This window comes from Chenopodium quinoa, unplaced genomic scaffold (genome assembly GCF_001683475.1).
Source record: "Chenopodium quinoa cultivar QQ74 unplaced genomic scaffold, ASM168347v1, whole genome shotgun sequence".
Lineage (NCBI taxonomy): Eukaryota > Viridiplantae > Streptophyta > Magnoliopsida > Caryophyllales > Amaranthaceae > Chenopodium > Chenopodium quinoa.
In genome coordinates, this window is record NW_018743448.1 from 1,109,689 (window position 1) to 1,181,777 (window position 72,089).

The 72,089-nt window shown below is 36.7% G+C and overlaps 4 protein-coding genes and 1 long non-coding RNA gene across 7 annotated transcripts; 4 read left to right on the plus strand and 1 right to left on the minus strand.

Moving 5' to 3' along the window:
- Positions 1 to 5,982: 5,982 nt before the first annotated feature.
- On the plus strand, positions 5,983 to 12,593 carry LOC110739250 (peter Pan-like protein). 2 transcript variants are annotated; one of them, XM_021919714.1, is made up of 8 exons: positions 5,983 to 6,328; positions 6,411 to 6,465; positions 6,570 to 6,755; positions 7,508 to 7,738; positions 9,679 to 9,771; positions 9,851 to 10,038; positions 10,685 to 10,878; positions 12,102 to 12,593. In XM_021919714.1, the coding sequence occupies exons 2-8, from the start codon at positions 6,448 to 6,450 to the stop codon at positions 12,251 to 12,253; spliced, it is 1,062 nt and encodes a 353-aa protein (XP_021775406.1). In that variant the 5' UTR covers positions 5,983 to 6,328; positions 6,411 to 6,447; the 3' UTR covers positions 12,254 to 12,593. The 2 variants fall into 2 exon arrangements, with proteins under 2 accessions (XP_021775406.1, XP_021775407.1); XM_021919715.1 differs by lacking the exon at positions 9,679 to 9,771.
- A 9,551-nt stretch (positions 12,594 to 22,144) lies between these two features.
- Positions 22,145 to 25,845, minus strand: LOC110739251 (complex III assembly factor LYRM7-like). The gene is made up of 2 exons (XM_021919716.1): positions 25,160 to 25,845; positions 22,145 to 22,673 (listed from the first exon to the last, which is right to left on the minus strand). Exons 1-2 carry the CDS (start codon positions 25,398 to 25,400, stop codon positions 22,597 to 22,599), a joined length of 318 nt encoding a protein of 105 aa, XP_021775408.1. The 5' UTR covers positions 25,401 to 25,845; the 3' UTR covers positions 22,145 to 22,596.
- A 1,776-nt stretch (positions 25,846 to 27,621) lies between these two features.
- Positions 27,622 to 31,625, plus strand: LOC110739325. Its single transcript, XM_021919792.1, has 6 exons — positions 27,622 to 27,865; positions 29,045 to 29,073; positions 29,303 to 29,845; positions 29,911 to 30,009; positions 30,356 to 30,823; positions 31,224 to 31,625. Exons 1-6 carry the CDS (start codon positions 27,622 to 27,624, stop codon positions 31,623 to 31,625), a joined length of 1,785 nt encoding a protein of 594 aa, XP_021775484.1.
- A 2,823-nt stretch (positions 31,626 to 34,448) lies between these two features.
- LOC110739191 (pectinesterase inhibitor 6-like) lies at positions 34,449 to 35,408 on the plus strand. Its single transcript, XM_021919650.1, has one exon. It carries the CDS (start codon positions 34,645 to 34,647, stop codon positions 35,251 to 35,253), a length of 609 nt encoding a protein of 202 aa, XP_021775342.1. The 5' UTR covers positions 34,449 to 34,644; the 3' UTR covers positions 35,254 to 35,408.
- Positions 35,409 to 56,810: 21,402 nt separating this feature from the next.
- Positions 56,811 to 60,978, plus strand: LOC110739252. 2 transcript variants are annotated; one of them, XR_002514762.1, is made up of 5 exons: positions 56,811 to 57,148; positions 57,244 to 57,381; positions 58,630 to 58,748; positions 59,088 to 59,217; positions 60,697 to 60,978. It is a non-coding gene; the product is annotated as an uncharacterized LOC110739252 (long non-coding RNA). The 2 variants fall into 2 exon arrangements; XR_002514761.1 differs by having other exon boundaries at positions 56,812 to 57,148; positions 57,219 to 57,381.
- Positions 60,979 to 72,089: the final 11,111 nt, after the last annotated feature.

The window sequence follows — 72,089 nt, forward strand, 5'->3', positions numbered from 1 at the left end:
AGCGCCTCGTGAGGTCCATACTGCAAAAGTAAGCATCTAGTTTGTTTCACTTCTTGTTATTCATTTTGGTATCTTAACTCATATGTATTGATTATACTAGTCAAATTTGAACTTATTACTTTGTTTTTTTGTAGTACCATGAAGAAGATAAATCCTCGATCTCCTCGAGGTCATACATGGAAAGCACCCAAGGTAATTCACCCATGATGTTGTGATTTTCTTACTTTACAATGCTTAAGATGTTGCTTACTTGCCCTGCATTTTGATTCATGTGCTTTGTTCCTCATGCTAGTGCGCACAACAGGAAAATGGAGTTGACTGTGGCCTATACGTGATGAGATTCATGTATGACATAGTGATGAGTCATTGTACAGACACACGTCAGCTTGAAGAGGTATGCCATTTTGGTTGAAATTGCGTCACATAACCTCTTACTTGCTCTTTTCTTGTAATCTCAAGCATTAGTCAGCTATAACTAAGTGATAATTACATGTTTTAACTAGTTATGAGTTCAATAGACAAGAAATATAGAAAATAGGCATCCTAGTAGCCAAAATGGCCTTACTTGAGCCATTTTGGTTGAAATTGCGTCCCATAACCTCTTACTTGCTCTTTTCTTGTAATCTCAATCATTAGTCAGCTATAACTAAGTGATAATGACATGTTTTAACTAGTTATGAGTTCAATAGACAAGAAATATAGAAAATAGGCATCCTAGTAGCCAAAATGGCCTTACTTGAGCCATTTTGGTTGAAATTGCGTCCCATAACCTCTTACTTGCTCTTTTCTTGTAATCTCAAGCATTAGTCAGCTATAACTAAGTGATAATGACATGTTTTAACTAGTTAAGAGTTCAATAGACAAGAAATATAGAAAATAGGCATCCTAGTAGCCAAAATGGCCTTACTTGAGCCATTTTGGTTGAAATTGCGTCCCATAACCTCTTACTTGCTCTTTTCTTGTAATCTCAATCATTAGTCAGATATAACTAAGTGATAATGACATGTTTTAACTAGTTATGAGTTCAATAGACAAGAAATATAGAAAATAGGCATCCTAGTAGCCAAAATGGCCTTACTTGAGCCATTTTGGTTGAAATTGCGTCCCATAACTTGCTCTTTTCTTGTAATCTCAAGCATTAGTCAGCTATAACTAAGTGATAATGACATGTTTTAACTAGTTATGAGTTCAATAGACAAGAAATATAGAAAATAGGCATCCTAGTAGCCAAAATGGCCTACTTGAGCCATTTTGGTTGAAATTGCGTCCCATAACCTCTTACTTGCTCTTTTCTTGTAATCTCAATCATTAGTCAGCTATAACTAAGTGATAATGACATGTTTTAACTAGTTATGAGTTCAATAGACAAGAAATATAGAAAATAGGCATCCTAGTAGCCAAAATGGCCTTACTTGAGCCATTTTGGTTGAAATTGCGTCCTATAACCTCTTACTTGCTCTTTTCTTGTAATCTCAAGCATTAGTCAGCTATAACTAAGTGATAATGACATGTTTTCACTAGTTATGAGTTCAATAGACATGAATTCAAGAAAATAGGCATCCTAGTAGCCAAAATGACCTTACTTGAGCCATTTTGGTTGAAATTGCGTCCCAAAACCTCTTACTTGCTCTTTTCTTGTAATCTCAAGCATTAGTCATTTATAAGTAACCCCAATTATTATTATTTCACTTCTACTAACTCACGTTTTGTGTATTCTAAGTTTTGCAAGGGGCAAACGGGACTTCCATACACGAGCGAGGAACTCCATGTAATTCGGGAGATGTTGGCGACCTACATCACATTTAATTTGTAAATATTGTCATACATTTTTGTACTATATCATCTCTTCATCAATCCTAGTCTTAGCTTATTAATTATGTACTATACATGAAACATTTTTCTAATTTATTATATCATCTTTTGCGATTGTTATTATTAATTATTTATGTTTTGTTATTAATGTTACTAATTATTGTTACTATTATCATATATAATAATAATAATAATTATTATTAATATAATAATAATAATTATTATTATTAATATAATAATAATAATTATTATTAATATAATAATAATAATAATTATTATTATTATTATTAATATTGCGGCCAAAAAAAAAAAAAAAGAAAACAGGTCAATATATTAGTGCAGGGGAAAAAAAACAAACAAAAACCAGGTCAATGGCAACGGTTAATATTTAAAAAAAAAAAAAAAAATCGCGGCAAATCAATGGCAACGGTTAACCGTTGCCAACTCAAGGAATTGGCAACGGTTAACCGTTGCCAATTACTTAAAAAAAATTAAAAAAAAAGGGTCCATGGTTATTGGCAACGGTTAACCGTTGCCAATTGCTTTATTTGGCAACGGTTTTGAACCGTTGCCAATTATTTTGGGATTTGGCAACCCTCAAATAGGCAACGGTTCAAAACCGTTTCCTTTGGGGGGGGGGTTTGAACCGTTGCCAATTTGCTCTTTTCGTGTAGTGCTAATTTCTGATTGGGCTTAGTGTTAATGAGCTTTGGTTCATTCCGTTTGGGTTAAGCTAGTTAGTTTTATGTATTTAGGCCTTAATCAGTAGTCCATAAGCATTCGTTACTCCAATCCAGCACAAAGGTGAAATTATTTATCGTCATAACACTTTTGGTCGGGACAGGGGACCAAAAGTAGATGTCTACACCATGTCAGATAACAAATATCATAGACTACTAATATACAAAACATTTAGCTTTACTATATAACTTACCACCTCGATGTGCCTACACTGTTAACACTTGACAGAGCACACATAATATGAGAGAACTTAGGTACTTCAGCACATGGTACTTCACTAGGGACATTTGGTATGTTGCTGTTAAGAGGATTTAATGAATCATAACCTGCTTTACACCTCCTACCACTACTTCGCTTAGGTCATTTCACTTGCTGTGGAAATGAGTTTTTTGGTGCACCACGCCTCCGCCTCGTGTTATGGCCATGGCTGGGAGGGTAAACAAATTGATGAACTACACCCTAGCATCCATACAAAACATGTATAAGTCCACTAATAAACAAACAATATAGGTAATCAGCTAATTAACAACTATATGTCACAAGTAAACAAACATTAACCTCTGTCAGACCGGAAGGATCATTACTATCCCTAGCTTCCTTTGGATGACTCTCACCATATGCTACATCTAAACTCTACAAAAACTAACACACACAAAAAGAAAATATTAAACAATAACCCCATTATTAACAAACACAACCAAATTAATCAATAAACTCAAAGTTTTCACTAACCCTCAAATGTCCATAATCACCTCCGCTTGCAATTCGATCCTCTTTAATGGCAATACCAAGCTTATTCATGTCCCACACCTTAATTCTGGGAAATTCACCCCATTGCACAGGAAACAGGTTTAACTTGTTAAGATAAAAAAACCTTTATTGAAGCACCACAAGCACCAAATATCAAATAAAATAAAACCATGAACCAACATAAACAGAAATTGACTGGGTTTGGAAATTGAAATACATACCACTGCAAATATTGTACACCCACCACATCCGCCAGCAACACCAGTGGAGTTAAAACGTCGAGCAAAACTGGCAACACTCTCCATCAACTTATTCAACACCAATTCACACCAGTTGTACGAAGCAGCATTCATAGGACAAGTCAAGGCAGGGAACAAATCACAAGCCAACCTAGGAGACTGTGTAGGACATAACACCATTTCAAGTGATAACAACAAGAACAATGCCTTAAATTCCTCCTCCTCATGTGCCTCCTATTCCCCCTCCACCCTTTCCATCAACTTATAATTCACAGGTATGCCTATAGAGGTATAAACTCTACCGGCAAACTTCTTTGACCTTGTCTTAGAGGGTTGACCATATTTTTCCTGGATTCTGATCACCTTTTCTTGCAACACAAATGACATTGATTTACCAGTGGGGACAGTTAAGCCCCCATTAGGAATGCCTAAGACTTAATGCACTTGGTTAACGAATAACCTAAATTGTTTGCCATCCGAAGCAATAAGCACCTTATTTAAGGATCAATACGAGTCATTAACCAATACCCCAACTGCCGAGGTAAGTGTATGTCAGTTGGAACAGTCAACAACCCACCTAACCCCGGCCATTTCATTAACCTAACGAGTTCTTTTGTCATCAAGTGTGTGGCATATTCTAGAAAAGGTCTCAATACGACAATTCATATTTGGAGGCTGCAAAAATTGGGACACAAAATAGGTACAAAACACCTATTTAATCTTCCAACTTTTTAAAACAAACACATCACTACAATGACACATACCCTACCAAACACTTCACCTTGCTTCTTGATTACCTCACCCTTTCCCTTCACTTGACCACCAACGCTAATAAAATCATCCTTCACAGCAACATCATAATTTCATTAACAATTTCAATACAATTGTTTTGATTGTTCAATACAATGACAAATTAACATATTATCTAAACCCATACCATAAAGAGTTCACTTTGTAGAACTTTCCCCTAAGGATCTGCTAATTGATTATTAACCTGTTAACATAATAATTGCCCAATTACATCCATAGTTCCTACATTATTCACATGGTCATTGTGAATTCAAACCAAAATTTATTTCAAAATTACCATTGTTGGCATCCCACATCCATGTTCGATTGAGCACATTATCTCCAATAATTGACAAATACAAACTGCATATGGGACGGTTCACAAAATATAACAACATCATCAACCATTAACAAGTTTTGCCAATAAACCATTAACAAGTTTCCCAATAAAGCATTAACAATTTTTCCCAATAAACCATTATCAAGTTTTCCCAACAAGTTTTCCGAATAAACCATTAACAAGTTTACCGGATAAACCATTATCAATCGACATGCAGCTATGGCGTCAATGTCAAAATTGAATGAAATTAAGTTTAACATGGCTTATAAACACAATGCACATACAAATTCCGTAGTAGAACAAATCAAAACCAGAGAAAACCAAATATATATACCTGAATTTCTCAATTGCTATCTACTACTTCCTCTGTTCTTTACTTGACCTGTTTCTTTTATCACACTTGTCAATGCAAAACTTTAAGGATTAATAACATTAATTCTCCATAAGTAAAAATTATAAAAGTTATATATTATGATAGTACTTATTGAGACGAATTCAAAAAGATCCAACATGAATATGTTTTTCTTTACATATTATTCACAAAAGACGGTCAAAGGAGGGGTGGTGAATAGTGTAAAAGTCAAAGCAGGTCAAGTAAAAAAGAACGGAGGAAGTATAATGCAAGGACGAATTGAACAATCAAAGGAAGCTAGAAATGAACACAATATATCGATCAAATTCGACACAGCTTGATCAATCTGCAATTCATCATATACAATTCGAGCTGAATAACAACTAAGGCGAACTCGGCCCCTAAACCATTCGTTTCAATTTTCGCCTATTCTCGTTCCTAGGGTTTTGTCTACTAAAGTTAGTGAGACCGTTAGTCAAACTTTGGCCTACCGTTCACTCCTTCGGAAATGTCAAATTTAGTAATTACAACAACACCCCTGAATTTAATTTTTCTAGGACAATTCTACCCCCGTAAGAAACAAATGTTGTTTCTCACCGAGATCAACTTGTAATTACCGTAAAAGCCAATTCAGAAATGGTCATGAAAACATCATTTCTTTCCCATAGTAAACCAAAATTCCCATTATCAGATTCATTACATGCATGGTTTATAGAAGATTAATTGCCCCAAAGATTTATTAAAATCCGAAAAGAGTTTTTTTTTTTTTTTTAACCACCACTACACCAAACAATGTTGGCAAAAGGTGTTTTCATCATGTAGTCAAATATTACAAGAACCCATTTCATCAAGAAACATATACAGTAATCAATCCGCATTAAATTCCAAGTAATCTGATTGTATCATCAACCCAAAAAAAAAAAAAAAAAAAAAAAAACAGAAAATCAATTGAGTACAAAAGCCCTTAAAATTCCTACAAGATTGCAGCTTGAACCCAGAAAAACGAAGAATCACTTAACTTTTGTAAATTAATTAAAATTACTGAAATGGAAAGAGAATATGAAACCTGAAGTGAAAAATACAAGAAAGCAGCAAAAGGAAAAAAAAAAAAAAAAAAAAACCGAGGGCAAAAATGTCAAAGCTTATTGCAAGGGCAAAACCCTTATAGCTTAAACCCTAAATTGCTCATTATCCTTCCAATATCTCGCTTTCCAACTAAATACGACCTCCTTCCCCTAAATTGACTGAAGAACTATAATTTAATTGCCCAATATTCAAACTTTTTTCCGGAATTTGAAGTCATTGGTAAAAAACTTCTGTTCTTTTGTTTGATTACCCATGATTAATTGATTAAGTTGTTGCTGAAATTTGCTTATTTTTGTTACAGGGAAACAATTAATTGTTAAGTAAACTCAAGAATTACAATGGGTCGATTTCGTCATGTAAGAATTCTCATTTATTAATACTACCCTGAATTAATTATTTTAGAATTATGAATTTTCTGTTGTTTATGTATATTTATGAATTGGGATTGTTGGAATAATAGAGGAAGAGGAAGGTAGTTGTAAAGCCAAATGTGAAGAACCAACAACTACCCACTGTTGATCATGTTACTGGGAAGAAGATACCCCAAAGTTTTGTATTTTCCAGAACTAAGCTTCCTTCGGTTTTACGACAACTTGAAATGGATTTGAGGAAGTTGATGCTTCCTTACACTGCCCTTAAGCTCAAGGTTTGATTTTTTTGGCCTGTTTTTCTTTATTTTTATCGCTGGGAGTCGTACATGTTATGGAATGTTCTTTGGTTTTGACTCCCTTTTCGTTATTCTAGAATTGTTGGATAAAAATGAATGATATTGGCGATTGATTGCCAATTAAGATGTAGTATGCAGCGAGATTATATTGATAAGTCTTGTTTAAATTTGCTTTGATGGTCTTTTATCAAAGCAAGTGTTGCATATAGTTCAATAGAGTTGAGTTTAGAGCTTTCCCTTGATTCTATATGAATGTACTTGTTAGAATTTGATGGTTATTAGTGTTTGAGATTAGCAAATTCCTGCTAATGCTGTTTAAGACTTTGTAGGGTCTTTATTACTGAGTATGAGTATATTGTTTCGTTCATTTGAAAGTTGCCGCCCCTTCCTTAGTAGAACAGAAAGTTTCTTTTTAATTCTTCATTTGCTTACAGTTGCTCTTGCATGATCTTCTTAAGGACTAAAACTTCTGCTGTGGCTGTACATTTGTGGTATTTAGCTAGTAACTGAGAATATCTCAATGCAGGAGAGTAGACCCTTGAATAGGACAACTGTTGCTGAAATAAAAAATGTCATTAAGACCTTTGGTTTTTTGATCACTTGATTGGGCTGTGCTTGTGGCTCCGGTGTTTTATTGTCACAAATTTCTGCAAAGGCTAATTATGTTTAAGCGAATGCTAGCTATATGATGAGATAATGATGGGTTCTTAATGATTTGTTCTGTGATCCAGGAAAAGAAGAGGAACAGTCTCAAAGACTTTTTGAATGTTGCCGGACCTATGGGTGTAACTCATTTCCTTATATTATCAAAAACCCATTCTGGACCATTTTTGAGAGTTGCAAAGACCCCACAGGGTCCAACTCTTACATTTAAGATCCATGAATACTCATTGGCTATTGATGTTGCTCGAGCTCAGTTGCGACCTCGATGTCCCCAGGATCTATTCAAAAACTCCCCTTTGGTGAGTCTCTGCAATATCTATTTAGAGTTTATGCCTTGTTGCTTCCATTTACTGCACTGAAGTATTATTTTCATGATTATTAGAATGAAAATATAATCCTGGAGGGTTCTCTTGCTCTTGTACGATACGTGTAAAGTAACTACACTAGCTTTTGATTAGTGGATATCTTATGATATTTTTCTTGAAGTACTGTTATGTATGAAAGGGGTTATTTTTTCAGTTTTCTTGTAAAAAGTTGAGTAGGATCAAGATGTGTTACCAAGATAGGTAGTAAGCACATCTGTATAGTTACTAAAAGCATGCAATAAGATTTGCAGACAATGTGTTACCATGAATATATGTCAGAATGGTACAGTCTATAGATTAGAGGTTCTTCCTTAAAAACTGTTGCTTGAGTTGCTAATACGGCTCATTAGAATAATAATGAGAATGGATAGAACTTGGGACAAAATCTCAAACTGACTGCCATCTCATAAATGTCAAGGATGAGTAAATGAGGCAGGGTAGAGATAAAGATCGGAGAGGTAACCTCAGTGGAGGTCCATTAATGCCCCTTTTCTCTGGCACTCACCACCTTCTTTCCTAGAAGAGAGGAAGAAAAACAGGATTTTACTGAACCATTTGTGGTGTATGCTTCAATTCAGAGAGTTTCAGGGAGGACATATCATGCCAGGTCACTGTAAAAGTGATAAGCAATTTTTGATTTTTCATGTATGATGCTTGGGACAAGTAAATATTGGAACAAAATGCACATCTTCAAAAGGATTCCTGAATCCATCATATCACCAAAGCTTCTAAAATTTGTATTTCCCTTTGTTTACAACATTTAGAAGTTATAATTGTATCATGACTATTTATGGTGGAGTTGCCTGTTCTACTGGTTGTTGGAACCTGTTGGTTTCGAAAGAAAATGGGAGATATCTGCTGTCCACTCCGAAGGAAATTGAAGGGGGTTTTCTACGAGAAAGTGGATCCCTTAGGGTGTTTTGAACAAGGGTCTCTTGGCTAGTAAAAGCAAGGGCCTGTACTGGAGCTGCAGTGGACCAACAGTGCCTGCGCCTGGGACAGAATCTGTCGACAGGTTTGGTGATGGGTATATTAAAATGTCTCCAGCTATATTGATGTTCACTTCGAGGTTTTTCAATATCTGTATTTTTAAATGTTTGGATTAGCGGAGTTTGGTGGATCACTTTAGTGTATGGCTGGTGTCCTCCTTTGGAACCGCATCATTAAATTTGTTGCTTTTTCAAGCCAAAAAAGCCAAGAAATGTAGCTATTCTAGCTAACCATCATGTAGACTCGCTGGCATTTGTGTCAGTATTGGGAACTGGAAAAGTGGAAACTATTGCAAGTAGAGGGGAGAGGAGATGTGAGGGAGATATGAGACTTGTTCACATTCCTTCTTTGTCATGTATCAGGATGTTTATATTCATTGGAGGAAATTTTTTCTTTTGATTGGGGAGTTGTGGGTCAGCCCCTTTTTTTATGTTGTGAGAAGTTGTGACGTGGTGATTCTATGCTCTGTGTGTGTTTCTCTTTCTTTTCATATTTTTCCCCTGATTTCCTTTCTACACATAACTTAAGCTATGCACCTTTCTTCTTTAATAATAAGCTTCAGGCTTATAAGTTAAGATATATTGCGGTAAGGTTTAAAAGTTCTGACAAGGGTTAGTAAGTTATATTTTACCCAGAAACAGATTCATTCAAGTTCAGCTAAGGGCTAATGAGCTCACCAGTCCACTACGGCACTAAGTTGAAATATTATCAAATTTAGAAATTTTCTGGTGCAAAAAACGTTGTTCTGTTGTAAATGGAGTAACTTCTGTTGCTTCTTTTGGACTGTTAGGGTTTTATTAAGCAGTCTTCTGTGTTCAGTACTTCAATTGTGTCTTGATTGATGTGTAACTAATCTTTATCACCTTGTTGTATAATTTTGGCAGCTTGTTCTGTCTGGTTTTGGCACGGGAGAGGAGCATTTGATGCTGACAACTCGAATGTTTCAGCACATGTTTCCATCTATTGATGTTAACACAGTAAGTGATTTGATCGCTAGCTCTAATTATCTTGTTGATTAATGCTATTTTGGACTCATTTTGTTGTTTCCTCTTACAGGTCAAACTTTCTTTATGTCAGAGAATAGTGTTGATTCACTATAATAAAGATACTAAACGTATAGATTTTCGGCATTATTCTATCAGATTACAACCTGTTGGTGTGTCACGTAGACTCAGAAAATTTGTGCAGAACCATCAGGTCCCTGATTTAAGAAACCTGCAGGATGTGAGTGATTTTGTAACAAGGTAATAATAGTCTTCAACTATCTTCCCCTCCTTGCACTTGACTTCTTTCTATGGTAGGGTATCACTAATTCTAGGTAAGTTGTGATTTGATTGATTGCTTTTACCTAAGTCTTAGGCACTTTGTTTCTGATTTCATAATTTAACTGTAGTCTTTGTATTATTTGTCTTGTTCCTGGATTTTGGCTACTTTGAATGGTTTGTTATTTGGTTAGTAGTATCTGTGTTTCATAAAATTTCGTTGCCGAAAAAGGGAAAAAAATTGTTTACTATTGAAACAAGGTGAATATTTTCTTTTGGTTGATGTTGAAAATCAATGTATTTTTGTTTAATTGATATTAGATATATGTGTACGTTAAGATTTCTTGGTTGGGATTCCCACAAACAATGGCTGCTGTTCCATCCTGATGGATGATAATAATGTTTACTGGTCCATAAATATGATACTCCCTCCGTTTAATATTGTTATTTCGACTTAGATTCTTTTTGTGAGACAAAATTATACAAAGTAGGAAGAACATATGAAACAGAGGGAGTATGAATTCAGAAGTCCTTGATAGTCTTGAACTTCTTACTTGAAAAGTTAACTGTCCTTTGTACATTTTGTGCATCCATTTCTGCTTGAATGTATTCTATTTCATTATTGTAGGGCTGGTTATGGATCTGAAAGTGAAGTTGAAGATGAAGCTGCACATGTTAACCTTGTGAGGGATCTTGGTAGAGTCAACCGTGCATCTACAAAAAGTGCTGTCAAACTTCAAGAGATTGGACCAAGAATGACTCTTGAACTAGTCAAAATTGAGGATGGAATGTGTTCTGGTCAATTGCTTTTCAGCAGTGATGGTAAATACATCTTGTATCTCCTTCTAACCTACTTCGTTATTTATTAAAATATAAATACATAAATATATAAGGTGAGGTATTGGATATGATTATAATGAATTTCTTGAATAAAGTAGTATTGTTCATCAATTTTGGTGAAGCTTATCTGAATGCCTTAGTGATTAAACAAATCAGAAGTTAGTGTGCTAAGGTAAATGCACATTCTGTGCTCTGATTATTTTATACGAAGTATGTTCTTATGATTGAAAATGGGAATGAATAAATTGTTCAAAATACTTCTGACCGAGGCATTTGCAAAACTAATTTACAATGGATTTCCAGATTTTAACCCCCTCCCCCCTTCCGGAGCTCCCTTTTTTCTCAAACGACTTTCGGAGTTTTTTTTAATTCACCCTCTATGAACGTGCTATCCAAGAGGGATTTAAATGTTGTTGGAGTCTAACTAGTGTGCCTTGCCTGCTAATCTGTTTTTGGCCGTGTTTGGTGATAAGCCGAAAGCTGAAGTTGATTGTGTTAGCTGATTTTGACTAGCTGGTTGTATTAACTGATTTGACTAACTTATTTTATTAGCGGATTGTATAAAAGTGTTTAGTAAATAGCTGATTGCTTAAAGTTGTTTAAGTGAAATGACCAATAAGCTAATTGTGAGGGTAGGTAGTTGTGGTTGGATTTTAATTTAAATGGGGGTATAAGTGTCATTTATTGTAAGATATTAAATAAGCTAATTGAAAAAGCTGCTTTTTGAAAAAGAGCTTATTTAGTGGAATAAGCTCTTTAAATAAGCTTCCCACCAAACACCTTGAATAAGCTAATGTTTGTCAAATAAGCTAATTTTGCTCAAATAAGCTAGTTACCAAACACAGCCAAAGGCTAGAACCCATGCTTCACCATCATTGAGGCATGCTAATCTGTTTTTTTTTTTCCACCATCATTAAGGCATGTTCATTACAGGTGAAATCAGTATTTCTTCAAGGTCCCTAGGGGACTACTTTTTTTGTACAACCATATTGGTTTTATTGCGTGTCATGGCATTGGTTAGATTGTATAGCTCGGTGTCTAGTTCTTTAGTTTTAATTCATTTCAGTTCTGGTTGGTAATAAGTTTTATTGCATGTCATGGCATTGGTTTATAGCTCGGTGTCTAGCTGGGCTTGTACTCTGCTAACTTCAATTTTCTAGTTCATCATCTTATTAGTTATTCTTTCTTCTTTGGATTTAAAATAGGAAATGTTGGTAATAAGAGTTCTCCAGAGGATGAAAATGATGAGGAAGAAGATGAAGACGAAGATGAGGAGGAAGACGAAGAAGAAGAGGAATATGGAGAAGAAGAGGAAGATGGCCAAGAAGATGAAGAAGGTGATGAAGAAGAAGAATAGGTTGTTGGTAACTATTGCTGAGTTGCAAAGTAGGCTTGAAGATTCAAACTCAACTCGAAAAGGGAATGGCTTGTTAATTTGGAAACTGGCATTGTAAGTTTGCCAGCTGCTAAATTTTGCATATCGTTGAGAGGAATTAGGTATTACTTACATAGTATGGAGTATAACTGACAGTATAGTTGTTAATTTTGCGGTTTGACCTATCGCCTCTGTTTTTGTTGCTATTATGTCATTGGACTACAGGGGCCGTAAATCATGAAAGGTGTTCAAGTATTTAAGTTTAGTTGTGTAAAATCATCCCATTTTTGCATGAATGCAAGTTCATTTTCATTTGAAACTACCATTTCTCTGCAAATTACTCAATATACCCCTCAATTTTCTACATTCTTTATCTGTATCTCTTCCTATCCACCTCCGATTCAATTGACAAATGAAATACTGATCTATGTCATCTTCATCTTGTAAGAATCAGACTAGACCAAATCTTTTTTTTTTGTTTTTTTTTTTGGGTAAATTAGACTAGACCAAATCTTCTTTGTTACTGTATGACTACTTATTACAAAATACTACTTCGTATGTTTTTGCTTATCTGTTAAAATTATGGGAAGGAATTTGCGATCTCATGTATACGTTGAACCTGGTTTTAGCCCACTTTCGTAATGATGCAATGACATTAGAATTTACCTGCCCTTGCCTTGGCTAGACTATATTAAGTTAGATTTAAACATTACCAAGTATATAAATTGGAAAGAGCTTACCCCAAAGGTGGCATTTTCTATAAACGAGAAAATACAAGTTTATCAACATGAGAAACATTCTATGTATCTCAAAAGGGTAATTTTGTCATTTTCAGTCATTAAGTTGGGTAATATGGTAATTTTGTCTGATAAATAGATGAATTCAAGCATTAACAGAGCAGTTTCAATGGAGAGGCGAAGAACAGCTTCCATGGATAAACAAGAAATTCAATGAATGAATAGGAGCTTTAATGGAGGAGCTAGGATGATGCATCTACCCTTTAGGGTTAACAATGACTCTTATTTCTCCATTGTTTCTTAGGATTTTCTTTTAATTTGGCGGCAAAGCCGCCGAAAATACGGTGGTGAAAATGGTGGTTCAAAAGGAGAAAATTGACAGCTTTAATGGAGTACTACTTAAAATGAAGGTTGGAAGAGGACGAAGAAGAAGGATGAAGATGGAGGTGGGTCGCGAGTTAGGATCAAAGGAAGATGATGGAGTTGGGTTGTTGATGGAGATTTGAGGAAGGAGTACGGGAGAAAGAAGGAGATGAGGGGAAAAAGTAAAAAAAAAATAATAAAATATTAACAAAGTTTGTTTTATTTACTAATTTGCCATGTTTGAGAAACATCAATGTTTCTCGAGAAAGTAGGACTAGCCTTTCTATAAACTAGCACAAAGTGATTCTATAAACTTCTCAAATTTATCTAAATTCAGACTAAACCAATTTATAGCAACATATCTAAATACCCATCCTTTATAGGAGATTGAAACAATCCCAAAACCCCTAGTAAACAAACTAACATATGCTAAAAGACAATCGCAAACATCACAACTTCATCCACCTAAATCGAGGAAATTCCCATTGACAAACAATAAATCACCCCCACCGGTGACAATGGACAAATCATCGAACAGAAACAACAATTAGAAATCTCTTAACAACGAAGAACAATATGAACAAGCTTTTCCAAGAAATTAACTAAACTAAACTTAACGCATTTAAGAGGAAAATTTAATAAACCACTTAGAAAAGTATAGAAGACTTATTAAAGAGGGATTTGATCATCATGTTTGTGATTAGGATTTGATGATCCTATTTCTCTATATTTTTTGAAGTTCAAAAGAAGAAACAGTAAATGTTCCAGATGACTTAATGTTGCCCTTGATGTTTTGATGATAACACAAGTCAAACTTACATTTGGGACTAATGTTTTCCTTGACTGTGTAGCCTAAATTCAAGTTACAGAGTTATTCAAGACAAAGGAACTGGAGCTCAAAAAGCAAAGACTGTTTGTAGTGCTCCATTGCAGGAACATAAGCTGGAGAATGAAGAATTGGAGCAGAGACTTCTTAAGAGAATTAATAAAGTCTAAAGTATTTTTTATTTTAGGTTTTATGTAAGTGAAAGTTATTTGAAGTTTGATACTTTAGTAGAATGCACAAAACATTTAATTAAAAGATAGAATTTAAAGGTTGCTTATTTATATTATAGGAAACTTAGTTATGAAAAATATCTTTTTTTTTAGATTTCTTGTTTAAAAGAATATCTTTATTTTTGGAAAAAGTATCTTCCAAATTAAAGTATTTGCAACTAACTTCCTAAACTTGCGCTATTATTGTTTGATTAAGTCTTCTCCACTGAACGAGGAAATTGCTTCTTATTGGTTTAGCATGTACTGAGTTTTAGGACATGATTGAAGCACTGGAAATGGTGGAGGATAGTGGTGTTGATGTGCAGCAGTAGTGGCGTAAGTGTGGCGTTTTATTCAAGCTATGGTTTCCTATAAATATAGAAGTTGTTTTTTGGAGATCATAATGTTGCTCAATCATATTTTCTATCTTCTTAATTTTCAAAGAGTCAAGAGTTGCATTCTCCTTTAGTTGATAACTTTCTTATTTTCTTTCATTAAAGTATTTCTTTCTAAGAGTTGTAATTGGGGAGTTTGAGTGAACTCAAGAGAAGTCATAAGAGATAGAGAGAGAAGAGAAAGAGAAGAGAAGTGCAATAAGTCGAGGGACTTATTGCTGGGAACTCCAAGTTCGTTGAGGAACTTGGAGATAGAGTCTTTAGCTTGTAATAGATTGATTGCCCTATTCTAGTAAATAATCTTTCCTAAAATCCCAAGTAGTCGTGGTTTTTCTTCTTGGTAGGGCCAAGAAGTTTTCCATGCTAAAATCTCTCTGTGTGACTTTGAGTTCCTTTAGCTTAGTTTTATATTTCCGCAAAAAGTTGTCTAATTCCTCTATACTATAATTCACCCCCTCTTGTAGTATTCTTCTAAGGTAACAATTGGTATCAGAGCCTAATCCTCCAAAAATAAGGCAACCTTGAAGAGGAAAAATCTTGGTGCATAATGAATATTCACGAGAAACTCGAAGAAGGATACTCTACTCAACGAACTCCTATGTTCAATGGGAAATTCTACACGTACAAGAACAGAATGGAGATCTTCATCAAAGCTGAGAATTACCTTGGAGGGTCATCGAAGTGGGAGATTTCAAAGTTACCAAAACCAATGCTACAAATGAGGTAGTTCCTAAACCTATTTCTGAATATGAAAAGGAAGATTTTCGCAAAATGGAAATTAATTCCTTAGCGGTAAAATTACTTCATTGCAGACTTGGACCACATGAACACAATCGTGTTATGGGGTGCAAGAATGCAAAAGAAATCTGGGATTTACTTCAGATAACCCACGAGGGAACAAATGAAGTCAAACGTTCAAAGATTGACCTATTAATGTCAAAGTATGAACGTTTTGAGATGCAACCTAAAGAGTCTATACAGGAAATGCTTACTAGATTTACTAACATTATCAATGATCTAGTATCTCTTGGTAGAAAAATTCCTACAGATGAACAGGTGAGAAAGGTGCTTAGAAGTCTGCCTCAAGATGAGCGATGAAGAGCCAAGGTGACAGCCCTTCAAGAAACCAAGGACTTCACGATCCGAAGTTCAATATTGAACAACTTGCTGGTTCCCTTATAACTCATGAATTACATTTTGGGAACTAGTAATAGTGAAGGACTTAAGAACAAGGGGCTGGCACTAAAGGCTGACCAAGAATATTCTGAAGTGGACGAAGAAGAAGCCGCAATGATGGTCAGAAGATTCAAGAGGATGTTTAACAGAAACAATCGGAACTCAAGGAACTTCCAAAAGAAGACTTCCAACACCAAACCTGACTATGGTTGTCACAAGTTTGGATCTACAGACCACTTCATCAGAGATTGTCCCTAGTGGTATATTGAGAAGGGAAAAGGCAAGGCTAAGGAACAAGGGAAAGAGAAGTACAAAACTCCCTTCTCAAAGACTGATGTCAAGAAAGCAATGATCGCTGCCTGGGGTGACTATGAGAGTGAAGAAGATGAGGATCAGCCAGATGAGGAGACCGCAAACTTATGCTTGATGGTCAAATCAGCTGACAATAGAGCCTATCTCAAGGAACTCGAAAAGGAGGTATGTGATGTTAAATTAAATCCTGCTCAGCTTAGAACTTTGTCTAAAGATGTGCTGATTGATTTATTGATCGAAATGGAAGAAAATTTGAACAATGAATGCATACAGAAAGATGAATGTCAAAATGTTCTAAAAATCTGGAAAGATCACAGTGCCTGACTGGAAACAACACGCAATGATATTCAAACCAGATTTGGAGAGCTATATGATAAACATCTCCTAATGACTGAAATGCTTGAAAGAGTTAAAAAGGGAAATGTCATGTTAAATGTAGAGCTTTCCCTGTACAAACTTATCAATACTGATATTAGCTCTAGCAGTTTCTCTAACGATCCTAGTAGAAATTTAATGCTGATTTTGAAAAACTCAAGATAAATTTTGATAATTTGAAAACTCATAAGGATCTCCTTGAAAAGGAACTGCAGGACAAAAAAAATAGAAGTATTGATCCTACTATCACTCCTAAATGGATCAAATATGCCCAAGTCAAAAGAACTGAAAGACTTGGCTATGAATCCAAAAAGAAAGGAAAACATAAAAAATATGTGGATTTACCTAGCAACAAAGTTTGTACTTTTTGTGGGAAAACTGGACATTTGCATGTTGAATGTAGAAAGGAAATAGAACATGATAAAAGAAATGTTAAGCAAGTGTGGGTAAAGAAAACTGATATTGCTTCAACTTCAAAGGAACCCAAGGATCCCGGGGTTCCTGGAACTAACGCTTGAGTTTTCTTGCAGGTCCTAGTGAGGGGGAACAACCTATGGTACCTCGGCAGTGGTTGTTCGAAGCATATGACAGGAGATCAGACCAATTAAAATTCCTTTCACTAAAGGCCTATCCAGGAGGAGCTGTGACTTTCGGAGGCAACATGAAAGGAGAAATCATTGCTAAAGGCAAAATTGGAAAGTCCACCTCCCATGCAATAGAAAATGTGTTCCTGGTCGAGGGTTTGATGCACAATCTGCTCAATATATCGCAATTTCTGTGATAAAGGAAATTCGGTAAGCTTTACTTCAGATAAATGCCACATCTTCAATAACAAATCAGGAAAGGTTATTCTACAAGGAACGAGAAAAGGAAATACTTATACAGTTGACCTTGACTCAATCCCAAAGAGTAGCTTTACATGCTTGAGTGTTATTAAAGATGACTCTCTACTCTGGCACAAACGTTTTGGACATGCTAGCTATTCTTTAATTGATAAACTCAGTCAAAGGACTTGGTAGTAGGACTTCCCTCTATCAAGCTCCTGAACGATAAAATCTGTGATGCTTGCGTAAAAGGAAAGCATGTCCGCAACTCTTTCAAATCTAAAACGATGGTGAGCACAACAAAACCATTAGAATTAATTCATATGGATTTGTGTGGTCCCATGAGAGTCCAGAGTAGGAGTGGCAAGAAATATGTCTTGGTTATTGTTGATGATTACTCTAGATATACTTGGGTGATTTTTCTAACAAGTAAGGATGAAACATTTGATGAATTTTTGGTATTTGCCAAGCATGTACAGAAAACAAGTGGATTCTCTATAATTCACTTGAGATCTGACCATGGTACAAAGTTTAAAAATTCAAAGTTTGATGAGTTTTGCAGGGAACAGGGCATGAATCATAATTTCTCTGCTCCAAGAACACCTCAACAGAATGGAGTGGTCAAATGGAAGAATCGAACGCTGGAAGACATGGCAAGAATAATGTTGATTGCAAGCTTCCTACCAAGGAACTTCTGGGCAGAAGTAGTCAACACGACATGCTATATTATCAATAAAGTAACCATCAGAGCTATAACTAACAAGACTCCCTATTAGCTATTCAAGGGAAGGAAACCAAATATCTCTCACCTCAGGTCCTTTGGGTGTAAATGCTTTGTTCACAACAACGACAAGAAAAACCTAGGAAAATTCGATGAGAGAAGTGAAGAGGCAATATTCCTTGGATATGCCTCAAACAACAAGGCTTACAAAGTTTATAATAAGAACTCATTGTGTGTGGAAGAAAGCATTCATATTATTTTTGATGAATCTAACTCATTTATGAATGTGCAGGAACAAGAAAATAATGATTTCGAAATTTAGATTGATAAGTAACAGGGAAGAAGAGGACGAAGTCCAAAAGCAAACAAGAGAAGAGAAAAATGTTCCAGTGCAGAATCAACAAGAAAATGCTGAAGTTCCTCAACCAGAAACACCAGAGATCAGATCAATGAGGAACCTACAGTTGAAGAAAAAGCAGAATGAGCATAGTAAGAAGCTCCTCAAATAGGATTTCCAGCAAGGGAATTTCAACCTAAGCCATTCAAATATCAAGGTTCGTTCATATCCTACTGATCTCATCATCAGTGATATCGGTAGAGGAACTCAAACAAGATTTCAAATGAGGAACTTCTGCGCTTTCCATGCATTTCTCTCCATCATGGAGCCCCGAAACCATCAAGAAGCCCTGGAAGATGCTAACTGGATCGTAGCCATGCAAGAGGAACTAAACGAGTTTGAGAGAAACAAGGTCTGGCATCTTGAGCTTAAGCCGAAGAACAAGAAGGTTATTAGACTCAAATGGGTGTTCAAGAACAAGCTAAACGAGTATGGAACAATCATAAGGAACAAAGCTCCTTTGGTTGTGAAAGGCTACAATCAACAGGAAGGTATTGAATTCGAGGAAACCTTTGCTCCTATAGCTAGATTAGAAGCTATTAGAATTCTTATTGCTTTTGCTTCTTTCATGGGTTTCAAACTTTATCAAATGGATGTGAAATGTGCTTTTCTAAATGGTTACTTATTGGAGGATGTGTTTGTGGAACAACCTCTAGGTTTTGAAAATCCAAAATTTCCTAATCATGTTTTCAAGCTTGACAAAGCCCTTTATGGACTTAAGCAAGCACCAAGAGCCTGGTATGAAAGGGTCTCCAAGTTCCTTTTACAAAATGATTTTAAACGAGGAAAAGTGGACAAAACTTTGTTTTTAAAATCTCAAGAACTGATCTTTTAGTTGTATAGATCTATGTGGATGATATAATCTTTGGTGCGACTAACGATGTCTTGTGCAAGTACTTCGCTGAAGTCATGAGTGGTGAGTTTGAAGTGAGCATGATGGGAGAATTGAACTTCTTCCTCGGGCTACAAATCAAGCAGACCCAGAAAGGAATATCAATTCATCAACAGAAGTATGTCAAGGAACTGCTAAAAAAGTATAATCTTGATCAGGCTAAAACAAACCATACTCCTATGGGAACAGGCACAAGACTGGATGATGATCCAACGGGAACTAGTGTGGATCAAAAGATGTACAGAGGTATGATAGGTTCCTTATTATACTTAACTGCTAGTAGACCTGACATTGCTTTCAGTGTTGGATTGTGTGCGAGGTTTCAATCAAATCTTAAGGAATCTCACCTAACTGTTGTAAAGAGGATTCTAAGATACTTGAAGGGAACTGATGATTTGTGTATCTTCTATCCTAGAAGTGATTCTTTTGAGCTAAAAGGTTTTGCAGATGCAGATTATGCTAGAGACTTAGTCAATAAAAAAAGTACATCTGGTATGGTCCAGTTCCTTGGGCCATGCTTAGTTTCTTGGGGATCAAAGAAACAAAACACTTTAGCTTTGTCTATGGCTGAAGTAGAGTATGTTGCTGCAGTCGCATGTTGTTCTCAAGTGCTTTGGATTAAACAACAATTAAGAGACTTTGGTATGAAATTTGATTGCATTCCCATTTTCTATGATAACACAAGTGCTATCTGTATCTCTAAAGATCCAGTTCATCACTCTTGTGTTAAGCATATTCATATTAGACATCATTTCCTAAAGGATAATGCTGAGAAGGGCTTAATAAAATTAGAATTTTGTGAAACTACTAATCAAATTGCTGATATTTTGACTAAGCCCTTAAACAGAGAAGACATGAAATGATGAGAATGGAGCTTGGAATGATTAAGTTATGTTGAGGAAAGCCTTGATGTTCCCTCAGGTATTATCTCTAAACTAATGTACATTTTATCTCACACAAAATGATATGTTTAATTACATAGATATGGCATGAGAATTAAGCATATATTGTCTCAAAGTTGTACACAAGTAAAATGATAATTCTTGAAATCCTTGACTGATGGCATGAGCTATGTTGATTTGTTCCGCGTATCAATTTGCATGTTCACAATGCAAGTTTATCTTTTCAACAAAAATCTTGTTTGAATTAATTTTTAAATTTTTCTGTGTTTATCTCATCAAACACGGTTTGTCTGATGAATACATTCAATATTCATCTAATTTTGTTGAAGTGATCCCTTTACATGCAAAATACAATTAACTTTCAAAATTTATTCTTTTAGTTTCCCCAAGCTATAAATGCAGTGTCACATCATCATTATTCACCTCACCTACCCTTCTCCCTGAAACGACACCTCACATTTACCACCTCAATAAAAAAGGATGGGTGAGTTTAAAAATTTTACTCCACTCAGATCAATTATTAATCATCTCCATCTCTTCTCGAAGTTTTGTGTCACTTTAGATCTCAGTCAGTTAGGTATAAAAACAAAAATCTTTTTCTTTTGTTTCCTCATTGTTTTTACACTAGTTAAATATTATCGCAGTCTCTTGCTTTTACAGTTTGCCTTGTTTGTCATCATCAAAAAGGGGGAATATTGTTGCCCTTGATGTTTTGATGATAACACAAGTCAAACTTACATTTGGGACTAATGTTTTCCTTGACTGTGTAGCGTAAGTTCAAGTTACAGAGTTATTCGAGACAAAGGAACTGGAGCTCAAAAAGCAAAGACTGTTTTATGTAAGTGAAAGTTATTTGAAGTTTGATACTTTAGTAGATGCACAAAATATTTAATTAAAAGATAGAATTTAAAGGTTGCTTATTTATAGGAAACTTAGTTATGAAAAATATCTTTTTCTGATTTCTTGGTAAAAAGAATATCTTTTATTTTCGGAAAAAATATCTTTCAAAGTATTTGCAACAAACTTCCTAAACTTGCGCTACTGGTGTTTGATTAAGTCTTCTCCACTGAACGAGGAAACTGCTTCTTGTTGGTTTAACGTGTCCTTAGTTTTGGAACATGATTGAACCACCGGAAGTGGTGGAGGATAGTGGCGTTGATGTGCAGCAGTAGTGGCGTAAGTGTGGCGTTTTATTCAAGCTATGGTTTCCTATGAATATAGAAGTTGTTTTTTGGAGATCATAACCTTGCTCAATCATATTTTCTATCTTCTTAGTTTTCAAAGAGTCAAGAGTCGCATTTTACTTTAGTTGATAACTTTCTTATTTTCTTTCATTAGAGTATTTCTTTCTAAGAGCTGTAATTGGGGTTTGGGGAGTTTGAATGAACTCAAGAGAAGTCATAAGAGAAAGAGACAAAAGAGAAAGAGAAGAGAAGTGCAGTAAGTCAAGGGACTTATTGCAGGGAACTCCAAGTTCGTTGAGGAACATGGAAATAGAGTTTTTAGCTTGTAATAGGTTGATTGCCCTATTCTAGTAAAGAATCTTTCCTAAAATCCCAAGTAGTCGTGGTTTTTCTTCTTACAAGGGCCTAGAAGTTTTCCACGCTAAAATCTCTCCGTGTGACTTTGAGTTTCTTTAGCTTAGTTTTATATTTCCGCAAAAAGTTGTCTAATTCACCCCCCCCCCTTGTAGTATTCTTCTAAGGCAACACTTAAGAGTTGTGATAATAGGATTATATTCATCGGTGTTTAAACCTAATTGCTATTATTCTTGTTCACTATAACCAAATCCGATTTCAAGTCTCCTTTGTTCTTATACATTAGTCACTGATTCAATGAGTTAGGAGCAACCCACAAAAAAAAATTATTAAACTGTCGGCAAGAGGTCTCTTTAGTTCCTACGGTACATGGTAAACAACAACAAAGCCTTAGTCCCAACATACTAATCTCGAAAGTCAGAAATGGTTTGAGAAGAGTTTAAAACCGCAAACCAACCAAAAATCGCTCATAAAAATCGGTACATGTTTGCTCGTTAATGTTCTTGAACCAGGCAAGCAAGAAACAAGAGGCTTTTGAAGCCGACTGCTGATTCCCAAGGAAATGGAATGGTAATGTGGTAAGCTTCCACAGCCAGAGATTATCAACTTTCCTAAACAAGCAGTGAAACAATATTATATAAGGGCCAATTTTGGTCTGTTATGCTGATTTCTTCAGAATCTCCTCTGATGGAACTTCCAAGGTTGCCCCAGCATGATCTTTACTTGGTTTCATTTCTGCACCACGTAAGTATACCATGTTAAATGGTCACAGAAACGTAAAAAAAAGGATTCAAATTCTGTAAAGAAAAAAAAAGAATGACATGGCCATTTTTCTAACTATGCGGGGAAAAAAGACAGATTATATCAACAGCTGCAAAAAAGGATAACAAACAATCAGGACAGGCTGTCCTCTGAATATGAAACAAAGACTACACTTTAACCAATTCCTTTGAACCTCATCAAGAGTAACTCCTGAAAGCCTAATCAGTGACCTCATCCTAAAATAATTCAGAAGACATAAAAAAACTCCTGAGAAGATCCTGGGAGTTTTGCTCTAATTACACTTCCTCTCCTTACCCTTACCAAATCCTCTAAAGGGCGATCCGAAGATTCCTCATGTAGGTGCAAACAGCCTCTTCCGAAAGGTAACTCACCAAATTAGTGAAAATACATGTAAACAAGACTCACTATTAGTATGTCAAAGCAAGCACATAATTTGGAGAAAGAGTCAATCTGGGCCTTAGCAAGGAGAATGTCACCAGCGTTAATCTCTCATAGAGCTCTTACATCTAAGACACTCTTGAAACAACTTCACTAATCAAGAGATCACTGGTTTTACACTAATAAGCATACATTCTTTCATTCCTTTGCAGCCAAACACAGTAAGTAGCTTCATGACTTAAACAAAGAACAGAAGATAGTCACCGGACAGAGGGAGGGAGTAGTAACACTCATTCGATAAAGTTAATTGGGACAATCTGTTTAGAATTGAATAATAATTTTCTTCACTCAGTCCTTTGCTTTTCCTCTGTGAGATAGCAGAGGTCAATCATCTATAACTATAAACTCAAGGCTCCAACAGAAACAGCAGGAGTCAACACACAAGGGTCCCTAATCCTGCCTAAGATCAAAGTTTCCTAGAGGCATGGGTAAAGCAAACAATCCATTATGCTAAAATTTCAGAGATTATTTCCCAGTACCATATCAGCCATTTCACTCAATTGGTCGTATCCTTGCTAAATTACTGACTTTATCCTATAGGACCACATTAGATAGTTATATTTGCCAAAGCAGCAAAGATACTATTCCATTTCACCAAAAGAAGAATAAACAATTACTGATAGAATGGTGAGACTTAGTTAACTACACATTGTGAAAGCTAATTGACAGGCGTCTCCAAAGAGAGGGAGCTCCAGAAATCAGAATTAAACAAAAATCCACAATACTTCCTATTTCCTCAACTCAATGCAACTAACCTTTCTCATCCTACAACTAATAGTCTAAATTCAGTCCCCAATTGCTCAGAGGGTATATCTGTTTCAGGCCTTTCAGCAGGCTTGAAGCTTTAGAAGTTCTAATTCAGAATAAAGACAGTCATGAAATTCAAACTCATGTAACTGAATTTGAAGTTGGCTTTACTTTCCTCTGACAGTAGCCTAAATCTGAGTCATGGAGTGATATTGGAAGGACAATATACAACATGTTTAATAACCAACCCTAATAAGATTTTATAGTTGGAGCAACTTTTGCATTTATACAGTAGTTTGAATATTAGCATCAGAACCACTGAATCCAGGTGTGAATGAGTGAGAGAGGTTAAGGCCTTATCGGAGAGAGGGTAGACCAGATGAAGAAAAGGAACAGGTGCTCAGTGCTCTTATCTCCTAATCATCAGAGCACCTGACAGTATTCAGTTTTCCCTACAAATCCGAATCATATCAAACATATGTGTTCTATATGCGGCTCCCAAAAATTTACCAAACAGCTTCGACATTGCGGATATATTTTCCAAATTTGCTACTCAGGGCAGCAGTTTACCTAAGTTACTAATCAAGTAAATACTCTTAATAGTCCCTATATTCCATCCTTTCTAACCAGATGGCCAGAAAACGCCACATCTGCTAGAAACTGGCCCTGTTTAGCATCTAAGTGCACGACCAGAAATTCTAAATGAGTAGAGTTAACTTATCAAGAGTCAACTGTGCATCTATATCAAACACAAATTAAAACCAAGCAGATGATTACATGAAAGTTTTGCAACCCAGCAAAATGCCAGGATCTTAGTAGATCAAAAAAATAAATTTCATCAAATGACTTAACTTTCTACTTCTAAATTGCGTTATACATACTTTCAACTAAACCATATACCCAATCCCCATTCAATAGAGCAAATCAAAATACGAAAATACAGACTAGAAAAATCAGATTTTTCAATTAGATAGCAATCAAATAGCAGGCATTCAACTAGCACGCGGTATTATCCACAAATTTTCCACCATCTTCATTAAGACAATTCGTCAAACAGTTGGCAGGCAATCTAATCTCATCACAAAACACAATAAATCACCTTCACGTCTCTCAATTTCAAACTTCGGGCATAAACCCATCATTCCAACAAAGCATAAAATCCCAAAAAAAATATCTGGGAAAAGGCGGAATTTCTCCCAACAACACAAAAATCCCAAAAAAATAAGAACAAAATTGGAACGAAAAGAAATTACCATAGCCACCACGTTCATTGAGCTTGGCTTGGACGATCATGGTGGAGATGAAATGGGAAGCTTCATGAGCTTCATCAATGAGTCTCTGAATATCGTCTTTGGAATTGACGTTTTTGTTCTCCTCGAATTTGGAGCGAACTTCCATGGCAGAAGCTTTAAGCATCTGGGTATCTCCTGCAAATGATTTACGAGTTGCCTTCAAAACTTCTCTGTAAACTTTAAGCACCTCTGTTCTCATCATCTCTCCTACGTTTTCTCTGAAACTTTGATCGTTGATTTCTTGGTTTTGTGGTTGAAGGGGATGAGCAGTGTTAGAAGGTGGAGGATTGGAGATTTGGAGGTTGCTCGAATAGTAGAATGTGACCCGGCAAAATTAACTCGAATCGAATGACCCGGTTAAGGATCGAGATGTGACCCGTCAGTAATTGACACAGTTTGATTAGACCATTTTTTTTTTTTTTTTTTTTTTGTGTTTAGAGAATCACGAGGGCTAGTGATGAGAATCGATCCCATAATCACCTAGAACCAGGAGGGGAAGTCTAACCACTTGAGCTATCCCTTACTCTCAGACACATCACATATGTCAACATACGGTTGGTACGAATTCTCTCTCTATTCCTATTTTTTTTTTTCATCACTTGACTTTTCATAGTCTCCAAGACGCGTCAAATAACGTATTTATCATCGTTTTCATATATGTAAAAATTATAAAAACGTGATGAGATGAATCTAACAAGATCTCACACAACTATAATATCTCTTATTAATTAACAGTAATTTATGATAAAAGTTTTCAAAATTTGACACACAAAAGGGCAATGAGGCAAAAATAAAGGGACAGAGGGAGTATATGTTAGACAAGTAATATATGAAAATATATATCTCCTTACCTATACCTTATTAAAAATTTAACCAAACTTTTTGAATAGTGGTACGCCAACTATATCCCTAAAAATGGTAATTTACATATATACCCCATTTATGCATGCGAATCACAATATTAATCACATAAGATAAAACTTGATGATATTTTTTCTTATATATACACAATTAGACATGATCAAAATTTTAACACTTTAACCTTGTGAATAGTAAATGGGTAAACTCAGGAAAACAGAGGTTTAAATAGGTATTAATATAAAGCTTTATAGTGTTCTCAATATATATATATATATATATATATAACTTTATAGTATTAATTTTTTTTATATATTTTTATAATTATTTAATTATATAAATTTAAGGTCAAACTAGTGCATATGTCAAGTATGAATGTGTCAATTATTTAGGAATATATATAGAGAGTAAAATGGATAAAAGGGTATTAGAAGTCGGTTTGGTTATTTATGTTAAGTGTGTATATTTATAATGTTTATCTTGTTAGGAGTTTTAGGCAAGCTAGGTCACTTATGAATTGTGTATATATATTCTCGTGAATATCAATACAAGGGTTAAGCCATTTTCTCCAATATTTCTTGAGTTTAACATGGTATCACAGCCTCTGTAATTTCTAGAGAATTTTTTTTTCGATCCTGGTTTGTTCATCAATTTACTTTTATTGTGTAAGATTAGGACTTCAATTTTTTGTTTTTTTTCTTTAATTTCCCGCAAATGTTGGTTTTGTCTAAATTAGGGTTTAATCCTTAATTCTGTTTTTTTTTTTTTTGTCATTCGTGGTGTTGTGCGCTGTGTGTTGCAGTGTATTGTTGCGTGGTGCTGCTATTGCGTGTGTGAGGTGCGTAAGGGTTGTGTTGGGTGTGTGGTGCTGCGCCGTTGTCGTATTGTGCTGCGTGTGGTGCTGTGCGTAGGTCTAGTGCGCTGCTTGTTGTGGAGTGGTGTGCTGCGTGGTGTGTGGTTTGCGGTGTGTTCTAGGTTGCGTGTGTAGCCTGTTGTTGCTGTTGTCTTGCTGTTGCGTGACAGTGGGTGTGTGCGCTACTTGTGTGTAGCGTGTGGTGTGTGGTGTGTTAAGTTGTTGTTGCTTGTGATTTGTTACAATGGATGAGAATGGTGGATCGAAGTATGAACCGTTTACTAAATACTACATACACCCTAGTGAAGGATCTCAGTTGATCTTTTGTCTTGTGTTGCTCACCATTGACAATTATGAAGAGTGGTCTTGGTCTATCCGCTACAATCTTCGTTCCAAGAGCAAGCTTGGTTTTGTTGACGTCATGATCAAGAAGCCGGCTGCTGAATCTGCAGATTATCATCAGTGGGGTATTGTTAATTCTACTGTTGTTTCTTAGATTTATAATACTCTTGATGCTAGTATTCGTTCTACTGTTATTATTCCTGATGATGCTAAAACCTTGTGGGATGATTTGCGTGATCGTTATTCTCTTGGTAATGGTCCCCGTATTTTCGAGATTAAGCATGCTATTTCTGATTGTAAGCAGAATGGTCGGTCTGTTGCAGTTTATTATGGTGAATTGAATAAATTCTAGAATTTGTTGTCTAGTTATATGAAATTGCCTGATTGTACTTGTTCCGCTGCGAAAGAGTATGCTAACTTGCATGAAGTTGAGATGTTGCATCAGTTTTTTCTTGGTTTGGAGCCAAAGAAGTTTGGTTCAACTTTGTTGATGAGTGATCCTTTGCCGTCTATGAATGCTGCTTATGCTAAGGTTGTTGCTGATGAGCGTAAGCAGTCTGTGTCTGAGGCTCATGAGGCTTCTACATCTGCGACTATTGGTTTTAATGCAACAGGTACTGCTTCCGGTCGGACTTCGAAACAGAAGGAGTGTACTTATTGTAAGAAGTTTGGTCATTATAGGGACCATTGCTATTGTGAGGAGGGTGTGGCCGTCGTTAGGGATCCTTTTCCTCTATGCCCATGACCCTTTAAAGCCTAGGACTTTACACTTTTTAAGGTGTGTTAGGATTTGAATCCCTGACTGTTTGGGGACCTTGAATTAGAATTGATTATATCATTACGCTTTTTTGTAAGAAATTAATAAAGAGTCGCCAATGAGTTTTAGGAAAACTCATAAACCTCGTTCATGCCTTTCTCCCAAGTAGAGTTCAAGGGATATTTAGCATGAATCATAAGTTTACCCATGCCCAAATTGGTCTACATGTACCAGAATGAGTCCGGGAGCGAGGGTACTAAAATAACGTTCCCTTTAGGGGGGAATCGCTATCCTAGCCCAAGTGCGGCCTCTACTAGCTCTATCACCAAACAATATATGCAACACCTAGTTGATTTTATTTACACGCGGCAATCACATAAAGATTACATTGCAACGATTGTCATTATTCTTATTTATTCCAAATTCGTAAAAAGAACAATAAATAAACAACATTCGCCTTGACTTAGGTGATAAAACAATCAATTTATTATTCGATTCTAGTCTTTAGTTAACGCAAGAATATTATGTGAAATAATTAATTAAGTTTATTTTAAGTGATCAAACAACACTAATTAATTAATTAAAGTCATTTAGGATAAGAAAACTAATGTGATTTATCTAAGTGCTCGGGAATTTACCACTTTTCCTTGCTAGATCTTCGTTTAGAACACTTGTGGACTCCTTCTTCTACGGGAACCTTCACTGTAAAAGCAAAATAATTAAAAGGGTGAGTGTTTAGGACAAAAGGGTTGATTAGTTCACAAAGATGTTACTGTTGACTTTAGGCTGATTTTTCTTTCTCTTCAAAGCTCGTATTGAACCTCCATTTATAGGGAATGGGTGAGTTTAGGGTTTTGGAGATTTTGCCGCAGCAGGTGGCGCGCGCAACTCAGGAGGTTGCGCCCGGCTGCTGCGTGCAAGTGATTGGGTTGCGTTGCTAGAGGCAGCGCAACCTCTGGTCTTACGCGTGGCTTTATGGTAAGATTCGATTCAGTATATTTTTGAAATTCTGAATCTTCCGCAAGTGCATCTCTAGGGGTTACGCTGGATGCTGCGCGCAACCTGGTGAGTTGCGCGCGCCAGGCCAGCGCGCGGATTTTCCTACTACAACCCTAGATTTTAACCTAGACACTCTAAATCCGTCCGAAATTAGGTTTAATCTCGGGATTAGGCCTAATTTATGATCGGGCTTAGTGTTAATGAGCTTTGGTTCATTCCATTTGGGTCAAGCTAGTTAGTTTTATGTGTTTAAGCCTTAATCAGTAGTCCATAAGCATTCCTTACTCCAATCAAGCACAGAGATGGAGTTATTTATCGTCATAGAACTTCCGGTCAGGACAGGGGACCAAAAGTAGATGTCTACAACTATAATCTACACGAGTTTCCTGATGGGGGTCGTGGTGGTCGTGGTAGTTGTGGAGGTCGTGGTGGTCGGTCGTTTGGCAAAGGCAAGGGTGAGTTTGCTGGTGCTGTTGGTAGCTCTCGAGGTTCTAATGAGCAGGTTTCTGATTCTGATCGTGGGAGTGTTCCGATGATTTCTGATGCTCAATGGATGGAAATCATGGCTGTGGTAAAGGGGTCAAAGTCGGGCTCTTCGTCGGATGGAAACAAACTTGGTACGTATAATTCTATTGAGTGGCTCATTGACACTGGAGCTTCAAATCATATGTCTTGTAATATTGATCTTTTCACTGATTTGCATGATATATCTTCGCCTGTTGGTTATCCCAATGGAAAGAGCACGACAACTACGAAAGAAGGAAAAGTTATTTTGTCTGATGGTTTAACTCTTTATAATGTTTTATATGTTCCTGCTCTTAAATGCAACTTGTTATCTGTGTCTTAGTTGTTAGATAATAATGCTATTTTATTATGTTCACTGACAAGCTATGCATTATTCAGGACCGCAGTTTGAAGAACCTGATTAGAGCGGGGGAGCAGTATGATGGGGTCTATATTTTCCATCTAGTTCGTGCTCAGAATCTGCAGGCGAACAAAGTGGTTATTTCAAATGCAAGTGTGTTATGGCATAGGTGTCTCGGGCATCCGTCAATGCAAGTTGTGAGCTATCTTCAGGGAGTTTCTAATAGTCGTTGTACTCATAATAGTACCTCTAGTTGTTCTTTTAATTGTGACATGTGTTTTATGGGGAAGCAACCCCGAAACTCAATTCCGTTAAGTTTGAATAAAGCATCTGAAATTTTTGATCTAATTCATTGTGATATTTGGGGTCAAACAAGATTACTTCTAGTTGTGATGCTCGTTATTTTCTAACCATTGTTGATGATTTTCCTCGTGCTACTTGGGTGTTTCTAATGGTTGGTAAATATGAAGCTTCAATTCACAGTTGATCCGTGAGTTTTGTGCTATGGCTAAGACTCAATTTGGCCGGAAAGTGAAGGTGGTTCGTAGTGATAATGGCCAAGAGTTTCTCAGTTTGAGGTCTTTCTTTGCTAAGAAGGGCTTTCTGCATCAAACGTCGTGTGTTAACACGGCTCAGCAAAATAGCAGAGGTGAACGCAAACATCGTCATATTTTAAATGTGGCTCGTGCTCTTCGGTTTCAAGCAAAGTTGCCCAAGTATTTTTGGGGTGAGTGTGTTATGACTGTTGTTCATTTGATTAATAAGACACCTACTCCTGTTCTAAATGGAAAAACTCGGCATGAGTGTTTATTTGGTCAAAAACCGTCTTATGACAGTCTTCGAGTTTTTGGTTGTCTGTGGTATGCTGCAAATTGTCCTCGAGTGAAGGATAAGCTTGACTCTCGGTCTCGTAAATGCATATTTTTTTGGTTATCTGAATGGCAAAAAAGGGTGACGTGTCTATGATTTAGAGACGAATGAGTTTTTTGTAAGTAGAGACGTCAAATTTATTGCAGATGAGTTTCCGTATCTTGCCTCGCTTACGGATGAAAATCGTCGGTTTTGGGAAAGTTACTTTGTGTCACCACCAGTGTAGGATAATGTAGATGATGTTGAATTAGTGACGCAAAAGGTTAAAAGTGGGGAACCGAACAGTGCAGTCCACCCCACAACCAGCCTGCTGCGGGAGCAGTTGCCCAGCCGCAACCAGGTTGCGGAGTAAACTGCCCAGTCGAGCAGTACAGTCCACCCCACAATCAGGCTATGGGAGCAAGTGCCCAGCCGCAACCAGGTTGCGGAGAACACTGCCCTGCCTTCCCAGCCCCCTGTTTTGTTTGCTGACCAAGAGTAGGACCAGCAGCATACTGCCTCTGCTCTGCCCGCTAGAAATCAAGCAGCCGTAGGCCAGCAGCATAGCACATCGCAGCCTGCAGCCAAGCAGCCCAGCAGCAGCGTGAGCAGTCCGCATTTGCTTGGGGGCTTGCCACATCGTTTGTCTAGCGATGGTGATTTGGTTGGTGCCTTGGGTTCTCGCTATAGTAGTGTGATTGAGCAAGAAATTCTCGATGAAAATGTTGTTATTACGCCGTTGAATTTGAGGGGGAGTTCTTCTTCGTCGGAGGAGGAACTTGGTCCTGGTCATCTTGAGAAACGTCAACCTTCGTGGCATCGCCATTATGTCACAAATACTGTTATCACTGAAAATATAAACCCCACTACATCAACTGTCGTCCCTCCTCAATCTTGTTCTTGAGCTTTCCCTATAGCTTCTCATGTTGAATATAATCGTTTTTCTGTGAGACACAAGTATTTTTTGGCGACGATCACTAAGGGAAAGGAACCATCATCATTTAAAGAGGTAGTTAAAGACGTTGGTTAGCATAAGGTGATGCAAGATGAGATTGACGCTCTAGAGCATAATGGCATGTGGACCGTTGAGGATCTTCCTCTTGGAAAAAGGGCGATTGGTAGTGGTTGGGTGTATAAAATTAAGTACACCGACAAGTCAAAGGTAGAGTGTCTCAAGGCTCGTTTGGTTGTTCATGGCAATCGACAGGTTGCCGGTGTTGATTATAATGAGACGTGTGCTCCTACTGCAAAGATGGGTACAGTACATCTTTTTCTAGCTGTTGCTATGTCTTTGAATTGGGAGTTACATTAGATGGATGTTCATAATGCATTTCTTCACGGTGATTTAGATGAAGAGGTGTATATGCAGTTTCCTCCAGGGTACAGTACTTCGACACTTCGCAAAGTTTGCAGGTTTCAGAAGTCTTTATATGGCTTGAAACAAGCCCCGAGACAGTGGTTTTCGAAGTTGTCTAGTGCTCTGCGAGGTTTTCGGTTTAAAAACTCATATGCAAATTATTCTCTGTTTAGCTATGTACAGGACAATGTATCTTTGCATGTTCTTGTATATGTCAACGATTTGATTATTGTAGGGTCCTCTCATGATGCTATTGTTCGGTTTAAAGCATATCTGTGCAAATGCTTCTATATGAAGGATTTGGGGCTGCTTAAGTACTTCTTAGGCATTGAGGTTGCTCGTAGTCCGGAGGGTATCTTTCTTTCTCAATGAAAGTGTGCTTTGGATATCTTGACTGAGGCAGGTATGTTGGGTTGCAAACCCATTGACACTCCGATGGAGCAGGATCATCGTATTGCACATGCTTCGGGCGAGCCATTCGCTCATCCAGATTTGTATTGTCGGTTGGTTGGACGATTGGTATATTTGTCTGTCACTCGACCTGAGTTGAGTTATTTGGTGCATGTTTTGGCTCAGTTTTTGAGTGATCCCCAAGTTCCTCATTGGGATGCGGCTATTCGTTTCTTACGCTACCTTAAGGGTAGTCCGGGACAAGGCATTTTGTTGCGACCTATGAAGGATTTACGGTTGACGGCGTTTTGTGATAGCGATTGGGCAGCGTGTCCTTTGACTCAGCGTTCTTTGACAGGTTATCTTGTTTTTCTAGGTCGCTCGCCTGTTTCTTGGAAGATTAAGAAACAACCTACCGTATCTCGCTCCTCAGTAGAAGCCGAATACCGTTCTATGGCAGTTGCTACTTGTGAGTTGAAATGGTTGAAGGAATTATTGTTTTCTCTTGGAGTTGGTCATTTGAAGTCTATGCAGTTGTTTTGTGATCGTCAGTCGGCCTTGGATATTGCTAAGAATCCGGTGTTTCATGATCGTACGAAACATATTGAGGTAGATTGTCATTTTGTTCGTGATGAGTTGTTGATGAAGGGTAATATTTCTACTTCTTATGTTTCGACGAATCATCACTTGGCAGATATTTCTTACGAAAGCTCTTGGACGACGACAATTTGGGTTTTTGTTGCGCAAGTTGGGCATTCGTGATTCGCATGCTCCAACTTGGGGGGGAGTATTAGAAGTCGGTTTGGTTATTTATGTTAAGTGTGTATATTTGTAATGTTTATCTTGTTAGGAGTTTTAGGCAAGCTAGGTCACTTATATATTGTGTATATATATTGTCATGAATATCAATACAAGGGCTAAGCCGTTTTCTTCAATATTTCTTGAGTTTAACAAAGGGAAATATTAAATATACCGTTAAAGTTAAACAATTAAATGAATAATGCAAAAGGGTAAACTGTATTTACTATTCTAAAACCAATATAGTAATGATTTGACCCAAATTAAGTTGAGTTCGATCCCGATCAATTTGAGAATAAATAAATGTTTGTCATAATAATTAAATTGTGATAGACTTGACACAATTGAAAATAAATTCAACTAATTCTTCACTCCAATAAGACTTAAACCAAAATGATGTGATTGACTCATCATCCAACTTCCAATAGATCTCTAAAACGTTGTATTAGAACGATGCTTTTTTGGTCGACCACGTAAATTATAAGAACTATGTATGAACTATGAAGTAATTGAATTATAGCAAAGATTGTATCTAGGATTTTTATTCTAAATGCATTTTGGTTGGTTGATATTTAGTCTATGTTATATCAATAATTTTGAAGGAAATTAAGATACATGTTACAACTGAGGATTAAAACAGCTTTCAACTTTCAAAGGGCCTAATTTGCTAATCCTGGCCGGTGGACATGTAAGAGCTTCCAATTTAGTAGGGTGATACTGTGATACTTTAGGAAACAACCCAAAGATTAGTTACTCATCTTTTTGAAAATTAAGTCCACGTCAAACATTAGTTGCACTATCAATTTCCAAACCAAAACTTGTAACGATCTGTTACTGACACGACCCTACGGGAACCTAACCTCTATGAATTCCAACATTTGGAATAAAGAATGGAACTAAACTATTTTATTCTACTCAAAACTGATCCGGTCCAAAACTCTATAATACTGACCCATAGAAGAACCATACCCAATATCAAATCGACCTATGTGAACTTGACTTGAAACCGAACCGAACCCTTCAGTTGAAGTTCTCGTTACTTGTTTTTGTGGCGCCTTCTCATCCTATATTTAGCTATTGACAGTACAATAGTACACCTCTACATTATTAGATAACACTATAACCTTTTTAATGAAGAGACAGAAACTGCATATGCATTGATGCACACACCTAACATACTCTTTTTAAGTTCATGAGATCCTTGCTTCCACCCATTCACATGTTGATACATCTCCCTTCCTTTTCCACTAATTTATTACACTCACCACTCTCTTGCCCTTTTAAACACACCCCTTAAAAATAAGCTAAACTCTAGCCTTATTTTTAATTTTGTGTTACATTTTTGGTAATTATACTCAAATTGAAACTAACTAAAAAAATGATCCAAACTACTACAAAACCATTTAATAATTTCTATCTCCTTTGTTTATTTTTCACATTACTATTATTCATCGCCTTTGTTGATGGTACGAATTATGTTCGTGAAGCATGTAGTGTTACAAGGTACCAAGACCTTTGTGTTAAATCCTTGGCTTCATACTCAAACAACGCGAAACGGAGTCCTAGCCGGTGGGCACGGGCAGGTGTGTCGGTAACCATATCCGAGGTCAAGGTAGTATCACAATACCTTGATACGACTAAGAAACACGGTCATATTCGAGGAACACGAAACAGGGCTGCTCTGGCTGATTGTGTAGAGTGCATCCAAAGTGCCCTAGACGATCTTCATAAATCACTTGGAGTGTTAAGAAGGTTAAGTAGTGGTGTGTTTAAGGAGCAAATGGGTGATGTTTTGACATGGTTAAGTGCTGCATTAACTAATCAAGACACTTGTATTAATGGTTTCGTTCGAAGAGGCCGGAAAAACAAGCAGATTGCTAGGTTATGTGACAAGGTTCAAAATGCTAGTTATATTACTAGTAATGCTCTTGCTCTTGTTAATAAGCTTGCTACTACAGGATTGCAAGATTTAGGTGATGATTCTTAAGTTTCTCCGTATAATTCGCGGTGTTGTTTGTGGATTAGTTGATGAAGAGATTATGAAGGTAGATAAAAGATCACTTTCAGAGTGATAATGGTACCACATATATTTGTACTATAATGTGTTATACTGTTATAATAAAGCTTTGATAATTGCTTTCAGTTTAGGTATTTATGCATAAATGTGTGTAGAACATATGGTTGCAAATTTAATTTGTTGTCACAAGTGAACAAATCAAGTACTAAAATTGATGGAGTTTTCTGCTGTTTAATTTATGAAGTTCTAAAGGTCTACAATCCATAATTGATTTGCCATTGTTTTTTTTAGAGGTAAGTACTATTAGTTGGTAAATTTTGTGCGTGCTCTTCAGCAAAAAAAAAAAACACTCTAAATTTCTATTGCTGAACAGAATTCATATTTTCACTTACCAAAGTTGCATTGTTAAGTTGTTTCATAAAAATAATAATAAAAAGAAGTCATAAGTTGTTTGACATACATATGGTGCTACAGCTACATAGTACTCTGTACAACATACAAGTAACACAATAAACAAGGGATGTTATAAGCTCATGACACATAAGCTATAATTGTTGTTGCCTTGTATCTAGAATTATTGGTCATACTCAATTACTGTGGTTTTGTACTACTTGATCCAAATCTAAATTATACCCAGAATTGAAATTCAGAGGAAATTAATTTATTGAATTTCAGAGAAAATTAATTCAATGGCTAACAACAATGGAATACCAGTTGAAAGAGTTTACTGATTTCGAAGCTAAGAAACTGGTAACACCAATTAACTATGGTTGAAGCTATCAATCTAACGTCGTCCATTGTGAGTTAAATGACACTATTCTCTGTAACCATCTAATTAACATGATACCCCTTTTTAGCAGTTGGAAATGACAATAATAAACCTAGATAAATATCTCAAGTTTATCTAGGAGATGAAGTGGAGCCTACTCTTATATTTAATTGTGTTTTTATTTGAATTGAAGTAAAACGATTTGAAAAGCTAGCTTATTTGCCGACTGATAATGTTGAATTTGATGACTCGACACAAACAACTACTTAAACTAACATAAACTAATGTCATGATTTATATATCCCCTGAATAGAATTTGAAACTAACCTTTGAAAAGCAACCTAAATGCCACTTCTATAGGGACAAGACTTCTAATGTGTGATTTGATATGTTTTCGTAGAGATATTGTACACCACTTTGAATTCGTATTGACAATATAATTATGGCTAGAATTATAGGTAAATAACAGCAACTTTCATGTAAGCTGAGCAAAATATTGACAACAAAAATTGTCATTAACTATGAGATCGATTACAAGGTTACAACAACTAATGTATGTTAAGTGTATTTATATGGATTCGGCCAAGATATCGGTCCTCCTAGACCATATACAGGCTCCAAAGCAATGGGGTTCATAACACAATACTCGTTCGAAGAAGAACAATGACTACCACCACCACCACTACTACCGCGCCCTAATCTCTTAATATCCCCACAACATACATCCGAATTCCTTACATGCCTCATTTGTTGTCGTCTCTCTGCCTCGTTTTTCTCCCTCCTTTTCAAGTTTTGATTCCTAATAGCGTTACACAACTTTTGCTTCGTATCCTTTTTTGATTTATTCTTACTTTTATAAAGACTACTAATAGGCAAAGGCATGGCCTCTAACCCCATCAACTTCGGCACCACCCCTGGCTTACACCATATAACATTCTCCCCTCCTACACTATTTGGCAAATGCAACATCCTCCCTAGCTTAAGCCCATCGATTACATGAGGGGTTGGATTACTTTTACGAAAAGAAGACCTATACATCGCATCTCTCCCATCTAGGGAGAATCGCGGGTATTGATTCAATGCATTCCTAGCTGATCGTAGGATGTCGGAGTTGTTCACGCACGACATCCTACGAGGAAAGTTCATTTCTTCTTTGTATTTGTAGTACCCTGCCTTTTCTTTTTTTGCAATTTCCTCCTCTATCTCGAGTTGAAGTATCATTTCTTCTAAGGTTACGCTCTTCCTAGGGGGCACATGATCAGCTTCCATGTACGAGGAAGAGGATGGTTCTTGGGACATTGATGTTAAGGAGGGTTGTTTTTGGTTAAGAGTAGAAGTCGAATTGTCGTCGTTGCAAACGTTGCGAATGCCTCTCCCCATTTTAGAGCCCATCAAGCTCTTACGAAAGAAGAAAGAGAGGTCTTTCATGAGATTTTTGTGAGGTAATGTAAGACTAGCTTAGGAACTAAAAGAAGAATATGGTTAGAAATTGCAAAAAGAAAGGGACATTATAAAAGAGATATTGTAAGATTTAGGAGTTGTGAATGGATTGAATAGGGAGCGGTGTCTATTAAGGGGTGAAAGGGAGATTAAATGAGAATCACATGATTGAAGTGGAGACAATGTAGCTTCACAAGTTTTAGCACACTTTGCCGTTATTGCAGGGGCAAATAAAGGAATTGAGCTCTTCAGTGTCAACTAGTAGAATACTCCCTCCGTTTCATATTAAATGCAGCACTAGGGTGTTTACAAAGTTTAACAAAATTTATAGGGTGGGGTTTTTTTATACTATAAAGTATCTTTTGGTAAGATAGAGGAATAATAAAAAAAATAAAGTAGTATAAATAGGGTTGGTAGGAAAGAAAATAATAAAAAAATTTGTGAAAGTGCGGTTAGTGAGGGAGAGAAATTATTAAATAATGGTGGGTCCTTGTAAAAAATAGTAGTGTTACAATTATTATGAAACGGACGAAATTTAATATGAAACAGAGGAAGTGGTAAAGTTGGCTATCGGGTCATTCAGATTGGATTAATTTCAATTCAGTAAAAATAAGTTCAGTCAATAAAAATAAGTTTATTTCAGTAAAAATAATTTCAGTTCAGTAAAAATCAGTAACTTTAAAGAAGAAATATAATAGGAAATCAGTAAAATAAGTTTCAGGTGAGTAAAATTAATTTCAGTTCAGTAAAAATAATTTAAGTTAGGCAAAAAATAAACTCAATTCAGTAAAAATAAGATGAAGCGAACATGTCCTTAATTGGTCGTTTAATTATGGGGTCCGACAAGAAGGACAATTCATGCCAAATCAAGTTGAGTCAAATATGGTTAGGTCAAAATCAAGTTAAGTGAACTCTAGTGTAGATTGCTGGGTAGCTTAAATCACCTAATCAGATCAAGTAAGTTTTTTCAGGCTTACCAACAAGTATCAATTACGGTATCAAGGTTGGTTAATCTTTAATACAAAGTATATTAATTTTTGGCGTTGAGAGACACGTTCATGAGTGCTCGATCTATCTTGAGAAAACTCTTTATTGAAAGATTTTACCTCCTAAGGATATTTAAATCCCATATGCAACCAACCTTAATCTTCTCAGTCATCCATTGTAAATTAAATGTTCTACTTATCTCTCCAGTATCATCATGACCATGTAGCGAAACAAAAGCATTGTGCTTTAAGAATAAATATGAATCGTTATAGAGTAATTTTCATATGCAATCAAAAGAGGCCTTAATCTCCTCAGTCATTCATTGTAAATGTACTACGTATCTCTTCAGTATCATCATGATTGTTTCGAATGAAAACAATGGGTCCTTCGAATGGACTTCTCTTGTGGGCTGAAGATTAGACTTAGCCCAATTGATGACTGGGACGAGGATTCCTGCACAGCAAGCACACGTAAACTGGCCTCGGGGGTGGTGTTGAGGAAGGCCCCTCCGATGCCGAAATTAGTACGGTGTTTTTAGAGAAAGAAAGCTATGCAAGAGTATTAATTGTTCGACGCTTAATGTGAATTGATTGGGAGAGAGAGGAGTGAAAGCTTTTATACCTTACTCAAATAGCTTTAAAAGAGCCTCTGAGCCAAGTGGGCTTACCACGCTGAATGAGCCTTGGTTGACTTACTTGGCATGCTTGTAGGGGGTTGAACCTTTTTTGAGCTTTTAATTGAATCATTTGTGGGCTGGCCCAAATAAAGTGAATTGGACCCAAACAACTTGCTCCCCAAACCCGGTTTGGAAGTTTGACGAATTGGGTTTTGACTTGCAAATTAAAGGGAAACAAATGATTTATTTAGCATTTGAATTTTTGGAGTTATTAATGTAATAACGGCTGTTTTGGAGTTAATAGGGAATATGGAGAGCTTAGTGGGTAGTTAATTTGAGAAGTAAATGGAAGAGTGGTGCATTGAAGTGGAGTTAGTGGGGATTTTTGCGGCGCGGACTCATAGAATTCCTAAGTTGGCAGGTATAAACACCACACGTCCCACTCTCTCTCCTCACTTCAACTTTCGCTAATCTTCAATTGCTCTTCACTAATCACTACCACTAAAATCTTTCCCCTACTCACTTGTGCCCAGTTATCCGAAGCTAGAAATTAGAAATTGTTGCTCCGAGCTTATAGATCGGCAAATTCCGCACCCGGACAAGGTAATTTTTGTCTAATTTCTTTCGTTTTTTTCTCGTTTTTTCAATTACCCCTCTTTTTCGTTTACTCGTGCAACCAACACTGATAATGGTCGGCGATCGTGGAAAGAAGAAGGCTGAGGCTGAGCTGAATGTAGAGGAAGAGGAGGAAGTTCCGCAGTTGGTTCTTCGGCGGAACCACCCTCTAGCGATGATGCCGACTCTTAGTGGCCAGAACCCTAGGGTTAGGGCTAGGTCCGCCGCCGCCCTTAGCGGTTCTTCTCTGAACGTTGTTCCGCTCAGTTCTCTCCCACCCAGGGGTTCGGATGAGGCGGGACCTTCTGGTCGAAATGAGGCCTCTGCGTCTAGGCCTCTGCCCCCCGAGGAACGGGAGTGGCTGGATATGGCCTCTAATCGGGGCATTATGAATTTTTCCCCTTATGCTTGGTGGACCGGGAACGACGCCGAGTATAATTTTGCATGTGTATGGGCTTTACGCCTAACATCTTCGTCTTTCGATGCATGCATAAGCTGGTTACTAATGTTCAAGCGAACAAGAATAATGGTCCTGGATGGTGGGCCATTGAAGACGAGAAGGGTTATCTTTCGATTTGGCCGAACAATACCTCGGACAAGGAGTGGCGGGGACAATGGATCTGGGTAAGGCACCCCAAGATCCAGAGCATCCAAATTATTTCGGCGCGCCAAGATATCTGGTTCAGCCTGATCCTAACATATTCAACATTGGTCCTGATGACTTCACAGACCTGTATCGGATGCAGCTGAACCATTTTGGCCGATCCAAAGTGCCTGGGGCCAAGGGCCGATTGACGACGGTTCCCACTACTTGGCTGCCCTGTTGCCACTACATCTTTAGCGAGAAGATGCTTGCTGTTGTTGGCCTCAACCGAAAGTACCAAGGCGGTAAGGAGTTCGGTTGGGGCCGAGGACTTTATTTATTTTTTATTTTTCTTTTGCTGTCAGCCTTTCTTTTCAAGACTAATTGTTGCTTTGCATTTTTAGTGATGTTTGAAGGGAACTTGGGCATTAGGTACGAAGTGCTCGACATCACTCAGGAGAGGGATCCGATCACGAATTCGCCTGCCATCATTGAACCGAAGGATCGACCAATCAGCGTGCACGTCAAGAGGTTCGAGATTGTCAGCGCTGCCGAGTACCAGCATCAGAAGCCGTGGTGGGAGAAGTGCGACTCGTTCTTCCTTCTGCAAGCCGGAGAAGAGGCAGCTGCAACCCATGCTTCTTCCGCTGCTAGAACTTCTACTCCTGTTGCCAAGCTAGCTAAGCAAGCTGCTCTAGGAGTTGAAGAGGATGAAGACAAAGACAAGCGTCTTCTTAAGACTTCGGTAAGCTTTCAGACCTGACTTGTCTTCTGTTTGCTTGTTGTGTTTGTTTGTTTATTTTTTGTTTTTGTTTTTATAATGTTTTGCCCCCCTTGTTCCTTCTTCTGTAGTCTAACGAAGAAGAGAGGGACAGAGAAGAAACTGCTGAAGTCTTCCAAGACCCTCCTTCGGACGAAGAAATGTCTGGACCAAAGAGAAGGCTGTTATAAAACCAGGACAGTTTCAAACTGCCCTAGTTCCTCTGAAGAAACCTCGACTTGAGGAAGAGGTTAAGGAGAAGACTCGCCCTCCTGGGCCGATTCATGAGGAAGAGGTTAAGGAGAAAAATCCCCCTTCTGAGCCGTTGGTCAAAGTTCAAGAGGCTCTATCCGAAGACAAGGCTCTGCATTCTTCCTCCCAGCCTCGGGAAGGGCTTTTCACCGAAGAGCGAGATTCAGCGAGAGACTAACACCCTTCCATTCTGCTGCATCAACCCGATGATGATGTGGAGGTGCTGGGCGGAAAACCCCAGGGCTTTGATGAAGAGAACTCGAAGAGGGATGCCGAGGCCAAGAAGGGAGCCGAAGAAATGCCTTCGGGTTCACTGAATCAATCCTTCAACACTTTTCAGTCTGCGGACATGGGTTTCACCTCAACCCCTCTTCTTCACGTCCCTGACAGCAGGAGGGATTTGCTTTGGTCGCACCGAGATTCGGCAGTTGAATTCTCCGGTGATCTGACGAGCAAATCCGAGCTGGAGAAGGCGAGGACTTGGTCTCTTTGGGCTAATGCCGGAATTGCCGAGCCCACATTGAGGGTTCCTGACCCTTTTGCTGAGACTCAGAGGCTTCTGATGCTGGTAAGGCTCTTGACACTTAAGCATTTTATACTTAAGCATTCATCATTCTTTTTTCTTTTTCCTTTTTTTTTTTTTTTTGTTGTCTCCTCTTTTTTGTTGCCTCCTCAATCTCTTTTTTCTTCGTCTAACTCGTTCCCAACACATGTAGGCTGTGCAGAACCATACCTTAGCAGTCGGGATGAACGACGAGCTTCGGTTCAAGCAAGAGGAGGCTGAGATTAGGGCCAACCTCGCCGAACTCAAGGCCAAAGCAGTTGAAGAAGAGGTTGCAGCTGTCAAGGCTAACATGAATAGGCTTAGGGAGAATGCTGACACCGTTCTCCAAAACTTGGAGAATCATTTGTTTCCCCTGATGGATCAGGGCGCCGAGCTGCTGAGAAAATATGAGGTGGAGGACATTCTTGGTCTGGAGTCTCGGATCCAAGAGATCCAAAATGAAATGGAGATGATGGCCAAGGAATTTCGGCAAAAATCTTTTGCTGCCGAGAAGGAGTCGCTATAAGAGAAGACTGATCTTAAGGGTGAAATTCAGCGGCTCCAGAATGAGTTAAAGACGCAGCAGGAAGAGTCCCTCAAAACTCAGGCTGAGCTCGAGAAATCCCAGAAGCTGCTAGAGGTGAGAGTCTACACCGAAGCTGAGTACGAGGAGGGGTATACCATTGGTTTCAACGTAGCTCGGCGGTTGGCTTTCCCTGCTGATGAAGGATTTATGTCTTCGTCAAGTACAATTACTAGATATATCAAGGATCATTATTATGGAGATAATTAGTCCATTCTTTTGGGTCGTCATTGTCTGTTGCTAGATATGATAAATGATCTTTGGGCTAGTCAAGCAGTCCAAAGCCCAATAGAATGGATCCTATAAGGTCACTCATAAGGGTGATGGATTGATCTAAAGAAAGAACCCATTATTGGGCCTCATGGAGTGGCCGGCCATATGGGATTAAAGAGGGAGTAGTTTGGGCTTGGTTTGGACTCTAATTATACATGTGATGTATAAATAGAGGCCTTATCTAGGGTTTTGCAGATAACACTTAAGTAGTCAATTGCGAATTGACTAGCAAGCAACCAAACCCTAAAGCCTCACGTACTTACTCTCTCCTCTCCCCTCACGTCCGCACACGTCGGTGGTGCGTGTGGTGCACGGTGGTGGTTGTGGTTGTTCGTGGCTCGGTTTTCTCCTCCCCTCTCCGTAGAAGGTGGCTCGAAGTGTTCGTGCTCGACTAACTAGCATTAGTGGAGATTCAATCCTAGCCTGTGGACCAAGTAGAGGAGCAACACTTAGGGCTCTTATTCTCCTAATCGTTCGTGGTCGATCGCTCGTGGAAATCACGCATCAAAGGTATGAATTATGTGATTCTTTATGTGTTATGCTTGTAGATCCTGTTTAGGTGCGAACGAATATGATTTGTGAAATTCCGCTTATAGTACCTAAAACCCTACAGTGGTATCAGTTAGCCTCTTGCATTTACGCATATTAATCATAATTCTTTGACGTCCACAAATTTTAATTCAATTAAGAGTCAGAATAATTTAAATATGGGTCAATTATTATTTTAAATGGTGATTTAACATATGGAATCATTAAATATGATATAATTGCTCAATTTTTGCCTAATATTTGGACTGAAATAAGCCCCTAAGTGTTCGAAATTTTCGAACCCCCTAGCCCTAGATTTGAATTTTTTGAAACCCTAAACCCTAAATTTTTTATTTTGAGTTTTGTGTTTTGATTAATTTCAACTATTTTATGCTTCGTTCATGAATTTAATCTATTTGATTTCATGCATAAATTAGAATTTTGCATAATCAACGTATTTAATTTAAGAGTTAAATTAAATTAGGGATTATTTTTCATGAAGAACCCTAGAAATTAAAATTAGATTGGGAATTTAATTTTAATTGGATGAATTAGCATAAATGTTATGTTTTAATTTATCATGGACCACATTTATTATAATTTTACAAAAGTTGTATAATTAAAATTGAAACCAAAAAAAAAAATTTGTTTTGCGGCAACCGCGGCTGGCGCAGGTGGTGGTCTAAGAGGGAGAAGTGGGGCGTGGGGCAGCAGGTCCGAGAGCAAAATAGCAGCAGCACCGTGCAAGTGTTGCGCGACACTGCTGCCGCTGCTGCTGCTTTGGCAGCGTACAACGACAGTTGTACGGCCACCGTGGTCGGCTTCGGCTGACCACACCGCACGGCTGTTTTAATAATGACAAAAAAAAATTTATTTTATTTTGAAAGTTAATATCTAATTTAAAAGTTGTTAATTTTGATAAGTTTGTTAGGATATTTTGAGCAAAAGATTCCAGATGGATAATAATTGATTTAATAATGTGATTATCCCATAATTATTTTAGGAGATAATTGATTAAAATTATGTGATTGGCTAATAATTAGGATAGAATCTCCTAAGTTTGTTAGGACAATCTCTAAAGATAAATATGATTTATCTTTTAAGATCAAAATAAGATTTGATTCTATCTCATGCCTTATTTAAAATATATGATGTACTGAAGATGGTCATGAATAATATATGATATTATCTTTAAAATAAGAGATATTTTGGTACCATATATGTTTCCTTAATTATGAACATTCGATGTTGTAGTTTAGGCAAGCATGTTTACGTGATATTTATTATGTGGCAATTTTATAATATATGATATTATGTTGCTATATAATGACTAGTATGGCCCAGTAGATTACTAAATACGATCTGCGCATCATGATGTATTTTTGTAATCTAAGTACGGTCTGTGAACCGATTAAGTATTTTGTAATTTTATCTATTTTATTTAAGTAGTAAATAGATTAGAGTAGAATTACAGGTTGCAGTTAATCCAAGAAGCCCATGGAGTGAAGGCCCAAAGGACAAGGTGGATATGATCCATGAAGGTTCAAGTAGGAGCATTTACTTTATTATTTCTTAGTATTAGGGGTCATACTATGTCTTGTTTATGCATTCAGTAGATTATGCATGCTAGTTTTTATTGATGTTGATGATGATGCGCTAGAATTCACTAAATTAATCACAACATAATAAATCTAGGTTCCAGAAATATTAAGATTGTTTTTCCAATTAGATACCCAACAACCCTTTGATCGTGAGTGATGGGTCTGCCTCCGCAGGGTGTCACTTGTTATCTTAGGTAATTTGGGGTAGATCACGTTCTACACATTTAATTGGTTGTGCTCAACAAGGTTACCTAAAGAGTTTAAAATCTTGAAGCAAAGGGTAATAATTAAACATAAGATGGCTAATTATTCAACCAAGAGTTGCAATTAGTAAAAAGTTTACTTACTTTGAAAATGTAATGCTTGATGGTAGGGCCTCAGTCCGGTCAACTATTACAAAAATAAAGGATCTTGGAATCACTTAATCCAAATGGGACAATAATTATTTTGAATAAAGTGTTAAAGTAACCTATAATTTTAATTTAGGGGCTTTAAAGATAAACATAGTTGAATTTTGCGTTTATTAAGTAATATATATTCTAGTTTTATTATTGTATTTCTCCTCGATTGAAAACAAAGTTGAGAGATGTTCTCAAAAGTATAAAAGATAATCTGTAAACCTATATTCCAATTTTGCTAAGTGGTTCTAAAAGGCAAGTTTTAGAAACCCATGTCACATGTCTAAGGTTGGTTTCCTTCAACTCAAAACGTTTGAGTGAATTGCCAACACCATCTTCATTTTGAAAAGTGTTTCAAGGGTTAATGAGATGGAAGGTACGAACCCTCTAAAAGACAAGTATGGAATTTCAATAAAATCTCTTATTTTCAATGTAATTGAATATAAGAAAATAATTGGAAGTACCTATGATCAAAATTTGATCAAATGACATTATTCTTCATCCATTTCATATGGAGTTAAATAGTTTATTAAACTCTACTATGAATGATGATTGAATAGATTTAGCAAAATTATGAAAAATGCTTAAAGCAGTTCATTTTGAACCTAAGAGAAATGTTCTAAGTGGCTCAAAGGAAAAGGTTTAAGAATATATGAGGATTGCATTAAGAAGTTATGGTTAAGAAATGCAACAAGTTGCTACTTCTCATACCTAAAACTACTTATATGCTAAAAGTTGTTATGAACAACAAATGTTTCAAATTAAATGGACCAATTCCAATTCATTAGAAACTACCTCACACATTTGGAAGGTAAAAGAATGGAAATGTTCCAGTTTAAGAAGTATATTATAGAAATTGATTTAGCATATTACTACTTCTTGGACATATGATGTCATGTTTAGTTCTCTCATTGAGAATGTGGTTAAACTAAAGGAAGAAGTATGCCTAAAGGAGAAATAAATCTACAAGTTTAGAAACTGATGTTGCTACTTCACAAGTAGAATCTACAAGGTTAGAAGCAAAAGTTGCAACTTTACAAGTAGAACTTACATTTCCCCTTACCTAGTTATTGGCTAGAATTAAATAAATGTTATTTATTCTTGTCATTATCAAAACACCAATCAATGTTAGTAATGACTAAGCATTGAAGATTTAAAACATGGAATAAATGTTATTCTATGCTTATTTGAATCAAAGTGTATTTTGAATAGCTAAATAGGTCAAAAGTTCTATATGGCAGATATAGATAAACCATTTCTATATATATATAAATTGTCTCTAAAATCTCAAATGGTTCAATTAAAAATGAACATTGGATACGGAAGATCCAAAGGGATGGACTTTCAATATCATTAGATTGTGAATCTATTGATATATGTAAATATCATTCTAATTTGAAACTGACAAGATATCATTTAGAGAAACGATAACATGAACTCGAGGTCCAATACATATCAATGCAAGAAAACCTAAGGTTCAAAGGCTAGAGACGGACAAAGAAACTTCATTTGTGATACGATCACTTGTGCTTAGTTGAAGCATAATAGTGATTTTTTTTTTTTTTTTTTTTTGAAAAGTTCAAAAGGTCTAGTATGAAGTTCAAAATCAACTTGACAAGATAACAATTACACTACAATATGATTGTAATGGTGAAAGTTTAAGTCAAGACATTTACTTGGCAAGATATTCAAAGTATTGCGATATGATCGTAATAATGAGAATTTAAGCCAAGAGTTGTGAAATCGTATTACAACAAACTTCGAATGAAAAACTTGTGAAGTGTCTATGAAAGGAGCTATCAATATATATGAGATATATTTTGATACTGGATGAAAATACCTTATCTTCCAACCATTATTCAAGGGATATACTTTTAAGATGAGCTACAATACTTAACAAAACTACATAAGTCAAATCAAAATGTAGCAAAGGCTTCATACGTGATATGGATAAGAAAAGTTCTTATAAAGTCTTTCTACAAAGCAAGGAATAAAATTTGTATTAAATCGTTTAAAACACGTTCAATTCCTATACAGAGCAAGGGGTACTACTACACAAGTCATACTTAGCATAAAACGTTTGTTGCTCAAGTAGATGCCCTTCAGGAAAAGATGTCATTTCCAAAAGGTCAAGTGGGAGTAGTGTAAATCACAAAAGAGTTTCAAGAAAAGCAACAAACAAACGTGGTTCAAACCATGGTTGGTTCACCCCATGCTAATGCACCTCTTCAAGAAGGCAAGTGGGAGTATATGAATCTTGAAAGAGTTCAAGAGCCTTGAAAGAGTTCAAGAAAAGTTAGTTTGAGAATCTTGAAGAAATTCGAGAAGTACTTGAATAAAAGTAACAGTATGAGCATGATTCACCTCATGTTATAAATGACAACGCATGGTCTCATTAAGTGTAATGAGAATAATAACCTTGTGCTGAAGGTAGCACATTCCAAGTGCACACCCTCTTTTGTTGTTTCTCATTGAAAATTAAACAAAGTTGTTGTATAAGTTTCAATTGTTGCATAAAGACCCACAATGATGACTAGCATATCTAAAACTTAGCCAAAGAAATATGATTTCCTATTGACTAAGAGTTCTAAAATATTTATTTTGAAACATAATGATTATACAAGTAATAAAGATGATGTGACAAGCTATAACTCCTAGTGGTTTAAAAACCATGGAAATCTGAAATAGATTCTAAGTCTGTAAGCAAGTGTATGACACTTGATTAATTTTCCGAATTGGGTAAGACCCATTGTAAGCAAAATGGATTAAGAAGAAAAGTGTTTTCTAAGTAAGCAAAGACTAGTTATTAAAGGCTTTAACTAATTCATAGTATGACTATGACTGCGATGAAACCTTTACATTAGTCATGTTGCCAAGATCAATTAAAGATATTTTAGTGATTTCTACCTTATGAGATTTGGTAGATGGATTTCAAAACGCTTTCTCGAAATTGTTCATGAAAGAAGATTTGTATATGACACAATCAAAGTAATTTTGAAAATCCAATAATCCTAGGGATGCATAAAATACCCTTTAATGGATTGAAGTTAGCATCATGGAGTTAATTAATGTTATTAATTTTGTGAGTTAATTAAATTGTTTAATGTTCTCATAAAATGAAGAAAAGGTCTTGTGTATACAAGATGTTAGTGGGAGTTATACAATCTTCTTGGTCTAGTACAAAGAGCGATTGATCCATGCTTGAAGGGTCAAGTGATGGTTAATGCATTTTGTATGAAAAACCTTGAAGAGGAAGATGAGTACATTTGGGAATCAAGATCCATAGAGATAGATCTTGAAGGATGTTTTATCTTACTTAAGAAACTTATATTGATAAGATTCTTATGAGGTTCAACATCATATAGAAAGGAGTTCCAATCCCATATAACATGGCACATTGCTTAACAAGATTCAATTCAATGCTTTGAGAAAGGTTGGTGAAATTAAGGTTTTGAGTGATGCTCCTTGTGTATTTTGCAAAGGATGCATCATGCGTGTCATGGACTATACTCGTCTATTGGATTCACATGTTTTGATAATATGTGGTGATAGATTTCAATCGAAAAACCAATGTAACATTGGTATACAGTTTAGAAATTCCTAAACTCCTTGCAGAAGGATGAAGGAAGATTCTTGGCGTATGGAGATGAATATTATTATAAAATTTAGAAGTTGCAAAATTCATGTTTATGAGAATGTCTCATAAATTGTATCAACTAAACTATTTCAATAGCCTAAAGACACAAAGGGCTCATTTGAAATAACATGATGGTGGATGGTTTTGATTGTGTGCTAGGGAGTCACAATTGCAAAATCATCAGTCATGTTTTCCTATGTTTATCAATTGAAACAAAGTTTCAATCTTATTTAATCATGGTTTAGTATTAAATAAAATGCATGTACAAAATAATTATGAATTGATAGGATCATCAAATACGTGATTTGGTGAATGAAACCCCACAAGTGAACTAAATTCATAAATTATTTAAGTTCCTAGTTCGAAATCATTAAATTGGACATGATTTCAATAAATAGACTAGCATGTAAGATTGATTGGATAGCGCAGTTTCACGGGCTATAGGGGCATAGAGATGCTCGGTCAATCACATGGATATGCATGAATGATGCATGATCGAACTATTGACCTACTACGAAGTTCAAGTATAGAGCTTCCGGATATATTAGTGGATTCCTTTGACATGAGTGGAACACTGATTTCATTCAATGATTGATTTAATTGTGGTACACCCAAACGTAATTCCGTAAAAGGGGACTATAAAAGGTGTTTCCAGGTTACTTCAAAAGTTGAGTGGGAGCTTTGGTTTCCACAAGATATTGGATTGAGTCTACCTTTTTAATTAGGAATGTGTCATGGCCCCTTGAAGAGGGAGAATTCAGAAAATGCATGGCTGTGCTCAAATGGATTACATAGTAATCATTTGTTTTGTAATTCTAACTCAGTTTTCAAGAAAATATTTGTAGATTAATATGATCACGACATGAGATGCAATCATATTATCAAATCGACACACATTGACTTAAGGAATTTGAATATTGCACACTTGTCACAGACAAGTGGGAGATTGAAGGATTTATGTCCTCGTCAAGTGCAATTACTAAATATATCAAGGATCATTATTATGGAGATAATTAGTTCATTCTTTTGGGTCGTCATTGTCTGTTGCTGGATATGATAAATGATCTTTGGGCTAGTCAAATAGTCCAAAGCCCAATAGAATGGATCTTATAAGGTCACACACAAGGGTGATAGATTGAACAAAAGAAAGAATCCCATTATTGGGCCTCATGGAGTGGTCGGCCATATGGGATTAAAGAGGTAGTAGTATGGGCTTGGTTTGGACTCTAATTATACATGTGATGTATAAATAGAGGCCTTTCCTAGGGTTTGTAGATAACACTTAAGCAGTCAATTGAGAATTGACTAGCAAGCAACCAAACCCTAAAGCCTCACGCACTCACTCTCTCCTCTCCCTTCACGTCCGCACACGCCGGTGGTGCATGTGGTGCTCGGTGGTGTACGGTAGTGGTCGTGGTTGTTCGTGGCTCGATTTTCTCCTCCCCTCTCCGTAGAAGGTGGCTCGAAGTGTTCGTGCTCGACTAACTAGCATTAGTGGAGGTTCAATCCTAGCCTGTGGACCAAGTAGAGGAGCAACACTTGGGGATCATATTCTCTTAATCATTCGTGGTCGATCGCTCGTGGAAATCACGCATCAAAGGTATGAATTATGTGATTCTTTATGTGTTATGCTTACAGATTCTGTTTAGGTGCAAACGAATATGATTCGTGAAATTCCGCTTATAGTACCTAAAACCCTCCAACTAATCCAAGCATAAATTGGGATTAGGCCGAGACTTGGGCCTTGGACGATCAAGATGTTCATATGAGGAATCCTAGCCAGGCCGAAGTTGACTTTCTGGCCCGTCAAGCTGAAGCTAAGGCCTGTGCAAAGGAAGCAACTGAGAGGGAAGAAGCATAGAGGTTGGAAGCTGAGAAGGTCGTAGCCCGTCTTGCTTCATCCTCGGCCACTGCAACCTCCAATGGTCAAGACGTTCCCCCCCCCCCCCCCCCCCGCCTAATCCTGAGAATGCTGAAGCATAGGAACTCAGGCAATCGTCTACAAAAAGTCTTGGCGGATCATCCCAATACTGAATTTGATTATGCCGCATCTACTTTTGCCTTTTGCTCTTTTACTTCAGCTTGCCTTGTGTACAAACTCTTTACTTGCTTTTGAATTTTAAGTAGTTGTACTTAGCTCGGCAGCAACGTTTTTCCGTCTTGTGGACGGCTGCCTGTAGACACCTACTTTTGGCCTCTTGTCCCGACGGGAAGTTCGATGATGGTACAAAAACTCGTTCTTCATGCTAGATCAAAGTTGAAGAGTTTATGGACTCCGAAATGAGTTATGAAGTAAGTTAAAACCCATATTTGTGACAAAGTTATCTTAGATCCTTGTCCGATTACTATTTAGGCCTAAAACGTGGTCATACATGTTTAAACTTCATTAATAACAGACCCAAATGCGTCAAATGCAATGATTGGATCAAATGGATCTTACATTGTTGAAAACCGAGCCAACCAGAAAATTTACCCACTAAATATCCATTCAAGTCCTATACAGCTGGATAGCCCTTTCAAAGAAATTTCCAACAGTATATTATAAGCCCAATTCCGAGTTAAAACGAAGAAGTTATCATTAAAATACTAAACTGGGCCCTAAAACCAACACCCTTGCGCTCAAACAGCCATATCTTTTGATCCATAATAGATTTTAACCTAATTCCAACGGCATTGAAAAATAGACATTCAGAGCTTTCCAATGATATCTCATTTGTCTTAATCCAACTTTGCAATCAAAGTCATGGAAGTTTTTAAAATGCGTTTTCGTATAAGGCACGCGACACTTCAGCAAGACACTGAGATTTGCGTGTGCCACCTGAAGCTGCGTCTCTAAAACCCTAAACCTAGATTCCTACACCTATAAATAGGGGTATTCGCTTAGACCTAAACACAACAGAAAAATCAAAATTAAATCCTTAGCGTTGTGAAATTCCTAATCTCTCAAACCCTCTTACTATAATACTACTTTTCTCCTCTCTTCCCAAATATTCTTCAACCCTAATCCATCCATTTGAAGTCCTTGGTGGTACGGAGAAGAAAGAAGGTCCATAAACATACAAAACAAAGATCTAGCAAACAAAGGAGAATAGTTAGTTTCCTGAGCACTTAGATAAATCCCTTTTCTTTTCTTATTTAAATAACTTTAATTGATTAATTAGTGTTGATTGATCACTTTAGACAAACTTTAATTAATTAAGTTCACATAGTATTCTTGCATTAATTAAAGACTAGAATTGAATAATCAATTGTTGTTTTATCACCTAAGTCAAGGCGAATCTTGTTTAGTTATTGTTCTTTTCACGAATTTGAATTAAATGAGAATAATGACATTCGTTGCAATATAGATTTTTTGTGATTAATGCTTGTAAATAGAATCAACTAACTTAGTTATAGGTATCACATTGCATGTATTGTTTGGTGATGAAATTGTGAGAAAGGAAAAACTAGTAGAGGCCGCACTAGGGCTAAGATAGCGATTTCCCTCTAAAGGGAACGTTATTTTAGTACCCTCGCTCCCGAACTCATTTCTGGTATAAGTGGACCAATTTGGGCATGGGTAAACTTATGATTCGTGCTAAATATTCCTTGAACTCTACTTGGGAGAAAGGCATGAACGAGGTTCATAAGTTTTCCTAAAACTCATTAGCGACTCCCTATTAGTTTCTTACAAAAAAGCGTAATGATAGAATCAATTCTAATTCAAGGTCCCCCAAACAGTCAGGAATTCAAATCCTACCACACCCTCAAAAGTATCAAAAGTATAAAGTCCTAGGCTTTTAAAGGGCCATGACTTGAACACATAATATCTTCCTTTTTCACAAGAGTAAAAGCCAAATAAGCAACATTGCATCATGCATAATCATAGCACACTTTAACCTTTGGGGATTGGCTCATTGACTAGGGGTCGCCAACACTAGGCTTCTATCCCAAAATCAATAACAATCATCCCACCCATATAGCCAACAAAATGTTGAGAGATCCATGCCATGGGTCAACAAGTTGAGTGATTGATTCATACATCGTTCTTAAGATATGGTACCTTTGGACACCCAAGCCTTGACATAGAACGGCATTATATGCTTTGACGGTTCCTTTTATGTGCTTATGTGACTACATGACTATGTGCTTATATGCCTCGTGTCTAGTTTAATAAAATTCCAACTTGTTACCTAGAGGTATTGAAAAATTTGCAAAAAAAAATAATGGTTTGAAGAAGGAAAAAAAAAAAAAAAAAAAAGACAAACAAAAAGGTCGAACCTGCCAGGTGGTGCTCGCAACTGTCAAAGTTGCGCGGCCCCTCCAAGCGCAAGTCCAAAAGTTGCGTGCGGCTCTTCCGCGCAACTATGAGTAGGGCTGTGCACCGGTCCAAAATCGGACCGGACGTGGACCGAACCTGTTGGGACCGAGACCTGAATTAGTGAAATTTGAGGATCGGAGACCGGACCTGATTCAACAGGTCCGGTTCCGAGTCAAACCTGATAAATCAGGTCCAGTCCGGGTTTTGGACCTGAACAGACCTGTTTTGTATTTTCACTTAATTTAATTTCACTTAATCCTATCCATTTATTATAACAAAATTACTTAATCTACAATCCAGTTTGCTTACTCTATTACTCTGTTACGGTGGTGGTACCTGTGCAACAACTGACGGACGCTGGTTCAGTGCAACGACCGACGACATTGAGGAAAATTGATTGAATAATTGCAAGAAATATTGGGTTCCCACAAATTCCAACAAAACCCTAAAATTCAAAACAACGACAAAACAACACAAAAACAACAAGCAACAAATAATTATACTAAAAAAAACAAAAAATACAGAGAAAAATTAAACAGAGTTAGTAATAAACTAATAACAACAATCCTTCTACTTCATCTTTTACTGCACCTCCTTTAACCACTGTTGATAAGTTTGTTCAATCGTTTCTTCATCACCTTCTCATAAAACTGATTTTTCAATTGCTAATTATACTAAGTGATTGATAAATTTGTGATTGGAATATTCAGATCCGAAGCGAAAGCGGCCGAGGCCATACCCAGGAGGATATCCCGAGTGGTTTCGGACCTCGCTGCTTGACTGTTGGAGAAGAAGAAGAATAATGAGACTGTTGGAGAACTTGGAGAAGAAGAAGAAAAATGGAGAGGAGAGAGAAACAACTTACTTGAGTGTTGAGGAGAGAGAAACGGCTGTTGCCTTGGAGACTTGGAGTATGTGTATTTTAGGGTTTCATGTTTCATATAACAAAAAAAAAAAAATTATATATATTCCGGGTTTCAGGTCCGGAGGACCTGATCCAGACTGGAACCGGAAACCTTGAATTTCAAGGACCGGGACCGGACCTGAATCTACAGGTCCGGATCAGGTCCGGTCCCAACAGGTCCGGTTCAGGTCGGTTTTCAGGTTCGGTCCTGTTTATGCACACCCCTAACTATGAGTATTGTGCGCATCCACTGTTTAACGTTAACTTTGACTCGTTACGAGCAATGTTATACGGGGAAAACGATATTACCACTTCAAGGTTAATCGTTAAGTAGGTGCTAATAATATCTCTTTGGCTAACAACGTTGTCTAACTTAATTGCTTTTACTTTGTTCACCTTTTCTTTTTTTTTAAAAAAAATTCCAAAAAAAATGTCTTTTAATCGTTCTTTTTTTTTTTAATTTTTTTTTCCCGAAAACATGTCTTCTATCTTTCTCTTATTTTCAAAATTCAAAAAAATCTTACGTTATCCTTAATTTTCGCAAAAAAAAAAAAAAAAAAAAAAAAAAAGCATGTCGCAAGCGCTACTCTCAAACGGAAAATTGTGCGCGATACTATTTTCGATTATGATGATTCGTTTACGTACTTTTTAATCGAACTAATGACATTACTTCTTATAATTAAGGTTCGTCATTAGAAGTTCGCATCCCATAATAGGACGTCATCAATATTCCTATTCCTAAACGTGCCTATTTTCGTAATCATCTTCTAGTTGTAATTAATCAACCTTTATTTAGGAGTATAATTTATTTATCTCTTCTATGCTTTAAAAAAAAAGAGAGAGAGAGAGATAGAGAAGTGGAGCGAAAAAAAATCGAGAAATCGTTCTACAAAAAAGAGTATGATGCAAAGGAGAAAAAAAAAAATCCTCAACAAACAAAAATAATAAGAGGGAATAATGTATGATAAATCCGAGAAAATGATTAAATTGTTTCTTAGATTTTATGTTCAAAGGCCACTATTCTTTTTAAACCAATAGTAATTATCCTTTAAAGATGAGCAATATGAGAATCTAAAAAAAAAAAAAATTAAAATAAAGATCTCTATTGTAATCTAAATGATCAACAAATACCACATTCTAGTATATTGATCATTTTGAGGAGTGTATTAAGGCTGATTAATATTTCTAAAAATTTGATGAGCACTTTCAATCCAACTTTCCTTTTCTTTCTCTTCTACCTTTTTCGAAAACAGTACAGTTCACTTAAAGTAAAATCTTTAGATGGTTACCTTGTTGAAGTCAACACAAATCATGACATTCCATTAATGATTGTTCGTGAATTTTTTAATACTTCATCAACAAACTTGCTTAAAGTGAATTTGTATTAAAAGGATTAAAAAAAAACAATCAAATTTGACTTTTTTTCGTTGTTTAAATGCTTGGCAGAAAAAGTTCAAGTGAACGCACTCAATTTCTCGTGATACACATTACTAGGTCATATTCCACATTCGCATCCTAGTCCAATCATGTATGACAAAACAGCATTGAAGAAACTTAGAGAGGAACTCCAAAACCTAAAGGCCCTATGAGAAGAAAAAGCCCAAATTAAGGCTCATAGAAAAGCAGAAAAGGCTAAAATAAAAGCAGAAAAAGAAAAAGAAAAAAAATTCTGCAAGAAAAAACAAGAGCCGAAAGAGTATAGGCCTTAGAGAAACTTATCCTTCGAGCTAGTTGAGCTTGCACCACCACCTAGTGGCAAGACTCTCTAAGAAAAATTCTTGACTACGGATTTACCATCCTTTAAGGTTACAGACAATCTTAGGACTCACTTAATGAGCTTTCTCGGAATTATGTCATTGAAAGGGGTTGAGCACAGCTTATATGCATGTACTTTTCCTCTTTCATTGAACCCAACTGCTAGATCTTGGTTTTATAACCTCGATACAAAACAAACTTCCACTTGGGAGGACGTTGTAAAAGCGTTTCTAGCCCAACATGGAGATAACATCGAGCTCATAACTACTAGTTACTCAAGTAAGGGGAAGAAGAAGGCTTCATTGACTTCTTTTCCAGGTGGCGATCAGAGGTTGCTCTTCTTTCACAAAGGCCTACGGATCATGAACTTGTCCCAAAGTTATAGACAACATGTCTCCACCATACAAGTGTCATTTACAATACCTTGGTTTAGACACATTTCGTAAAGTCTATACTGTGGAAACATTAATTGAAAGGGACTTAATAAATGAAACCATGAATCATATCGATGGACTAGATTTTTAAAGAGGATCTCACCTACGTTGGAAACGGACAAAGCTCGAAGACGCAATCTCAAGAAGTTGTCAACAATTCAAGATGTAGTTCCCTAGGTCTTGTTTTGTTTCTTTCCTTTTTGTTTTCTATATGATAGACTAAGAGATTCATGCTGTCGAATCTACTTATTATGTACTCTCATTAATTAATGAATAAAAAAAAATTATATTTTCAAGTACGTCTATCTATTACACTACAAAAAAAACCCATTTATCGCAACAGGTTTTTGCAACGACTCAATGTTTGTCGTAGCAAAATATAGCCTTGTCAACGACTAAAATAAATCGTTGCAAATGTTGTTACGAAAAATCAAAATTTCATTTCCCTCCACAAACTTTCAGCGTGGGCAATGAAAATTTAGGGCTAAAAATTTAGTACTAGGATTAGCAGCGGAATTAGTCGTTGCTAAAAAAAAAAAGTAATGTATAGCTATAACAGTAGTCGTTGCGAAAAATAAACCATTGGGTATTGCAGCAACAATAACTGTGGCCAAAAATAACAGTGTGTGTAGCAATAATATCATTAGTCGTCGCAAAACATATATGAAAATTAAAAATGAATCATATACCCGTGCCCATTCCTTATTCCTTCAATTTTCTTGTTCTAAAAACAAAAACCCTACCTCCTTCCCTCTCACAAGTCTCACTGCATTCATACCTAGGTCTATGAAGTATATTCGGCGGTAATTATAGTGAAGGGCTCCGGTGACACATCTTTATCTCGACAATAACTTTAATCTCCGGCGACACTGCTTCACCATTTGAGGTAAGATTTCTGGGTTATAATTGTCGGGTTCGATTTGAAGGGTTTTTAAATTTTTGGGTACGATTTCTAGGTTTATTGAGCAGTTCGATTTCTAGATTTATTGAAGAGTTCACTTTCTGGGTTGATTGAAGAGTTCGGTTTCTGGGTTAATTCAAGGGTACGATTTGAAGAATTTGTAATTGAGATGTAATAGCCCTCCATTGAAAGCGACTTCGTCACGATGAACTCAAAGCGTGCGTATATAACTCTTAACCTCTTTATATTTAATTACAACTTTCATTCTCTTTAATTGTGTTTTTTTATAAATGTATTTTGTCCTTTTTGGTGTTCGTTTATTGATCAAATTGATTACATGTTTACTTCTTGTAAAGCCCAATTGCTTTTGTTCCTAATTTTTTTTACCAATAGAATCATTTATATGGAATCCTTATATATATTTATATGTGTATGACTTCTAGAAGAGTGTTTTTCTTTTTTCTTTTTTCTTTTTTTTTTTTTTTTTTTTTTTTTTTTTTTTTTTTATGCTTTTGTCTGAAAGTTGGTGATTTTAAACATGATATGAAGTTTCTATTCTACTTTGTATGCTTCTAACAAACAATTAGAAAATAAAATGGTGAATTTGGTTGTTTAATTTGTTGCTAGGCTAATATCTAGTTAGCAACTGTCAAGTCAAAGTTAGTTGTTTGTTTAATTGAAAGTGTAGAATACCTTTTAAGTCTGCCTTTAGGTTGCTTATTACAAATTATCTAGGTAACATTTCCATTTGTAAAGCCTGCATCTTTATACTAGAATTTGCCTTTTATTTTATGATAGATTGAGAGTGTTATATATATATATGTGAGTTGGTATTGACGAATCTACTTACCTAATATGTCATTAGTTCTACCCATATTGCGCACTTAAATTCTAAAACTTATATGGTTGCAAGAAATGCTACTAGCTTAGGGATAAACTAACTCTATAATTATACTCATACAATCATATATGTTAACTGAATTTGAAGCCTATGAGGTATAATATATGATTTGATGTATAATATATGTAGTTATGTTCTTATCATATTAATCTCTTATTAATATTGCATTAGCTTATGTCATTGAAGATTTGTTTTTGGTAATCAAATATGGTTGCTATTCCATATGCATGATTAATGAAAGTATATGTCAGATGATATAACTTTAGCTAGTCATACATGACTTATGATTCTATACATAGGCCTTTTTCACTCCTTTCTCATGTAATTTTACAAAGTGTTGATGAAGATAAATGATGAGTTTGATGATGATCAATATGTTACAAGATGCTTGTGGCATGAGTAGAATGAATTTAGAGGAAGAGGCGATGCGTGTTTTCATAGTTTTATCATGTTATGCTTTTGGTATTGTTTTTACACAAGCTTTATCGATTATGGGCCAAGTAGTTTAGTATTCTCTGTTTTGTGCAATAAATATGTACCTGTTTTTGTTTTAATAAACATTCAGCCTTATGTGCTGCTGGAGCTGCCGGAGCTCTGCTTTTGCTAGTGGATAATGGTGGAGCTGCTGCTTTTGCTTTATTGACTATGCTTTTGCTCTGTTGGAGCTTGTAAAAAGGAATGAAGGTCTGTTCTGCTTCTGTATTTTACTGCCATAAATAAATAAATGTATAGTGCACCAGTTTTATGCAAGGAGTGATAAACTGATAGCTGGCTGTTTGTACCTTTCTCTCTCTCTCTCGTTTTGAAGGGTATAGTTGCATACATCTAGTCATCCTTGAACCTGGTTTGATGGGAAATTACCCAAATTATTATTGCTTTTGAGCTTATAATATGGATCAAGCATAAATTTATTTGTTTTTTTCTGGTTCATTGGAATGTAACTTTTATCATGCGCTTGTTCCTTTGCTTTTTTTTTTTGTTATGAAATTATTTGAACTTATTAGAGTATCTTTTTATTCTCAGGGAACTGTACAGTAACAATATCAGTGGGCCAACACCTAGTGACAAATTTGGTCAGTTTGGATCTTTATTTGAACAGTTTCAGCAGTCTAATTCCGGAGTCTTTAGGCAGGCTACCAAAGTTGTGCTTTCTGTATGTATACTAATCCCTTGCTTGACTCTAATTTATCCTAGAGAAATACACCTTATTTGCCTTTAACATTTGCATTGAAATGTATCTGTGTTGAATGTATGCATGGCCTTATGTGGTCCTATGCTATCTTTCCGCTAGTAGTTATAGGGAATGCCATTTGATATGGCTTTCACGGCTGCTCTTGGATAATTTATTATGTCTAGCTATGGAATATTGACTTAGTGTAGAAAAAGGGGTTCTCGTACTGCTTGCCAATGACTTCTTTATATGTTTTGAGTGTGTATTGACATGAAAATTAAGGGAAAAAGCTCAAAAGTTACAGTTCAAATTTGTAATGAAAGAATGTGAAAAGAAATATAGGTAACATCGATACATTAACTTGGTATTTGGTGTTAAGATAGGGAATAATAATTTGTTAATGATGCGTTACCAATTAATCATAAGCTTGTATTTGATGTGAAATGGTTGTTATTGATAGCCATGATAGGAATTATTAGCTTGTACTCAATGGAAAATGGTTTAGAATTAATTTTATTTTAATGTACAAGTTTGATGTTGATACCCTATTGGTGGGGATTGCCCATTTTACAAAGGAAACTCTGCTAAAAAATGTCATAAAAAATTTAGCTTCTTTGGGTGGCAGTTTGTTATTAAAATTACTCTTATCCAAGTTACAATTAAGGTTGTTTGTGTTTTATACTCAGGGGCCGTTTGGTTGGGGGTATTCATCAAAGGGAATGGGAATCAATTGTCCTGATTCCCTTTGTTGTTATTTGTTTGGCATTTTTTCCCATTCCCTTTACCCTCTCCATTACCCCAAATCCTTCCAACTTCATTCCCCACCCCCCCCCAAGGTTTTTCCATTCCCTTTCCTTAACCACCACAACACCACCATATCCAAACCAGCCACCACCATCCTACCCTATCCCCACCACCCAGCCACCATCGCCGCACCTCCACCATCCCTCGCCGGAGCTCCCCCGTCCCTCGCCGGAGATCCCCTCCCCCAAAAACTCCCCCACTCCCGCAAAAACCTTAAAAACTCACCCCTTTCCCCGTAAAACAGCCGGTCGGCTCTCCTCCCACCCTCGAAACCAGCGGCTGGGTTTACACGGGGTTTCGAGGGTGGTGGGAGAGCCGGCCGACGGTTTTACGGGGAGAGGGAATTGTTTCTAGGGTTTTGTGGGGTTGGGGGAGGTTTTTCAGGGGAGAGCCGTGTGGGTACATGGAGCGGCGACGAGGGGCGGGGGAGGTGCAGCGAAGGGTGGCGAGTGGTGGGGGAGGTGCGTCGAGTGGTGGGGTGGCTGGAAATGGTGGGAAGTGAAGCAATTAGGTAGTTATGTGGTGGTTGGATTGGTGGCAGTGTTTCCCTTTGTTTTTAAAACAAACAACATAAAAAATTTAAGGTAATTTCATTTCATTCCCTTTGTTCATTCCATTCCGTTTATTGCTTGTGTTTTTTTATAAATTTATTTTCAGGCAATAATGCAACATCATGGTCATTCATTTGGAGGTATGACGAATGGATTTATTGCAAGCTAAGTTCACAAAGTACATGCAATTGTAATATTTTGAAGCTTGAAGATGGGGAAAACTTAGAATATATTGCTCAAATATATAGTATAGTGAAATATTTTGTATATTAAGGAATTAAAGAGTCCTTATTTTTTAGTTATTATGACATGATAAATATTCAAACATACGATGTATTTGACAGGCTTTAAAAAGCAAGCTTATATTAATATATAATTTATATTATTACCAATTGAGTATAGTTTTTATATAGTTTTTATATAATTTTTTAGTTTTCATTTTTGATACTTGTTACAAAAATAATATTAATAAAACAAATTTTTAATGCAAAAAAAATTATTTTTGGCTACAACATGTGCTGTTGTAAAAAAAAAGTTCAAAACATATCGCAACCAAATTGTCGTTGTAATTGACAAACTTCTAGCTAAAATTCTGGTGTTGCTATACATATAACCATTAATAGTAACAGATTTGTCATAGCAAAGCATACATTTTAGCTACACTGGTAGTTGTTGCCATACATTATAGCTATTTTTCGCAGTAACTTTTGTTGTTGCAAAAAAAGGGATTAAACCTTACAAATATGGTATGTTTTACAACGACATAATTAGCAACAACAAAAGTCGTCGCTAAAAGAGAAATATTTCTCTTTTCAATCACTTTGCTAGTATTAGCTCGAATTAAATGAAATACACATAAAACCAGACAATAAAAAAAAAAAAAAAAAAAAAAAAGGCATACGTGCTCGACACTTTAAGAATCTTGACTAGCTTTGGCTTACAAGATTTATCAAATGAAAAGAGGCCCATCTTTTGGCCCACTAAGAAAGGATATGATGAATGCACCAACACAGGAGGCAACTTGAAACTCTACGAAAATGATCTCATGTCTTTAACCTTAGAACAAATCCATCTTTTTGGCAGACCTTTTGAGCCTCGTCAATTGAGCCTTCCTTATTCAACCTACATTATTCCAAACCTTGGGATGGGAATGGTGCAAAGAGATACAAATGAAAAATTGGGGGAGCGAAACATAAGAGTGGAACACAAAGTTGGACCAAACCTAAGAAGGAAAGATCCAATGCAAAAGCAAAAAAAAAATCGTTCTATACCCAAAACCAAACTTGTCAAGAAAAAGAAAGAAGAAGAAAAAAAAAGAGGACAAGGAAGAAGGCACCTAATGTAGGAGTTGTTAAATGAACTAGAAAGCTTTTAATTTGAGAAGCACCAAAAGTAAGGGACTAAGGGAATATACTTGAGTCTGTCCATTCTTCATAACCCCAAGCCTAGCCACGTTACAATCTTGGAAAGGCCCTCCTTGAGGTAGACCATAACCATGTATCATGAAAGTCATCATTCTACAGAATTATGGCCCACCTTAGGCCTTTGCACATATGGATCTACTATTGAGTAGTTATGCTCATACATAAAGTGCATAAAGTGTTGAGCAATGATTATAAAATCGAAAAAAAAATAAAGAATTGGATGATTTGATAGCCATTGGCTTGATTACATCATTTTTGTAGAGCAATTGAATCAAATTTATTCGATGTTTTTCATATCTTTTTCCAAGAAAATTAAGATGAATATCACTTTCAAAACAATCATCTTATTTTCTTTTAATAATAGGGCTATTTATTACCAAGGTGATTCAAGTTCTATATACGTTGCCTAGAAAAAAGACGAGTGAATACAATTAATTGATTTGATATATTGACAGCCTCGGCATTAACTTTAGATGTCTCTTACACTTCTTAAGCATTAGTCATCTCATTTAGAGCAATTTATATGGCCGCCCGCGTGGGATATATTCATCCTCTCTAAGCAAAGAACATTGATTGAACATGATCGCTACATGAAAAAACGATCGTTATCACTATTACACGTATACCTCACTGCCAAGTCATCACGATGATTCAACTATTAAGTCAATAATCCTTACTTTTCGAAAACATGTCTAATTCTCTTTCTTTATTCTTCTATGGGAAAGTTGGATTCCCCTTCCTTTTTTATGCAAATCCGTCTTTTTTGTTCATTTACTTTTTAGGGGTACGTCGGGATGATCCCTCCCATTTGGCAATTAAAATACCCCAAAGATCGTATGATCTTTCACTCTTTGCCTCAAACTGGGGGCTTACAAAGCCAGGACATCCTCATTTCTCTCTATTTACAGATTTGAACGCGCTAATTATGTTACAAAATCAATATAATTTAAAGCTTATTACGAACCATCTTAATAATAAATTTAAATGACAAAGGGAAGAATACTACATCCTATTATTTGACCAAGATAATTATGTTACTTGATCAAACAGTAATTCATGATAAACATATGCAAAATTCCACAAATTGAAAATACAAATCCTGGAGCTTCAAATATGAGAAACATCTCCTAGCATATGTATACATGAATTACAAAAGCCACCTAAGTCTACACTTGGGGGCTACAAAGGTCTCACCTTAACTTTCGTTTTGAATTAAGACCATATTTTGGAAAGTGATTCGAATGATTTTAAAAATTATTCTAACACTCCGTCAAACCTAAGTTTGATAAATATTCATTTTCAAACCATGGTGCCTACTTAATTGGAAGAACTTCACTTTTAATTAGCAAAATATGACAATGATGACAAACATTAAAAAAGGGAGAGATAACAAGATTAGATATACAAGAGTTTTCTCACATTTCCATATCTTTTTTGAAATAAGTTGCAAATTACAACTTACCTTCATCAATTTTGAACAAAAAAGTCACACTCAATTACGAGCTAGTCTTTTCTTTCTAGTTTGGGTCCAGTTTCGAAAATGACATGTTTATGTATTTTGCGTACTAGAAATAGTAGCTTCACTTTATTTTCAAAACAAACTTTCATTAAATTTATTGGACCCTCTCCAAATTTTGAATTCTATTTCGAAATGACGTGTTTTCCACTCTCTCATAAATTAAAATAGTCTTCAAAATTCCCTATCTAAATTTTGTTTCATTTTCTCAAAATAAACGACTTTTCAGATTTTCCATAACCTTTTGGGACAATACGTGTAATTTATATTTTCAAAAGGAATGAACTAAGATTCGACTTCTTCTTAACTCGAACTTGTTCTCGCCTAATCACCGTGTGAATATTGGCTTAGGGATGGTTAACGAACCACCTAAAAGATTAAAATCAAAGATTGATAAGAACAAAGAAAACATATATTTGAGACATTGTTCTAAGTCAACTTTAAGAATAATCTTACCTCAATGATCTCTACAACGTTTGAACATTAGGTAAAGTCTACTAAACCTTAACAACAATTGTTTTTGGTTTGTAAACAAGCAAAGAACTAACTTGCTTTCTTAAACATGACTTTAGCTAAAACTGCGTAAGTCATGTTACAATCCTAAATGTCCTCAAGACACAAACATGGGATACATAGGCCTATTTCAACATTATGATTAAATATATAGCCTAAAAAATAGCAAGTTTTTGGAATTACCCCAATTTTAAGGCTCCAACACTTGAGAAATAGCAAAAATGCGCATAACCCAGCACATGGGGGCTCCAATGTCCACAATAAACAAAATGAGATATTCATGGCATTCGAGCTACTTTCGAGAATCGCCCAAACTATAAATAGTCTACGCAGATTTCGAGCCTCACAATTTTCAAAAGCGTCACAATGATTCAATAATCATTATGTTCGTTTGAAAACTAAGTTTGCAACCGAACTTGGCCATGGAACAAACTATAAACATATCACATATTTAAGCTATTTCAAGTTCAACCTCAATAACTAATCTTAGTGCATAATTGTTGTTTCAATACTTCAATTAATATGACTAGTATAGAGCCAAAGAAACAAAATCATGAGTATCAAAATAGAATTCAAACGCATATAACATGCCTGCTCATACGAAATTTTAATACTCAATCGTTCATCATGAAAATTGTATCAAGACACTTTATGAACATAAGACAAACAATTTTATGAGTTAAAATGTAAACAAAAGACTCCTAAGTTCAAAATTAAAGGGTCTTCATTTTAAATTCTCTACTGTTGCACGAATGGAAAAGAATTGAAAACATTGGAATTTCACAAAGAGGATAATATCTACTTTCTCGAGCTTCAATCAGTAACAAATTTGAGCTCAAAAGAAAGAATTCGAAAGTAGCGAGAATAGAGGAAAAAGTTGAACAAGATTTCATTTTCCCTCTTACTTGTTCTAACGAACGACCAATATTAATAGACTTAGCAAATTTCCTTTGTAAAAACTATGAATGGTCGAAAACGATTTAAACACACTCGTTTAATCGTTTCAAAGATCCTAATTGTTATCATAATAAGACAAAACCCAGGATTTCTAGACCCATTTCGAGCAACATGAAAGGGTCGAATTCTTAAAAACAAACAAGTTATCGAAGCCACCCAATATTGGGGGCTATGACACTCGAAAATATAAAATGGGGGATTGAAAGCCCAAAATATAACCAAATTACACCAGTTCGATGACGTCTTGAAGAATTTCCTAAACTAACTAGTTTTATGCAAATCTTGAAATCATAGTTTTATAAGTGAATACTAATAACTATCGATTATTGTTATCATTGATAAAACCAATTTTGCAACTTACGCATGGCAGATATAAACATGAGCCGTAAGATCAATTTCATGCCATTATCAAAGTTCAAAATTTCGATCCCAATTTTAGTGCATAATTGTCGTTCTAACACTTCAATTTACATTAAAATTGACAAATATAGTCCATGAGAGCAAAGAGAAAAAAAAAGAAAAAAAAAAGTTCAAGTACAAATTTGGAAATCAAATGAAGGAAAAAACATATATGCTTGTGTTTGCTCATACATGACTCAATACTTGACCACTTCACATGAAATTTGTTGCAATATATTCCTTAAACATGTCACAACAACATAGAACAAACAAATTCATGAAAACAAGTCGAATTGAATACCCCAAATTTCAAAAATTAGGGGTCTTCTTTTGATTTTCTTCATTTTGTTAACCAAATTCAAAGTTTGGTACAATAAACAAGGAGCAAGATTTACAATAAACAAAGTTTGGTACAATCTAGAGAAAGAGATCGAAAATAGCGAATGACGAAGAAGAGCACAAGCCGCAGATCGTGTTTCTTCCAGAATTGTTCGTTGTTTAAGTTCTGCGCGCAACTCACAAAGTTGCGCGAGACAACAATATTGCACGTGAAACCCCAGTGCAACCCTCAAAGTTGCGCGCGGATATTGGTCAGTCAAAATGACCATTTTCCCGGTTTTTGTTTTGTCTTCCAAACCAAACGTTTTAGCTCGTTGAATTCACGCCTCGACAGGCTTTCTCGCGAAGTTTTTAAAACCTTCAAAAACCTTTTAATTCTTTGCATCCACTAGTTTATTTTCTTCTTTGATATTTTTTTACATCATCCTGCATGCACACCGTGCTTTGTGCCTGCCCCAAGCATACGTTTTGGATGTTTTTCGGAAAAAACGTCTATAAAATATCCCGTAGTGGTGCTTTACGTAAAAGCTCCCATAGACAGTTTGGCATTTTCCTGTACTGCCCTTTTAGAAATGTCACGTTTTTCGTATTTTTGGCGTCCATCACAAAAATATCGCGTATCGTACAGTGTAAAATTGTACGGCGTATGTGCTGCGTAAAATTGCACTAGCACAGGATCTGCCTCCCGTCAAAAACAGTAGAACTTCTGTTTCTGTTAAAGGCGTTAACTTAAACGAGTCGACAGGCGTGCCGAACCATCGGGGATAGATGCCCCCCTGTTGGAAGGAAATATGGTTAGCTAGAAAGCTGTCTAGCTTTACCGGACAGTTAGGGTGTCCGTCCAGCTCCTGTATAAAAAGCGGCCCCTACAAAAGCCGCACCCATTTAAACACGTGCCCCTAGTCCTGAGACGCGTGTTGTTCATCTTGTGGACAAAACTTCTGAGAGAGTCGCTGATTTTCTTCTCTCTCACTGGATTTGGATATGTGCCTCCAGTCCTGAGACATGTATTTCCATCTTGTGGACATTAAGTATCTGTTTTGGCAGCATATGTCAATCTTTTATTCATGTGTTAGGCTACGAATGCCGAAGCACCCCCCCCCCCTTTTATCATCTTTACTTTGTTAAAATTATGGACTAGAGTTTCAATGACAAATCGAGGGACTTTAGACCGCCGATGACATATTGAGAGGGTATCATCCCCTTTTCATCTTTCGGAGTGGCCTTCGTCCGACACATATATCATCATCTGATGATATGTGGAGACCACTCCCTGGATTTGGTGAATTATAGGTCTCCCCATGATCACATTGTAGACAGATGGAACGTCCATGACCAGGAATTCAGCCATAACGTTCCTAGCTGCTTGGTCTTTGCCGATGGTGATGGGGAGAGTGATCTTCCCATCTGGGTACGTTGCAGAACCGTTGAATCCGGTAACCGGGTAAGGTACCGGACTAAGGTCCTTAGTTTGCAACTTCAAGCGGTCGTATGCATCCCGAAATAGGATGCTCGCCGCACTACCACCGTCCACGAGGGTTTGCCAGACGTTGTGGTTTACAATCCCCAAGATGATCACTAACGGGTCGTCATTAGGGTATGCTACCCCCGGCAGTCTTTGGTTATGAACGTAATGTTCAGAACTGAAGATTTGGGACCTCGGATGGAGGCGTGATTGACTTGATGGGTTAGACCTCTCATGTGGCGTTTGCGAGCGTTGCGGGAGCTCGTCCCCCCGTAGATGACAAGGATGTCAGGATTCTCCTTGTCCTACGGCTTGTCCTTCTTCCAGTTGAAATCTATCTGCTGTCGAGAGTCTTGCTCGGCTTTCTTCTCCTCGCGATGGTCTGCAAGGTTTTTTTCAGATATACCTTTCGGACTAGATCCTCGATCTGATGCTTCAGCTGGATACATTCTTCGGTGTTGTGTCCATGGGCATCATGGAATTCACACCACTTGTCTTTGTTTTTGCTTTGGTGCCACGATGGTGGCGCCCGCGGCTTCTTCCACTTCTCGTCATTCTTCGTTATGCTATAGATTTTAGCACGAGGAAGAGCGAGAGGGGTGTAGGATTCGTATTTCCCTACGAATGAGGTTTTGTCTTTCTTCGGTTCAGCAGCCGAGGAAGGTTCTGAGGCTTTCACCTTCCCTTTCTTTTGGCTCTAGCCTTCGGACAGATGTCCTTTTGCCTTACCAATCCCAGTTTGCGGTTGGGACTTGGTTTTATTCCATTCCTCGGCCCGGATGTATTTGTCCGAAGCATCAAGGGCTTCCTCCAAGGTATGCGAGGTATGCATGACCATGAAGTCGAGGAAATTTCCGGCTTGCAGCCCGTTCCGTAATGCGAAAATAGCCAGCCCTTGGTCCAGACTTGTGATCGTGGAGGACTCGTTGCTGAAGCGGGTCAGATAGTCTCAGAGGCTCTCGTCCTCCCTTTGCTGCAAGCCCATAAGCTCTGTAGTGGTTATCTCTCGGCAGTTTTCCATAGAGAATTTTTTCTTGAACTTGTTAGAGAGGTCCTTCCAACCGGTTATCGAGCCTTCCTTCAACCCTTTGGTGATCCACGCTTGCGCGACACCTTTTAGGGTAGTTGGGAAATATTTACACCAGGTCACTTCGGACCTGGGGTTCAGATACATGTGCCCCTCGTAGGAGGCAATGTGGTCCTTCGGATCCGAAGTCCCATCGTACGTGATGTGTGCCGGGATTTTCACTGTTGGCACTCTTTCTTCCAGGATCCACTTTTGGAATGGGGAACTAGAAGGTACCATCACAGCTTTCCCCTTGGTCTCAGCCGTTGGGACCTCGCTTCCTCCCTTGTGAGAGGTGGAAGTGGTTTTTGTCCTCAACTGGGACCGTGAAGGGTAGGGTTGATTTCCGTCAGGGTAGGTGAGGCGGTTGTGAAAGTTTCGGCGAGTAGTTTCTTGCTGCATGGAAGCGGTGTTGCTGCTTTTGAAGCTATGAGGTTCAGACTCCTCAAAGAACTAGGGATTTCTTTTTCCCAGCTCAGTTCTCCAAGTGTCTTCCTCCCAGTGCTCCCAAAGCTCTTTGTGGGATGGATCTCGTCCTCCATCTTCTTGTCCTACTCTCCTTCTCAAATTTCTCGGCTACTCTATTGTGTCAGTGTGCACCGAGGAGACAGGAGGTGGGAATTGTTGGTTTGCATGGGCCTTCATAATGTCCATGAAGACCGCAAGGGCCTTTGCCACCTCTTCCGAAGTGGGATCCGTCTAGGGTGTCCCCCTCGGGTGAGATTGTGAATGGCGGCTAGGAGTTGGACTCTTAGCATTTTACTAACTCGGCCGACGAGAACTCAACGGTTGACCAGTGTTGTGAGATGGTCTCTCCAGTGTGGCTCTTTCAGATGAAGCAGCCTCCGAAGATGAAGATGAAGAAGGACCCTTCTTCGAGGAAGAAGGATTAGTTTTCTTCACGCTCTTAGTCATGTTGCTAAGATGATTGATTTTTAGCTTGTTTTGATTGTCCTCCCCACAAACGGCGCCAAATTGTTTCGGATGAAAACAATGGGTCCTTCGGACGGACCTCTCTTGTGGGATGAAGATTGGACTCGGCCCAAGTGATGACTAGGAAGAGGGTTTATTGCACAGCAAGCACACGTAAACTGGCCTCGGGGGTGGTGCCGAGGAAGGCCCCTCCGATGCCAAAGTTAGTACGGTGCTTTTTGAGAGAGAAAGCTATGCAAGAGTATTAATTGCTTAAGGCTTAATGTGAATGAATTGGGAGAGAGAGGAGTGAAGGCTTTTATACCTTAATCAAATAGCTTTAATGGGCCTCTAAGCCAAGTGGACTTGCCACGCTGGCTGGGCCTTGGTTGACTTACTTGGCATGCTTGTAGGGGGTTGAACCTTCTTTGGGCTTTTAATTGAATCATTTGTGGGCTGGCCCAATTAAAGTGAATTGGACCCAAACAATGACCATGTAGGGATTCAAGAGCCTTGGGCTATAAGAATCAATATGAATCGTTAGAGAGTGAGCCATTTAAAGAAATAGCTGAAGGTGGGAGGCATGGAACTAGTGCCACATCCAATCCACCATTAATTGTATTGTTGTACAATGTACTATGTACTCTATAGTATTATATATTTATATGAGTTAGAATGTACTCGTACTAATGTACAAGATATAACATTTGTAATGAAAGCTAATCTTATATGGTTATTGGAAAATTGAGTTATGGAATGTAGTAAGCTATTGGGGTTTTTTTTTTTAAAAAAAAATAAAAATAAAAAGTGGTGTATAGAATTTGGGATTTAAGTTTGAGGGAATCCCAATTTCTCATACTCCCCCGTTTCATATTAAATGCAATATTAGTGGGGGAGAGAAATTATAAAATAATGGTGGGTTTTTGCCAAAAATAGTAGTGTTTCAATTATTATGAAACGGTCAAAATGAAAAAAGTTGCATTTAATATGAAACGGGGGGAGTATTGATAAACACAATTGTATTTCAAAATGGCACTCTGGTAAATATAAACAAATTTTTAAATATTTTATATTTTTTGTTCTTTTTCGCTTCTCATTTTTTGTCTTCCTTCACGGCTTTACCTCTGTACTCCATTGAACATTTGTGAACTATTATACTCAAAATGGAGGAGAAGAGAAGGCCCTTAAGATTAATTTACAATATTAACCCAATTTAAATACTCAAAATGATACAATTACCCCTTTGAGATACTTGTCATATTTATCAATATGAGAAATATGAATTTAAGTTTTTTCAGAGTTATTTCATAGTTAAAAGTTGATAAAGCTAAGTCCTAGATTATTAGTTTGTTATGTACTACTCCGTACATACATTTTTAAAAAAAATTGGGCTCCAATACATTAATAATTGATACAGAATAGGCCCACTAACAACAAGGTCTAATGTAAAAATAGGCTTTGCTTAAGGTCAAATGACATACAGACAAATAACCATAAGGGTGTTTGATATTCTACCAAACACAGTATAATTAGTGCATGTTTGGAGGTAAAATTTGTCATGAAATACTTCTACTTAGTCTAATTACTGTGTTCATATGATGTAGTTTGTGCTTGCTTCATTGAGTTTTGATCGATAAGGTAGAGTTTAATTTTGGGAAAAGAATTCTCTGACCTTAGTGTATACAGTTATATATTGGGATTTTCTAATATATGCCTATGTTTTCAATACGTATTGGACATGCAAATTGATGCAATACACCTGGTAAACGCGTGTTTAGTAGTCTACTCAACAATACCAGAAAATGAAGAGTATTTTCAAACAAGAGTTACAAAACCCGGTAGTTGATCTACGGAACGAATAACATGGAATGAAAAGCTAAGCTACATCTACGTGACCATTTTCATTAAAGGGATGGTATTTAAAGTTCCCAGCATACATGACAAAAAAGCATAGCTCACAGCTACTTAAGTAAGCCGCACCTACCATTGATCTTGGTCAGAAATAATGGTTTTTTTAGACAAATAAAATATCCCTAAATCGTGATTGAATGAGATCATGCATAGTATATATATTAAGGAATGGAGACCCAATAATTATGATCTACTACATATTCTTAGATCCTTAATACTATTGCATTACCATAAAATAAAACCAAGTGTATCTAATAATAATATTAGTTCTAAGATGTGAGACAATAATCTTAAAGAATGTTATTTAAATGTTAATGGTCCTCACATTATTATTATTAATCAATAATTCAAACATATAAACATGTTTTATGTCAAAAAACATGGATGAATGTGATTGTCAAGTGATGCCTCAAATTAGTATGGCATTGTAGTGGGTAGGGGTGAGCAAAAAATCAGGGTAGCTTAAATCGGAACCTAAACCTGTTAGGAACCGCAGGTTCCGGAATCGAAATCTGTACAAGAGGTTCCGGTTTCGGGTAGTAAAATGGAGAACCTGGTTCCGATTCCGGTTCTCAATTTTTTGGAACTAGAACCTGTGGGGTACCTTGTAACCTGTTAAATGTATCACTTAATTTTAAATTATACACCAATTTTAACTTATTTTTTAAATAATAAATATTAAAATCACAATTATAAATATACGTATTAAATTTGTTAGATAACTACTATTAGTTTGTTTATTTTTCAAGTTATAAACCTTATAAATTAGTGACCAATCAGTTTTTTTATTAAAAAAATCTGCATAAAGTTAGTAAGTATATTACAAGACATGGTACTTTGAGGTTCCGGTTCCGATTCCCATTTTGAGGAACCTGTTGCAACAGGTTCCAGTTTCGATTTCAAGAATTTTTATAAGATACCCTGTTATGATCACCCCTAATAGTGGGCCAAGTGGGACCAATGAATATACATACGTGCGTGGCTGCTCTTAAATCAA

Excerpts from the sequence above, each read along its gene's own strand:
- LOC110739191 (XM_021919650.1), top strand. The coding sequence starts at position 34,645 with ATGATCCAAACTACTACAAAACCATTTAATAATTTCTATCTCCTTTGT.
- LOC110739251 (XM_021919716.1), bottom strand. The coding sequence starts at position 25,400 with ATGATGAGAACAGAGGTGCTTAAAGTTTACAGAGAAGTTTTGAAGGCA. Across the intron at positions 22,674-25,159 it reads CAATGAACGTGGTGGCTATG|AAATGAAACCAAGTAAAGAT; the intron begins GTAATTTCTTTT and ends TACGTGGTGCAG.
- LOC110739325 (XM_021919792.1), top strand. The coding sequence starts at position 27,622 with ATGAAATTGCCTGATTGTACTTGTTCCGCTGCGAAAGAGTATGCTAAC. Across the intron at positions 29,074-29,302 it reads TGGATGCTGCGCGCAACCTG|CACAGAGATGGAGTTATTTA; the intron begins GTGAGTTGCGCG and ends ACTCCAATCAAG. Across the intron at positions 30,824-31,223 it reads TATCTGAATGGCAAAAAAGG|GACCAGCAGCATACTGCCTC; the intron begins GTGACGTGTCTA and ends GACCAAGAGTAG.
- LOC110739250 (XM_021919714.1), top strand. Across the intron at positions 7,739-9,678 it reads TATTCAAAAACTCCCCTTTG|CTTGTTCTGTCTGGTTTTGG; the intron begins GTGAGTCTCTGC and ends TAATTTTGGCAG. Across the intron at positions 9,772-9,850 it reads CATCTATTGATGTTAACACA|GTCAAACTTTCTTTATGTCA; the intron begins GTAAGTGATTTG and ends TTCCTCTTACAG.